At 42.7% G+C, this 67,080-nt stretch overlaps 1 protein-coding gene across 3 annotated transcripts; it reads left to right on the top strand.

Annotated features, from left to right (window-relative positions):
- Nucleotides 1-16,950: 16,950 nt before the first annotated feature.
- LOC125328662 (desmoplakin) lies at nt 16,951-56,171 on the top strand. Of its 3 annotated transcripts, none has more exons than XM_048309664.1 (24): nt 16,951-17,455; nt 26,440-26,542; nt 28,154-28,302; nt 28,643-28,817; nt 31,432-31,560; nt 32,696-32,746; nt 33,700-33,861; nt 34,763-34,867; nt 36,059-36,154; nt 36,365-36,490; nt 37,258-37,410; nt 38,465-38,619; nt 39,020-39,146; nt 39,686-39,890; nt 40,394-40,611; nt 41,336-41,502; nt 41,816-41,954; nt 43,914-44,107; nt 44,974-45,136; nt 45,749-45,832; nt 46,744-46,851; nt 47,492-47,590; nt 48,429-50,720; nt 52,278-56,171. In XM_048309664.1, the coding sequence occupies exons 1-24, from the start codon at nt 17,247-17,249 to the stop codon at nt 55,470-55,472; spliced, it is 8,604 nt and encodes a 2,867-aa protein (XP_048165621.1). In that variant the 5' UTR covers nt 16,951-17,246; the 3' UTR covers nt 55,473-56,171. The 3 variants fall into 3 exon arrangements, with proteins under 3 accessions (XP_048165621.1, XP_048165639.1, XP_048165630.1); XM_048309682.1 differs by having other exon boundaries at nt 16,952-17,455; nt 48,429-48,926; XM_048309673.1 differs by having other exon boundaries at nt 17,150-17,455; nt 48,429-49,394.
- The last annotated feature ends 10,909 nt before the right edge of the window (nt 56,172-67,080 follow it).

The following is a 67,080-nucleotide window of genomic DNA, read 5'->3' as shown; positions in this document are numbered from 1 at the left end:
AGGTGGTTATACTCTGAGACAAAAAACTCTTGGCTGGTCAGTGTGAAAGTCCTTCACAACTAAACGTGTGATGGAAATACCTGTGGACAGCCTGTGCTTTAAGGCAAAGGCTTGGAATACACAAAAACTTCTATGTGCAACCTGCTTTTCTATTCTCTGCAAACTTACTCTGTTGATTCTCAAATACCACCTACCAGAGGATTTGGAAGATTCCTTTCAAAAGATGGATTTCTAGACCATTGACTGTTTCAGATCACTTCTCATTAACATAGAGGAGAAAAGGAAAATTATTCCTTCTGTCTCTTGAAAAACAGATGATTCTTAGCACTGTTACAATCATATTCCTCAGGGCATTATCCAAACTTACTCTTCATGAGCAATGGTTTGTTCTGAAGACCACTGCTGGAGGGAGAGTGCTGGAGCTCTCCAGATGAACAGAAAGTCTGGGCAAAATGTGAAGCCTCTGTACTCCTTTCCCCATTGCATGTGCTCACCTAAGCTTTCTACTTTCCACACTGATGTACCTTCCTAGCCTCACTATTCCACATGGGAATGATGGTCAATAGTGTTGCTCCAGCAATCACATGAAGGGAGGTGGGCCGAGGCCAGCAGAGCCAGGACAATATAGACATAAAGGAGATAAACCCACACAATATTTGAAAACAGCAATTTCTGCTATCCAGTGCAGCAAATCCATCCCTTGTGCACAGCCACTGATATCAACAGATTTAAATGCAAGATGTGTTTGGCTCAGTGGGTGGAATTGAACATTTCTCTAATCTGGTGATTTTCAGATTAGCATCCATGATCACAGGTTGCAGAGAGGAACCACTGTCCTCCTCGGACCTTCCAAGCAAGTTGCAGGAGCCTGGGGAACAGGGCAGGGGCCTCAGCTCTCCCAGGTGATGCAAGAGGGGGCAGAGGGCCAGATCCTTACCCTCTTCTCATATCCTTTAATTAGGTGGAAATCAAACAAGCTTATTGAGGACTGGGATAATTTCATTTCATATGTCAGGGGGTGGAGGCCTGCCTGTATTTCCTAGTTATTTAGGACATGTGTGAGGACAACAGGTACAACAGAAGGGACCATGAATGGAACATGCTGTAAAAAGAAGGTAATTGTCTTGATGAGACTGCAGTTTAGAAATACAGCAACTCCATAATCCAAAAAGGAGTTTCTGTGCTGAATTCTTCTATGTTAGAAATAAACCTATTTCATCATAAATCAAATATTTCTCCAGGCAGCATGTTTGTACATACTGAGCTTATGCGCCAGTCACTAAAATAAGTCTGCAGTTCTTTTGCACCTCAGGAGACCTTGGTTCTACTGTGCATAAGTGGAAGAACTAAAAATTCTGCCTGTAATGTGGATGGACACTTACATTTGTTAGTTTAAGTCAAGAGATTTAGATATAAGAATGCCTATCTGGTGCCAGACAACAGCTAATCTTCTAAGTCCTCCCAGGTACCATAAGCACAGCGTGCTCTTTCAGAGGATGAAATTAATTTCCTTTTCTTGTACCAATCAAAGGAGACCAGGTCAAACACTTAATTCTTCACATCACCCTTGGCCCTCAAGAGGCTGACTGTGCATCCAAAATGAGCTATTTCTAGCTCATTTTGGAGCTCAGGAAAGACAGGAGTTTCTTTCCCAATGATGGGATGATGAATGCAATGGAAAATCCTGCTTGTTTCAGTCAGAGCTCCTGGAGGCAAAGGGATCATGCTGCAGGAGGACCACCATGAGGATTTCTTGGTTTTGGCCATGCCTCATGTTAGCCCTTCTCTTTTTAGGAGGTAAGTTTGGCAAGAGCCAGTTCCCCAGTGTGCCAGGCCTCCCTCAGGATATGCTGGCTGGCAGGGTTGCGAGGGGAGGGGAAAGGCACAGCAGCTCTCTGTTGAGGCAGCACCACTTGAACGAAGCATGCCTGAAAAATTCCTAACCACAGATCTGCTCTTAGCTGCAGGAAGATAAAAGGCATATTTTATGGAAGTAACACATTCCGGTGTTGCACGTGTGAGTCAGGAGATGGACAGCATGCACATGAGTGCTTGCTGTTTGTTTGAGTCCATCATTTTGCATCTATAGGATCAAATGTTTATTGTTTCTGCTTAATAACAGATCTTGAGACCATCCTACCTGGCTGTGAGCCACATAATGGGGGTGTAATATGCTTTGTTATTCTGCTGGGGTTTTCTCTTTTGTTGAAAGACATTTTTTTGAGTATGCTATTTTCTGAGGTGAAATGCAAGATGCAGGAGTAGAACTGTGGTATCTGGGATGATTTAAGGGTAAAAGAGAAGAAAGGTTTGGTTTTTTGACTAAAAGTCTTTTGTCAGATCAAGTAATGTGGCTGGAGAGATAGACAGGCTTTCCACCTCAGTATCCCTTTGTCATGTCTCTTTTTTTCGCACCTAAGCTTTCCTAGCTGGTCCCATGCAAGGTGCCAGTTCTCCCATAGCAGGGCAGGACTGAAGTGCTCTTGCACTATTTGCTAATCCAGGAATAAGGGGAAGTCAAACTGTCGGCTTCATAGACCTGTGGTCCAAAATGATCCTTTGAAGATGATCTTTCATTCTTGAAGCCCTTAACCACCCATCATACAGTCATCCAAAGTAAAAGTGGAATTGCCTATCTTTCCGAAAGTTATGCTTTAACTCAGCCACAAAATGTAGGTTTGATAAAAGATTAGATTTACAAGATGAGATTGCATACTTTGCCCTGTGACAGGGACCAATTGTATTATCAAACCAGTTCCTTCTGGCTTTAAAATTTAATCTCTGTGAAAAGTAGCCCACTGTTTTAAGCTATGGCTGTATGCAGGATAGAGCATACTTAGAAAATGGTCTCTGTTACGTCTCTTTCAGCCATCTCGTGCTGGCACATCCATCTGTTTTTTGTGTTTGCTGTTTTCCTGCAAGGCAGTGGTTTGCTGACCTCCTGACAGTGTCTCAGGGCTTTCACAGTTGAGAGGAAGATGTGGAAAAAATATCCTTTACCTGAAGCAAACTGAGATTCCTGCAGTTGCAGGGCTGGCAGTCCACAGCTGCATGAATTTCCCTGCTCTCTTGTGCTGGAGGCACAAGCCACGTGTTTGCAGGCTGTGGGAGCCATGGGATCCTGGGTCTCTGTAAACCTGCTGGGTTTTAAGCAGCAGTAAAGCCCACTTTGAGCCCTATCCTTGCCTGCACTGCTCCTCAATCTCCACGTTGCCTTACAAGGCTCTGCTGCCAAGGCTCACTCTGTACCACAGTTCTACTGAAGTAAATCCTTACTATAGGGCCAAGCTGCCCTCTGCTAAAAAAAATTTATAACATTCATAGAGAACAGGTACATTGTATGCAGAAATATGTTGTGTTGCTCCTTTCTTGAAGAAGTGACCAGCCCTCTTCTTGCATGTATTAAAGAGAAAGATAATGTCAATAGGTCTGGAGAGGTAAGGTCAGTAACTCATACACAGAAATTTTTTCTTGAATCCCTTAAAAAAATGACAAAATGTATTCTTTCAGCAGAAATCATCTGTATTTAAAACTTGTAGGAAAAAAGCAAAATGGTATTTTTGTAAGTCCTTGCTTCGCATCATGGATTATCCTAAGTGCATCCATTGCTGAAGTCAACCTCCTTCCTGCCATGCTGCCCCCTCACACCCCCTCTCTCCAGGTTTTCCTGTCTCTCTGCACTGAGTTTGGAGCCTCTTGTTTTCACAAGTGATGCCCTTCCTGACCCCTGTCTCTATATCTGCTCACACATTCCTCCCTTATCTTGCTCTCAGGCTGCTCCAGATTCCCTCCTGACCATAAACCATACTAGACCACACGTGTTTACAGAGCCCAGCTTGGTGCCTTCTAACAAAACTGGCTTCCATCCTGACACTGAGTCATATGACCTTCCTCTCTTTTTTCCAAAACCTTCTGTATATGCATGAACCCTTTAAACGGCGGCATCTGAAATGTTTCTCCATCCGTCTCCTTATTTGTAAGTCTGCATATATGATCAATGTTTATATTAGGTAGCTGTTATGCTATTCTGAATCTGTTCTAGCTGTATTTTACCTAGACTGTGGTGACCTCTGGGCAAAGGCTGTGCTGTGCATGTTTATAAATCATTAAATACGCCACTGAGGCTCAAAAAATAAGAACATTATTCATCTTTGAAAGGGACTTTTCAAATTAATTTTATGTGTGGAAGCAGCTTGAGAAAAATCTGTGGGGTGAGAATTTAGTCAATAAAGTCAGTGGGAATTCTGCCACAGGGTGTTTTTGAGTACAGTCTTACAATTATTGTTGTCCTGTTGCAGATTTAGGTTATTAGTTTGCTTTGACTTTATTTTTATATAGATAAATATTGTCTATACAAAGCTCCCTTTCTGTCTTAAATGTCACAGATTCATATGTCTTCTGGCTTTGTAAATTTGTAAATGGGATTACGTTTTGCTTGTTAAAATAATGTGATCTCAATGAAGCATATTTTTTTCCCAAATGGGCCACACGGGGCAACACCTCCTCTTTTAGGGTGATATTCAGCTCCAGGGAGAGAAGACTCTAAAATACTCTGAATGCACGTTGCTATAACGTCTGTGCCAAAATATGTGGTGCTGTTACAAACTTCAGCCATGTAGAAACCCTATTGTTTATCATTCTGAGAGGCTCCACCCCTAACAGTAATTGGAGCGAAGCTCCTGCCATAAATCTTCTGGCATCCCAAGTGAAGCCGGTGCTCTCTGGAAACAGAGGTTATTGCCTCCTTTTGCTGCTGGTCCTTTGAACTTCCTGTGGTCAGGGAGTCCTCCTGGTTTCAGCTAGAATAACAATTATGAAACTATCCCTGCTCTCCTGGCTAGGGTTCATGTCTAATTAACTTTAACAGGAGTCATAATTTTAAGAGTGATTTCTCAAAAGCGTTATAACTCAAGACAATTTAAGGCTTGAGAGCGCGCGAGACAGGGAAGGGAGGAAAACAGAGGCACTCCTTGGGGCAGGGCACTTCATGCGTATTAAAGAGATGTGACTCATTCCTGCCTCTAGCTCCAGCAGAAGTAATACCTTCTGAATAAGTTCTGCGTGCTAGATAAAAACTTGTTTGCTGGTGCAAAAATTGTATCGCGCGTGTTAGAACAAGCACCCTGATGGGCTATTCCCATCAAAAACAAGGGCATGCAGCAGTGGATCTTTCAGTGTGTCAGTGTAAATTTTGCTCAGGGTTTTCAGCTGTGGAACCTCATCAGTGTCTGCAGAAAAAAGGGATTGAGGGGAAGGAAATGCAGACCAATGAATGAATGAATGAATGCAGTTGCTCCTCTGGAACAGGATGTTTTTATTCTTGTTATGCATGAAATATGTGGTAGTGTATATAGAATACACCCATCAGTCAATTTGATAGGCAAAACCTGATCTTCTCGAGGACATGTGAAACTAGAAGGGAGATTATAGCAACGTAGAACATGAAAATCCTGGGGACCTCTAGGTCTGTCTTTTTGTGTGTTTATTTAAAAGTAGCTCTGCATGCAGTAATGATAGGTATTATCTTAAGCCAGGGCATCCCACAGACCTCTCATAGGCATGATGCCAAGGAGGACAACATCTCTATGCATGAAGGATCCAGCCTTCTGTGAACATATGGAAATCAGGTTTTGTGACAGAAATCTGAAATGTTTCCTTGAAATCTGAAATGATTGTAGGGAAAACTCCTGTTGCTACTACAGGGGTGATCCCTTTCTTTACTAGTGGCATGAGGATTCTAGAGGAAACAGGGTGGTTTTTATCACAAAACCGGCTCAGAGCAAGTTTAGTCAAATAGAGCCAGCCAGTGTACACAAAATCCTAAACGATGTTCCTGGGGATGGACTGTTGCTAAAGCCACAGTGGACTATTTCACTGAAGGGCTGTATCCCCTGCTCCAGATGAAGCAACACAGCAAAATGAATATCTCAGTATGACAACAGACTACAAGTGAGCCTACACAACCCGTGGTCTGCTCGGGAAGCAAACCCTGACCGCCTCGGGAAGAAATGTCTGACCTAAGCAGTGGAGTGTCTTGTGTCCTTGGAGCTGGGACTTGGGAATTTGGTGGCCTCTGGGAGGGAGAGAGTTGATTTTCTCAATGTAGAAGCCTGGGGGCAAACCAGCATATAAGTGGTATGGACGATCAGGGGCCCAGGAGTGAAACAGGGAGCAAACCGCAATGATAGTGTAGATGTGTCCTAAGGATGATGCCTAATGGTTTTACAGTGTATTGTTGTAAGCAATGAACATTAATCTTCAACTGTAAATCAGCTTGTTTGCTATTTATTCATAAGAATTTTGCATTGTTTTCTGCTTGTTAAATTTCTAATGTTAGCATAGCTATTGTGTTGTCTCATCTCATTAGGGTTCATTTGGCACCTCTCAGAGATGCCAAAATACAGGGGAGATTTTTGGAAAGTATTTTGTCACTATTGTTACTGGCAAAATTATGACCAGCTCTAGTGTTTTAGCATGCTTGAATGTGAATATCACTAGCACTTGGACACATCTATGTCCCTTATTCTTCCATTATAAAAACAATGCTGACAGCTCCACTTTCTCCTAATTGCTATCATCCAGCAACAAGAAATAAATTTGAAAAAACATGCCCTAGGAAAAGCCTTGTCTTCATCCACCCAAGACGCAGAAGTATCAGGGTCTCTACTGAGTCTGTCAGAATTTGTGTGTATGCTGATGAATAACAAAGAAGGTGATTTATATCCTTTGGAATGAGGACATTCCAGGCCAGAGAAGATGTGATGATGCTGCTATCAAACCTTTCTGGGGGACAGTGGTGAATGCAAAAGCTTTGTTACATGAATGTTGATTGGGAATAGTCAACATGGATTTACCAAGGTCAGATCATCAGATCACGTAGGCTGCAGGACCTCTAGAGGTCTCTCATCCCACCCCTGCACAAAGTAGGTCCGGGTAGAGCAGGTTGTTCAGGGTCTTGCCCAGCTGAATTTTGAGTATCTCCAGGGTGGAGACTCCACAGCCTCCCTGGGCACCTGCTCAGTTTACCTGAGTGTTTACCCTCATGGTAAACTTATTTTCCCTAATATTGACTGGGAATTTCCCCTGCTTGACAAAACTTATTGCTCTGTGTGATAAGGGAAGAAGAGGAGTTGTTACCTGCTTTGGGTTTAACTTAATGTTAGGCATGATTTCCTAGAGCACCTTTGTATCTAGGCTGGAACATTCTGGTCTGGACAGGTGGATTAGTAGATGGGTGAAAAACTGCCTTGTTTGTTGTGCTTAAAGGGTTCATATTCCACCTGGAGGCTTTTATAAGCAGAATTCCTCAGGGATCTGTTTGGGCAATTTAATATCTTTGTCAGTGATGTGAAAGTGGAGACAGTGTGCACCCTCACCAAACCTGCAGCTGACACCAAACTCACCAAGGAAAGCGACTGACATGTGCTAGGGCAGAACTGTCACTCAGAGAGACCTGAGTGGCTGGAGGAAGGAATCAACGGGAACCTCACGCAATTTGATAAGGACAAATGTGAGGTCCTGCCACTGGGGTGAAGTAGCTCCTTGCAGCAGTACAGGTCACTGCTGAGCTCTGCAGGCAAAACTGCACAGCCAAATATGTCCAATACACAGGAGAGTCCCTTCCTCCCCCCGCCCAGCTGCACAGGAGCTCTCCTTGGGCACAGTGTCTCTCTCATGCCAATTCCCATGTGCCCTTTGCCCAGCTCACGGGCAGGCAGAGCAAGGCCTGAGTGCTCCTGCCTCTCCCAGAAGAGCCAGGTTGTGCTTCCTCTTGTTCTTGTCTGCATCAACAAGCTGCATTAGTTACAAAAGCACAAGAAAGCGCGGTGCTCTACACAGCAGTCTAGTTCATAATTATTATTTTATTGCTTTCTTGCAGACAAAACTTTTTTCGAGGATGTGGCTATTAGAGTCTGTCCTGGAGTAGGGGCCATACCAGTCATGCAACTGGCAGGACTGGACTTGTTCTTAATTTAAACTCATACTCCATCTAACAGAGTGGCATGGGCAAGTGAAATTTCTGCTCATATTGAAGGAAATCATGTATACAGTGTGTTACATAGTTTTCCATATTGAGTGGTTTTACAGGATCTGTTCACAGGTATTTTAAACCCTACTTAGCACATTTAGGTCACTGAGACAAATGCAAAAGGAGGCATTTGTACAGTGAGTTGATCTGGTTTCCCACAATGCCAGTTAGAGGTAATTTTCTAGGAATCCATGCAGAAAAAATCAAAACTGTTGATCCCTCAGTGCCAGCATAAGAGCTCAGAGCTGTGCCAGCATAAGAGCTCAGAGCTATGCCAAGAAAGTTAACACAAAGTAGTCCTTTTACTTCCTTGTTTCCCATCAAAGTCGTTTTGTATGTAGAGGGTTGACTCTGGCTGGATGCCAGACACCCACCAAGGGGAGAGAAAACAGAACAAAGGGTTCCTGAGTTGAGATAAGGACCAGGAGAGAGCATTCACCAAATACCATGGGCAGAACAGACTTGACTTGTGGATATTAGTTGACTTTATTATTAACAAAATCAAAATAGGATAATAAGAAGTAAAATAAATCTTAAAAACACCTTCCCCCCATCCCTTCCTCCTTCCCAGTTCTACCTCCTCTGCCATGGTGGCACAGGGAGACAGAGAATGGGGGTTATGGTCAGTCCATCACAGGTTGTTCCTGCTGCTTCTCAGAGAGAAGAGTCCTTCCCCTGCTGCAACTTCGGGCCCTTCCCACAGGAAACAGTTCTCCATGAACTTCTCCAGTGTGAGTCCATCCAATGGCAACAGTACTCCATAAAGTGTTCCAACATGTGCCATCTTTCCACAGGGTGCAGTCCTTCAGGCACAGGCTGCTCCAGCGTGGGTCGCCTATGGGGTCAGAAGTCTCACCAGGAAAACTGCTCCAGCATGGACTCCTCTTTCCACAGGTCCACAGGTGGAAAGTGGAGTCTGCTCCAGCATGGGCTTCCCACAGATTCACAGGCATCCACCTGCTGTGGTGTGGGTCTCCTCCATGGGCTGCATGTGAATCTCTGCATCCCCATGGTCCTCCATGGTGATGCCTTAGGTTTTAACTTTTATATTTTTCAAATCCTGTACTGCCTAGTGTGTAACTCTGAAGTTTCTTGCAGCCTGTTAACTTCTTCTCTCTCCTGCTAGGTAGACATAACAAAGCCTCTCCAGGCCTGCTCTCCAAGGACACCCAGACTGTCCTAGGCCCAAAAAATATAAACCAAAAGCCTCTTAAGGGGGGCAAGCAGAGGGGAATGACATCATTAAACTGAAGCTTTAATTGGAGAATTAACCTTGATATGCAAATGAACCAGACCTATAAAAGTGTGAAGAACTCGTGACCTGGGGTCCATCTTGGGGTCCATCTTGGCAATAGCCTCTGGCTCCCCAGGGGTACCTTTGAAGGCCCTTCAAATAAATACCTGCCTTTATTCCCTTACTCCTTTCTAGTCTCTGTTTTTAGGCGGCCTCTCAAGGCATCAGTGGGCTGCAGGGACACGGCTGTCTCACTGTGATCTTCACCACGGGCTACAGGGGAATTTCAGCTCCTGGAACACTTCCTCCTGCTCTTTCTCCACTGACCTTGGTGTCTGCAGGGCTGTTCCTCTCACATATTCTCACTGCTCTTCTCTGGCTGCAAACTACTTCTGCAATAACTTTTTTTCCTTCCTAAATATGTTATCACAGAAGAGTTACTATCACTCCTGATTGACTCAGCCTTGGCCAGTGATGGGTCTGTCCTGAAGCGGTCTGGCACTGGCTCTGGGGAAGCTTCTGGCAGTTTCTCACAGAAGCCACCCCTGCAGCCCCTCTGCTACCAAAACCAGGCCATGCAAACCCAACATAGATGTCAGCCTTGTGGGTTCTTATGCTGCTAATCATGCAAAAGATGAGCATTTTTATGGAAACAGTTGATGTTTCCTAAAGGGAGCTAAATCACCCTAGCAGAAAAGTGGATCTGAATAGAAAAAGAGGAAATAAAACAGTAACTTTATTTCCTACATGTCTTTCTCAGACTTACTTACATAGAGAAGATATTGTAGATACCCACACATCCAAATCAGATGGACAGCTGGGAAGAAAACACTGATGCAAAGTAGCGTCTTTAGCATCTCATCATATTAGGACTCTAATTCTCTGGTCTCTTTATCAGACTTTTGTAATTACATGGAGCATGGAATGAGAAGGCAGAAAACTAAATGCAATTGATTCTGCTATTTGAACTACAAAGTTTGTGTAGGTGTTTGGGGTAAGGAAACAAAGCACATCAGCTCCTGCATGCTGAGCAGCAGCACTATAGCGATAATTGAGGACTGAGGGGGAGGAGAATATTGCAAGTCTGAGAGAAACTTAGGCAGCACTGGAATTTGGTCTAGACTGGAGAACACTTCCACATTTACATTGCCACATCTTGAAAGCTGCGGAATTCGCAGATGTTTCATGATCCCCAGTGGCTGCCTTGTAGTATTCTGGTCCCTCGATAACAACTGCTCAAAGTTTAAATGAGTTCTAGCAAAGGTTGTGCTTTTATAATGGAGGAAAATACCGCTGCAATAAAAGAGGTCCCATTTCTGATCAACACGACTCAGCTGGAGGGAGGAGAGAGGCTGACTTCGACTTCTCACTTCTGAATTTGTCCTTAGAGAGTAAAGGGATGTGTGTGTGAAAGACAAGGCTGCCTCTTTTTCCTTTCTTTTCTCACTTGTACTGCAAACTTGACAGTAACAAAATCCCCTGTTAAATGATGAGAATAAAAGGACTCTTAGGAAACTTGCTGAAGTCAAGTTTTATTTATTTGAAAAGGCTTTTTCCGCACCCATCAATCCTTAAAGCTGCCTTTGCCAAGTAGCGCAAGGTCTCTTTGGTGTGGTGAGCTCTTGTCGGCTGGGTGTACAAGCACACACAGCTGGAGCACACAACACTGCGATAACATCTGGAATTTGTACAGAAGGTATCTTGGTAAGGAGATTTCCAATTCTACCAGAAGATAAATTGCCCTTTGTAGCCTCAGGGTTTCAGAGAACAAAATATTCCTGTAAGGATGACACATCCACAACTCAGCTGTGAGAAACAGAGTTTCTGGCGCAGTAAAGAACCAGATCTTTACTTTCCCTGGTTGTTATCAAAGTAGTTGTGGTATGACCCACAAATTGAACATGAAATTACAGGTCTGATTGCAAAAATTAGTGCAACGTGAGTAAATTGGAATTCCTTTATATATATTAGATCAAATTCTCCATTATCCTCCACAATCTTGTATGCACCATAAAAGTTCAGGGAGATGTGCATGAAAACCTTTTTATAAAGTTCTATCCTTCCCTCCTCCATTACGTCGGTAGAGATGCTTGGAACCTTTATAACTGCTCTGATCTGGTATTCACTCTTACAAGGTACTTTAAATTATGGTGGTAACATTTTAATAAGGCTATCAGTGCCTCAGGCCCGTGCCATAACCCAGTTATTTGAGATGCTGGGATGACAAACATCTGTTACGATGTGCAACCTTGCTAATGGAAGATTCACTCTAATGAGGGGGAACCCTGGGTGTCCACAGGGCTAGTGTAGAGGCTCCCATTTGATCCTTCACTTTCATTTCCAAGAATGAGGGCACAAGCAGAAGAAAGGGACGGGTGTCAATAAAATCATGGTACTCCTTATCCCCTTGGGCTTGAAGACACCTGGGTGTAAATTAGAGCAGCCTCATTGTGAAGCAAGTGTAAAGATCCCTTGAGAGCTTCTACTGTCCTACTTCTCACCTTGTGCTGCGTGTGGTTGAACAGCTCTGTGGTATCTAACACCAATTAATCAAACCTGAATAATGAGGGGCAGATGCACCTTGCCAAAAGTTCATGTTTTATTAAAATAATTCATCCTCACAAATGAATGCATTTTGCATGCATGGCATGTGGCTGAAAAGATTTCTGTCCAACTACTAAAGAATAACCAGTCAGAAATAGCCTTGTATTGCTCTCAGCACTATTAAGTATCTTGCAATATGTTAACTTCTCAAGCTCCAGCAAACATCACCAGGTGTTGATGAAAGAAACAGAATCATGAAGTGAGACTTTAAAGGAACCATAATAATGTAACATTAAATATTTGACCTTGTACAGTCACTGTTCGAGTGCTCTACTTGCAGCAACACGAAATCAAGAGCTGTGTAGAAATACTTGTGTGCATGCTCTGTGGGTCATGGTGGGACCATGCTGGGAAAACAACGTCCCATGCTGGTGTCCTCCACCTGAAGCTGAAGAGTGAGGCATCATGAAACTTTTTGTCTGAGTAGTCAGTCAGGTTTGACAAGGCTGACACCTCCCTTACCACACCCTCTACTTTTGCATGGTATAGAAGGAATTGTGCAGTCCTAAGCTTCATTCTTCCTGATGAATTCAAAGACTTTTTTTTTTTAACCTTGCCAGAGACTGAGATGGTAATATTCCAGGGATTCTCTGGAAGGAGCACAGCAGGCGTCCAGTGTTGGGGTCCGTCCCCCTGCCATGTGGTCCTGGAAGAGGGGCCTCGGGGGACAGACACGGGGTTTCCCTGCCCCTGCTCAACCTCGTTCCCATTGGTTGTTCTGTGTTCCCCTGCACGGGCAAGGACCCTCGGGTCTCGGGATTGAGCAGTTCCTTGGCGGATGGAGAAATAAACATCTCTCTGAAACATCTATCAAGAATCGGTCCATAGATATTTCTTTCCCACGGGCCTCCTTGTTTGATACATCGTGTTGCAGAATCCCCACTGTAACACTCCATGATAGGGATATACCTGAATAAGTTGTCTGAGCCCTCTCAGTTTGTTGTTAATGACATTTCAGACCATGTCTGCTGTTGCTACAGAGGTGTTCCTACTGGCACCAGCCTCTTTTCACATGGATAGAACAGCTCAGACTCTGGAGTGCTAACTGTCCATTTGCTGGGGAGAATTCTGCTTGAGCAAAGGGAGAAAGTGGAAATTCCCAGGACTGACTTCCATGTCATCACAAACACGGACTTTGTGAATGCTGCCACTCAGCTTAAGCTGCCTCTTCCCAGGCAGCCCCTGCACAGGAGGGCTGGTGCACATCAAGCACCTTACAAAGACTCATAGCCAGATTAGTGGCTTGCACGTGCAAACTTGTCCTTACTGCCCAAAACTGTAGGAGTTAGGAACACAAGAGTCACATGCTGGTTTACCTGGATGATTTGATCTGTTTGGAAGGCCAGAGCTGGTTTTTTTGCAAGCTACCATAATGGGAATCAGTTACGAAGTCATATTCAGATTTGTACTTTGAATGTCAGATGTCACTGGTTATCAATGTGTTTCAGCTACTTTAAATTTATTTGGTTCCTATCCAGGCAAGGAGGGCATTAAAGAGAGGATGCCATTAAATAAGCTCAGAAGAGGCTATGTGAAATAGGAGGGGCTGGCAACTACTGCCAAAAGCAATGAATTACCAAGCCATTGAAGGGAATTTCAGTGCGCCCCTGGGAATTCAGTTAAAGAATAAAATACAGAGATAAAATACAGAGGTTTCCCTGGTATAGGCAGGGACCAACACAGGGTGTTAAGTTCAGCTCAGGTAGTGTCCTTAGTAAAGACCCACTGTCCAGCAGCCTAAAATAGAGCTTTTAGATCCACCATTTGGGGTTGGGAAGGAGCCTTTTATTAAAACTAAAGAGATATGCCTAGCACTAATATGATGTATAAAGGAACTTTCCTATGTTTACTGAAGCAGTCGTCAGCTGCTGACACTTTGCCTCTTTGGAACTGCTGTTTCCTAATATCCTCATGGCATCTGCAATTCTAAGGGAGGCACATTAGGAAACAGGGCTGCAGCATGGACTTTAGCTCTAGCTTGAGTTCAGGTGCCTGTAGGGAATATTACATCTCCTTTAGACTAACTTGCTTACAGAGTTTCTCCTAAGACCCACACAATTTTAATAGATTCTTACCTTAGGAAACAGAATGGAAGGGAGATGAACTATAAACTCCAAATTACTGCATTTTATTCTCTCCTGCATGTAGTTTTCCTTGGGAAAATCATACAATCATGGTCTGGTTTGGGTTGGAAGGGACCTTAAAGATCAGCTGCTTCCAACTCCACTGCCATGGGGAGGGACACCATGAGGGAGGGACACTATGAGACTGCAGTTTGCAGCTCACTGGCCATTTGCACTCAAAAACCCTTTGATACCAAAGAAAGTCAAGGAACTTAGGATGTGGCCTTAGGTATGTCCTAAGGACTGTCCTAAGGACTGGGCCTTTCCAGGAATAGTGGAGCAAGGTTTAAGTGAGATCATACAGCTATGACACTGATATTTTCATGCATTTGGATGAATTTCAAGCAATATCTATGTGACTTGATCCTGCTTCAAGATAACTGAGTCCAGCTAGGGTAAGTACCCAAGAAACATTGATGGTTTCAGCAAATTTAATTATTTGTATTTATTTCTTTCATTTCTCTAGCTATGAAAACAGCTAAGATAGGAGAACTGCTTTTCACCGTATCTCAGTCTTATCCTCTCACCTTCATTTCAGTGGGGCTAATTGTGCAAGTAGGACCACCAGAACCCAGTCATTATTTAAGCATTTAAGTATTTTTCTACGTGTCCAGGTAGCAGTGACTCATCCAGGCCTCTGGGCGTATCACACACATGCTGTCTCCATCACAGATAATGGTGTGTCTCACTGAGCTGGCACACCAGTCCAAGCTGAAAGGTGGGGCTGATTGGAGGTGGTGCTAAAACTCAGCAAGAACCTCAAATCAGCATAATACATTTGGATCTCTAAATATGCATAAGTATAAACAGACAGCTTTCAAAGGGACTTGCTGGGGGAAAAAAAAAGCTTTATGTTTGTATGTCTAAATACAAGTGCCTGGCTTGATACACAGTCCCTCAAAAAACTCTGACTTTTATGTACATTGGTGGTAGTAATTCAGAGATCTGTATTTACGTTTCAAAAAGTTTGGAGTGGAGTATCAAAGCACAAAGTTCAAGTTTCCGTCATTCTGCATTTCCTGCCTATTCTACATCTGTTTTCTACTTTTTTCCTTCCTTCTTTACAGCATTAGCCTCTATATTTGTTTTTCTTACTCATCCTTGATTTATATTCTGCTCCCTTATGGCTTTGAAACGTAATGTCAAACCATCAAATCGTGCAGATGTAATCTGTATTCAAAACAGCATCCCAAATCCATATATATGCACAAATATATATGTAAGTCTGTATACATATATATGCACTCATGATTCATGTTATATATAATACAGCATATGTATTACAATATAAAAGTCACTGTATGAGTTCACATATAATAAGCCACCTCGCATTCTGCCTCTTCGTAGCGCTCTTTACAGCTCCAGGCGGTGCCACCAGGATGCCCTTCAGGACCAAGCAACCCCACGTTTGCTTGGTGGAGCTCTTATGCTTCCACTATGCCACACTTTGCCAATCAGCTCCAGCAGCAGGGCAGGTCCTCACATAACCTGTGCCATGGTGCTCCCACAGAGTCCCAGCAGTTTCAGTGCCACCGGGGAGAACTGCACTCGTTCAGTTTTCTCTTGAATAGTTTAGGAAGTCTTGTCCTTTGATATGTTTATGTGGTTATTACTTACTGTCCCATGACCTATCACTTGGATTTAAAATACCAGGATAATGATGAGTGCAGAAAAGACAGAAACAAGCACAAGAATTTATGCATGGTGTGGGCTGCTGGTGATCTCACACAAGTTTAAAAATTCCAGCAGGCGTCTTGTTGCAGAGCATCAGGCAGCTGATATGTCTGGCCCACGTACTGCACATCGGGATGAACACCTCAGGATTATTTCAGAAAAGCCTGGCAGAGTTATTAATGAGTGACTGCTGCTTCTTAAAATCTGACCATCTTTGTTTTCCAATACCACGGACAAGTGGCCAGACCAGCTGAGGCAGTGCCACTGAGAGCAGCTAAGCAATGGTTCTCGGCTGACACTTGAGACTAATCCAGTGGTCACTGGCTGACAACAAAGGCCCCTCTGGGCATCCTACAGCGAACTGCCTTTGCCGACACCCTGTACACACATGAATGTGTTAAAATGACTTTGTCTCCTAAGATATGGTCTGGGTTTTCGTTTTTAAAAGTTAACCACAACTTTCAGAGCACCTGAAGGCAGGAATCAAGAAAATCTGAGGAGAAAAGACAAGTTTAAATGCCTGTTTCTGAATATCTTCTTTCTCAGGCACAAATGCAGTCAGCAAATGGTACTAGTCCAACATTTCATGCACTGGGGCACAAGTTTCAGCCCTGTTTCAGAAATACACTGGGCTTGGAGTGCCCAAAGCCCTCCTGAATGTGGGACCCTGTGTATTTTGGAATTGATGAAACACGCACGTCGTTTTCCCGACGTGTATCAGCACCCTGTGATGTGCAGGGCAGAGGGCAGCTCCCAGCGGACCGGACCCATCCTCTACGGAATGGTTACCCAGCGCTGCCTTGTTTAGGTGCCAGGTTCTTTCCGGAGAGGCACGAAGGTGTTTGGCGTCGGGGGAACCCCGGCCCCGTCCATCTTCCCCGCAGCGCTCCCAGCCCTCGGGTGAGCCGCCCCACGCCCCGGGGCTTCGGACGCAGCTCCAGGGCAAGCGTCAGCCCGCAAACACGGTACCGGTCGGGAGGAAGTTTCCAGCGGGCTCCAACCTCCGCTGGCGACTCCTGAGGGCAGCACACGCACTGAGGAAGGTGGTGGAAACACCGGTGAGACGGTGACAAAGACCGTGCGGTGCCCAGGCGGCCACCGGGGAGCGACACCGCGGCGGCCGCCGGGCGCGGCGGGGCGGGGGCCGGGGCCGGGGCCGGGGCCGGGGCCGGGGCCGCGGCGGAACCCGGGGCGGCCGCCGAGGAGGCGCGGAGAACGCAGGCGAGGCGCGGCTCCACGCCCAGGAGCGCCGCTTAAAACCACCGCGGAAAGGTGTGGCCTCGCCTTTCCTCTACCGGCGGGGAGGGGACGGGACGGGACCGGACCTCCGCTCTTGCCGCCGCCGCCAGCAGCACTCGCCGCCCGCCCGGCTCCGCACAGCGCACCTGCCCTGCCCTCACCTGCGGGCCGCCCCGACCCCCGGCTCCCGGCCCTTCCCCGGCCCTCGGCGGACTGCGAGGGAGCGGCGGCACCGCGGCGGGCGCTGCCGGCCGTGAATGCCTTTCCTGCCGTCGGGTCCGGCTCAGCGTCCCCGTCGCTTCGCCCCTCGCCCCGCGTCGCCCCGGGCGGCTCCCCCGCTACCATGAGCATCAACGGCGGGTCCCACCCGCGCATCAACACCCTGGGCCGGATGGCGCGGGCAGAGTCGGGCACCGACCTGCGCTACGAGATGAGCTCCCATGTCGTGGGGGGCGGCGGCGGCGGCGGCGGCGGCGGCACCACCACTCACACCCACAAGACCTACTACTACCAGAAGACCTACGGCGGGGACTACGCCTCCGATGGATACGGGTAGGTGCGGGTCCAGCCGGCCCCCGGCCCCGCTCCCTCGGGGCCGCCTTTGGACAGCTGCCGTGAGCCCGCTCGCGGTGGGATTCCCTAGGTGCTCAAGCTTGCAAGTTTCTTTTTCCTGTTCCTCCCTGAGGCGTCTTAACTTCTAAAAGGCTTTTAAACGCAAGCGAAGAACTTACTTTTTGAAAACCGCTTTTGGTGGTGACTCTCCTTTGAAGAGAGTAACAGGACTAAAAACTGTGTCTCCCATTTGCGCTGAGGGCTGTAAATGGGTCTATGCTGGCTGTATTGACCCAACAGTTCTCTGCTGATAAACCCCCGCTTTGCTCAGTGATGCAAAACAAGCCGAACTGAAGTGAATTGTTTTATACCCCATGCACCCAGGCGCTGCCTTCCCCAACAGTTGCATGACTAGGGCTATAAAACCATTTTAAGTAGTGGGAATTGTTCTCTTTTTAATTTTTGAGTTTGTTTCTAGCTTGTGCGAGGCTTGGGAGTTTAAGTCAGGATCTTTTATAGAGCGATCCCTGACATTTGATGGCAGGGGGCAAAGATACAGGACAAGCAACATCGGTTTGCTCTTCTTGCCTGTTACGTTTTTAAATTTCTGCTTGTCCTGTTGCTGTGAGCACAGTCAAGGTCTTGTAGGCAGGGTGCCAGCTGTGAATCCTGGCTTGGGGAATGTCTGTTCTCATGGATGCAGCTGTACCAGCAATCTGTGCACATCAAGTCTGACAAGGACTTTCTGCAGAGTGCAGTAATCATGAAGACTTCTCCACTTATCTCCTTGTCTGGGAGTTCACAGGACTAAAATGCAGGCAGCAGTTACAGTCACTGAAGGAAGCAGCGTTGGCATATGGTACAGCACCCATACAAAGCACAGCTGGTGGTGACTGGTTTGTGTGCATGGAATGGCTGTATTAAACCTATTGGTCTAATTATGGATGCTGCTGACTAAGGAATTGATGCAGAAGCACTGTCATGTATTTTGTGCTAGAATTTAAGCCCTAATTTTATGTACAGTACATAATTAGATTGCAAAAGGGTTAGAATTAAACAGACATAGTAAATAAACAGCAGATGAGAAAAGGCAGGCTTTTTTACGTCAAGCAGATCAATGAGAGTAGAGATCAACTGTAGAGAAGTAGCGTTATCTTAGAGAGCACAGTGTGCTCTGCTTAGGTATGTCAGATCAGTTGCTAGAGCACCACTGAATGAATGACAAAACTTGCATTCTACATATTTTTTGTTTATTACTTTGCCCAGTTCTTAGTTTTAGTTCTTTGTTTGACTTTCGGTTTGTTTTGTGCATAGGTAAGTTAGTTACAACAAATTACAGCTAGACCACATCTAGTTACCGATACAGTAGTATGAGAATATCTATTTATTGCTGTATAGTAAGAACAATTCAGTACTTTCCCATTGGGGAGTGCACACACTAGGACTCCAAAATGCCACTGCTGCGTTTCATGTGTGAGGATTTGTTTCGCTAGTGGTGCTTCATTGCAAAAACCTTTACTGTTCACAAGAGACAGCCATGAAAAATGAATGGCAGTGTGTGTTACTTCCTGGCCATTCTCTTTTTCCTCGCTTTACACTGGTGCAACTATATTTGGATTCATTAGGGTGATCTCTATATCACTCCCGACTTTCACTAGAGGAGAAATGCTTTCCTTTAATTTAGCATTCTTTGGCTATATAGTTACATATTTTAAGCCAGTCTGTAGTTTGTTAGGCTCTTCTTTCTGTAGCATTCAGTGGTGGTGTAGCAAAAGTAGAAAGGACAGACCTGATCAAAAAGTTAACAACCTTATGTCAACATTTTTTCATTTGCTTTTTATTACATAATATTCATATCTCCTTTTTGGGAAGGTATGCCTGGCAAGGAGGTTGCAATGAAAGTGGAACTAAAGGCAATTATTATTGAGATTAAAAAAAAAAAAAAGTATATTTATGCATTTACATATTGGTTTATGTGAAAAAATCTGACTGTACCAAATACTTTTAATATTTTTTTGCAACAGAGTATGTGTGTTTGCCACCTTACAAAGTTGCATAGGTTTATTTTTAAGCAGTGCTGATTTGAGTTAAAATGTGTCTCAAAACAAGGGGTTTGTTGTCAGTTAATGAAAAAAGCAGTTTTGCCTGATTTTGCACGTGTGTTGTGTGCAGAAAATCCACTAAATCCTCTGCATGTTGTGCTATTGGGATCAGGGCCGTCATCTATGGAATTGGTTTTATTGATTGCATTTAACCTGACATACTCAGTGCCAAAGTTTAGTGGCATCTACTGAACTCAGAAAACGGAGGCTTCTTTTTTCCATGGTGAAGATCACTCTACCCTAATTTTTAAACGCAGCAGGATTCAAGTTAGGGTCTAGTCTTGTAAGTTTTGGGGCGTATTCTGCCAAACAAGTCTGTGCTGAGTATTACATTACTCATAGAGCAATATGAGACGCTCCCTACCCTTAGGGCTCAGCGAGGTGCTTTTACAACATTCCCGGTTTCTTCTGGCTTGGGAACTCAGGATGAGCTTGGCCCGGAGTACAGATAGTCAGCTTGACAGTGAGTCACACGCTGCTAAACTGCCAATTCATCAGTCAAATATTTATCAATGTCTTTGCTATGGAGATAGAAAATCTGATAAACCATGAGAGAAAAGAAAAAAATGCAAAGTTCTGCAGTTTTATTTGTCATTTCTGAGATTAGGGGAAAAAAATAGCCTAGGATTCACGGTCACTGGGTGACATGAACATAAATTAATTTACACGGTTCTACTTAAGGATTAACGTAACTTCTGTTCTTCAAGTTAGGACAGGAGTTAGAAATTACATCACCTGCCCTGACACTACTCTGAGGAACCAAGAAACAAAGTAAACGTGGAGAAAACAGACTCAAAGCCACGCTTTTGCCTTTCCCATCAGTCTCGCAAGGATCTGTAGTAGAGTCCTGGCTAAGCTGAGTGGTGGTAGAGCTGGCGTGGTAACTTCCCCTTTGAGCTGCTCAGACGGCGAGGGAGGAATGTGTCTGAATCGCTGCGGAATACCTGCCCTGCCGGCAGAGCCTGCGCCGCGCTCGGGCTGGCAGGGAAATGGTGACGCTGCCACGCCGTGACAAGAGACTCAGGTTGCGCTTTCCCAGGTCACTGTTCCGTAGGGACGTGCGTGAGGTTCGGAGCTCCGTGCCTTTGCAGGCGTGGAAGCCTCTGTCAGGAGAAGGGGGTTTGCTGCGTTTCAAGCGGCTGCTCTCCAGCAGAGGTGTATTTCCATGGTCCACGCTAGAGCCAGAGTTTGGCACCTCCCTTTCTCCGAGGCGGAGGTGGGTGAGGCAGCGTGCGAGCAGCCTGCTGCATCGGGCAGGTACGGCCTTTGGGAACGCTTCTGTTGCTCCTGGTGATTCATACCAGTGGGAAAAAGCACGAGGATTCTCTGTGAACAGGTGTGGCTCGATCGCTTGTGAAAGCCTGCATGCTGCAAAGGCACTAAGACTCAGGGGTCTTAATAATTCAGTAATTCACTAGTGACTCCCAAGTTTTTGCACATTTGTAATGGTATTTAGAGCCTGATTGTGCCAGATGCAGAGGTCTTTTGAGGTTTCCAGCCATCGTGCCCTAGTCTATGTGCATGCTTGGCAGATGGGACTAGTTTGGTGAGGCCGTGGTGTGCCAAAACTGGTCCTAGTTAGAGCAGACATATGGGGAGAGCCCAGTTACGAAACTCTTGATGATTTGACAGTTTGTATTCGCCTTCTTTGAGGTGGGAGGGAGAAAACTGGACAACAGCATTTTAATTCCTGGTTATATTCTTATGGATGTTATGATTCACCACCTTTATGCCATTGCGTTTTCCAGCTGGCAGGTGGTGGCGGATGGGTGGTGGTTTGGTCCGGTGGTATGTGCAGGCACTGTGCTGGGAATGCAGATTCCAGGTCAGGTTTTTCTTCTGACTTGCCTACCCTGGGCATACCAGGTAATCCCTTTATGAATCTTTTGCTTGTTCAAACAAGTTTGGGTGGAGGGGGCGGGAAGTGTGAAGAAAAAGAAGCACTATTTTTTTGCTCTCGTTGAGTTATGGGAATCACTCAGTACTCCGGATCTGCTAAAAGACTTTCTTTTAAAGCTTCCTCCACTTTTTGAATGAATAAAAATAATTTAAAAGCTTTGAATTTTTTAAAGGCTGAAAGTTTTGTGGATTATTCTGATTTGTTTTAAATAGTATCTTCAGGACTAGAGCAACCTCTTTGTGCTTCCAAAGCTATAGGGAGCTGTGAAGCTGTGGGAAGGCCCCTCAGAACTGCTGGATGTGCCTCTGTGTCTCCTTTGCCCTGCTTCTCTGGGCACTGATCGCACCCTGGATAACCCAGCAGCCTCTGGATGTGTAGTAGCAAAGGCAGACACCAGAGCAGCCCCCACAGTCCAGGTGACTGTGCTGGGGTGTGCAGGTCTTGCAGCAGCAGGAGGCAGATGAGAAAGCAGAAGGTAGCTGGCTTTCTGTCTTGTTCCTCGGGTTCTTCCTGTCATCCTTGCAGTGATGACATCAGCTGCCATGTGGGGCCTGTGAAGGTGCAAGCTGAGTGTTTAGAGAAGATATTTGATCTGTTCAAAAAACATCACTTGGAATAATTTTTTGACTGCTTGAATAAGTCAGTGGCAGCTGTGCTCGGGGGATGTGGGCACTGCTGACGTCTGTCTCAACTCTCATAACTCATCATGTAGCCTTGAGCATGTTTCTCAGCCCCTTTTAGGAAAAGCAGGAATAGTTTCTTGTTTCAGTAGAGCTGAGGGTCTTGTGAGATTCACTGGTACTGCTCATGAGTTAAACACAAATCCTAGTTCAGACACTTGGGATTCAACAGTAGAGTAATGGCTGAGTTTAGCTCAGGCGGGGTATATTCCAGCAGGGAGCTGTTGTCTGAGCTGCTATCCTGCCCAAATGCCAGTGGCAGCAGGGGTTGGGCTGTCCTCTTATTTCTCAGGGAGAGCAGGAGCATAGCAAGGGAGCAATGTGTTCTGCCTTGACATGCACTGAACAGGGTGGCTCCTGTGTGGAATGACGACAGGGAGATGCTATGCTTTTCCTAGGGCTCTTCTGATAGTAGAGAGCAACAGGCCTACATTTTAACATCCCAAATAAAATCAATTCATCTGTGTTTTGAACTGTTTTCATAATTTTAAAATGAAGACGCTACCCCCTTTTGTTTTCCTTTGTTCCTTTAATAGTTAATGACTATTAAAATTATTTTAATAAAGAACTCTGCTTAATAGGATCTTTTTGAAATTCATGAGTTTCCTTCCAAATAAGTGCCATGATCTAAAATGAGTTGTAGGGACAAAGACATAGTTAAGGTCTGAGGCAGTCCAGGCTGTTTCACTCAGCACTGTTCTGTGGGGTTTACAAAACCAAAGCAGCACAGCAAATTGTCAGGTTATTGCAAATGTATATATTTATTAGTAGGAGACCCTGCAATCTTTTGTTTTGAGTCCTGCTGAAAGACCAGCCTCCAGTTCTTTCAATTTCTGCTGGAATGGTTGATAACACATGCTGTATTTACAGAGGGGCAGTAAAACAGATGAAAAATCTGCCCATATTTTCACTGCCTGGTGTGCCTGCAGTGTCTGATACAGCAGGATTCTATTCATAGGTTCAAGGTTTAGACACTGCCAGAGTTAAATCAAATTGTCACAGCAGCAGTAGGTGTTATAGTGACCAAACATTACTCTAAACTTGTTCAGTTTCATGTAAACAAAATCAGACAAAACAACAGAGATACAACAACAAATACAACAAAATACCATGTAAAGTAATCCACTTAATCTGTGTTCTCTGAGGATTGTTGGTATCCTACATTTTTGTGAGAGGCAGAAATGTATTTTTATGTAGCATGTAGGTTACATGGTTTTACTTAAAAAATCCAGCTTTGTTCTTGCCTCCATGCTATGATGCTGTCCAGCACGTTCAGGGGTTGCCTCAGTTTCTTTGGTCCAGTGTTTTCTGGGTTGGATACAGTTTTACTTTGGCTGTCTGTTTCCTGCTGCCTCAGGGTTGGTTGTCTTATTACTCTGAATTGGAGTTTCTGCTTTGATCTGCTCATCCTGTTGGCTTCATTAAGAGGTATATTGTACTGAGAGACTTTGACACTGCTAATGAAGTACCTTCCTGTCACATGGGTGAAAAGTATTGAAGATGTGTCCCTGTGAGATTGTGCTAGTGCCATCTGATGTATCAACATCGGTATATGTATGTTGAGGTATAGTCTCGCTAAGTATTTTTATATTTTAAGTTCAGAGATTGATTTATGCCCTTAAGCATATTTGTACAGCTAAATCCCCTTCAGATTTGAAGTCCTTGATTCCTGTTGGCTTGGTGGAGCTATGCCATCAAACATCAACTCCTGTGCTGGCACCTGCTGTCTCTGGGTGTGCCCCGCTAGCCCCATGTAGCTCTGTTTGGTCTTCTGACAGATTTGAAAGCCAATGCCTCTAACAGGCCATGGCCTTTTTATCATTATCATAGGATTGATCTCCATATTTTCACTAGCAAAACTGGTTAGCTTTTTAACAACAAAGATAACATCCAAGATGTTAAAAGCAGCATTAATAAAATAGTGTGCTCTTTTCTGTTTTCAATTTGTATAGCTCCGACTTCTGCCATTATTTTGGTTATATCTTTATCTACTGGATTGGAGAGCCTTAAATATGTGCTGCTTTCTTTTTGTGAAGGTCCCTGTGAACTGTAAACAAGTAACTTGTAGATCTTTATTTGAAGACCTAGATAGGATGTGCTTAAGCCTCTCGTTTCAAGGCCTCTGCTTCTGCTTTTGAAACAATTTTGTGCATCTATATTTAACTATCTTCAGGTTTTTAATTTTTAAAATTATTTGGACAATAATTATGGATGTGGCATTAGGATGAACACAAAATGCTTGTATTTCTACTTTTTTATATTTTAATTTGTTTTAATAGCTTGATTTACTTGAAAATGGCTTTTTTTCCCATTTTCTTACCATGTTAACTATAATAGCTATTGTTTAGACCTTGTCATGGTGAAGTGATGTCTTTGAGTTCAGTAAAGTTACACTGAAGCCAGTGGAGATAGACTGATTGATGACAGTATAAATCTGGTCACCATCTATAGTTCATTTGGCATTAATGGATTTCCAGCATTTGTAGCTGCCAGAACATGACGGAAAAAGTGATTCAAGAAAAAATACTCTTCCAGTGTTCTAAAAAGAGAAAATTGCTTGGAAGGTTCCTTTCTCTTCTTTATTATGTTTCATTCATGAGAATAATTGTGGGCGTAATTAAATGTAAATTTCAGATGCAGTCAGATATTTCTATATCTAAACACAGCAGCGATGCCTAAGGAGAAGGAATGATTTAGAAAAGGCAGCTGACATGGAGCCTGGCACAAAATCAGACCCATATGTTATTTTTCATAATTGTTTCCTTTAAGCTGTTTCCAAGACACACAGGGGTGCATAGCACAGTAGGGCACAGTGTTTGTGCAGCCAAAGGGTCACAGTACAAGCCGGGGGCTGCATGTGTACAGCTTGTTTTGTGTCACCCAGTGACTCTCCAGTCTTGTCTTTACATCTTTGAGGGTCTGTTCCCTGGTATTGGGGGAAGCTGCTGAAAAGTTGCTCAAACCTTTTGCATTTGTTCCAGATGAGCTGATACGAGAACAGCAGGCTGCTGATACATCAACTGCACATGCTGCAGAGGAGCTCTTAACAATATAGAGTGTTTCTCACCCCTCCAGTGATTTTGTCAAGGACAGTTCTGCTGAGTTTTTTTTATTGTCACAATTCCTTTTGTGAAGAATGGTCAGAGTCTGTTCAAATCAGTGGAAAGATTTCCATTGAATCCAGATTGCTTGCTTGGCTCTGAGTTGGACAGGTTCACACTAGTAGTCTTTTTGGCATTAGTGTTGTAAGGAATGTTTGACTCTTCAGTGATTTGTAATGGAAAAGGTTACCTACTGTGAGCACAGGAGTCAGAAAACTAGGCAAGGCTTGGAAACACCTTAGTTCTTACTGTCTGTTAGTGGTTTATTTCAGTTTCACTGGCAAGTGTTTGGTTTTAGGAGCCGCCCAGGCTTGCCTGGGAGGTCTGATCCCATCACCAAGGAATGGTTCCTCATTTGAAGCACCTCACCCCCATTCAACTAAGAGTGGCTCACTTTGGTGGCTGAATCCTAAGCACTGAAAAAGCAACGTTCTGGCAGTATGGATGCAGTAGATTATGTGTAAGACAACAGTAATGACACCGTTACCTGCCTTGGCTTTTTTTCCCACTAGTGTTGGGAAGTTCTGGAGTTTTACTTGGAGACTTCAAACTCATGCTTTATGTATTTGTAAGAAAGCATGTTCTCTGACTCCAGGCCCTACATCTATTTTTGTAGTAGCTTGTGTATCTTGCAATTAATTCCTAAGACACTGCACTAGCTTTGTGCATTTCTGCTGATAAAAGAGCCCTTCTTACACTTGTGTGGACTTGTGTGCTCATGTGCTTGCGTAGCCAAGGATCCTGCTTTCCTTGTATGCCCTGACATTGATGGCTGGTGGGATAACATGAACAATTACATCACACAAAGACTATGCTCTAATGTACTGACTTTAACGAAGATTGTGAATAATTTGTTCTCGCTGTTAATGCTGCCAAAGTTTTCTCTATAAAAGCTACAAATACCTGTGCTGGAAGAAAAACTTTCTCTTTTATGGCATGCCAGTTTCCATGTTCTACTCTATCCTGTGGCAAAGTCAGTCCATGCCTGCTACTGCAGAACTATAAAGTGGGTCTGCCATTGTGGAATTGTCATTAAAATTTCACAGTGCAGTTAATGTGTGTGTGTGTCTCTGTGAACCTAAAGGAGGTGGATTATTCCGTGTAACTTCTCTTAGCTGTTCTGAATTTGTGTTTCTTGTATTTCTTCAAAATGTGCAATTCCTCTGTATTTACTTCATCTTCTTCTTCTCCCCCACAACAGTCAGAATGGGACCTGCACCATGTCCAGACGCCAGAACACCATCCAGGAGCTTTTGCAAAACTGTTCGGATTGCCTGACGCGAGCCGAGCTCATAGTGCAGCCTGTGAGTGCTTCTTGTTCTTCTTACCCAAAGTGATTATGAATATTACATACATATTCCGTGTTGTTATCTGGACTCACAGGCTCTGCTTCTTCATTTCCTTTCTCCCCGTTCAGCTTCTTGTGTGAGGCAACTGGGAGTGAAATAACATACCTCCCTCCTAGGTCTCCTTCTTCCCTCTGTACTCCATTCAGTAAAACTGATTGAAATGTATCTGGTTAATAAAAGGGGTCTTCTTGATTTTTAAAAAAAAACCAAACCCACCCTCAAAAAGATTCTACTGCATCTTATTTTTCACTTTTAGATCAGGACCACTGTCAGTGTAAACACCTGTTACTAGTGTTAGGACTACTCATACTCTCTTAGTGGAAATACCTTCATTACCTTTATTTTATTTTTCCAGAGGATTGCTAAAGAAGTAAATGGAACTAGACTAAAATCCTCCTGGCTGTTTCAGCTCAAATACATACAGATAATCTCTGCAGTATGCTACGCTGGTACAAACCCAGAGTGCCTGGGGGTGGGTTGCTCACTGATGCTAAATTCACTCCTGGCAAACATGGGGTGTCCTCTGTTCCTGCTGAAGTCAGAGGAGGTGCAGGGTGGTGAGTGCATCCTGCTGTTGAGGCCACTGAGATGTGAAACCCATTCACAGTTCTGGCAGTAGATGTGATTTAATGCACACTTTTGGACCCTCTGTGGACAGAAAATTCTTTCAGAAATGAACTCTGTGGTTAGGAGTTCATTTCCTTTTCAGAGATACAGGACGTGTGAGCATGTTTATATAAAAATCAATGCCAGAGTAAATACTGCCTTTTGTTCAGGATTAATATTATTCCAGTGAAGTTGAAAGAAAGATATGTTTAGTTCCAGCTTGGTGCCACAACATGCATTGCTTACTTTGTTTATTTCTTTTCTTTCTGAGGGACAGAACAATGAGGTCCATAACATTTTATTTGCAAAATCAGGTCACAGCTGCCTTATGTTTTGTTCAGCATGGCTGTGTCAGTGTGGGATGAGGTCAAAAAGCCATGTCTTCCTGGTTGAAACACCATGACTATGCTGGTCCAACTGCACTGAGAGGGTGCATGGATTTGCCTAGACTTTGGGTGATAAGGTGCAAATGTGATGGGGCATAGAGCTGGACCCAGGCAGATGGTACCACTCATGTTTTTGCAGGAGGGGGAAGTCTTAGAACCTATGGGAAACTTGTGGAAAATCAGGAGCAATATCCACCATCTCCTACTAGGACAGTATTTCCTTCTCATCTTCTAAACACAAAAGCATAATGTCTTAAGAAATTAGCACACCATGTGAAGCCTTGGCTCCACTGACATAAACATCAAGATTGTTCTTTATGGAAAGTTCTGCTTGGTATTACATTTTAATAATTTTATTCCATATTTTATTTTAATAAGAACTTTCCAGTGACTGTGGATCCTTGCTAGTCGGCCTTCTGCTGGTTAAAGCTGGCAGTCAGAGATTTGGCAGTTGAAACTTTCCAGGCTTCCTAAGAAAAAAAATCAGTCCTCACAACATCTCTTTTAAGAAAACCAAAATGAAGCTTAGATTATGAATATTTAATTTAATCTCCCATCTTTTTTTTTTCTTTAGGAATTGAAATATGGGGATGGTGTCCCACTTAGAGGGAACAGGGACCTGGAAGACTGTTTTGCACAGGCAAATGAACAAATGGACATCCTGGATGGGCTGATCAGAGAGATGAGGCAGATGGGCCAGCCCTGTGACATGTATCAGAAAAGGTATTGTCAGGGAAGGGTTGGGGGTGGGAATGTGACTGATAGAAGTTTGTGGTACTTCAAGTATCCCTGTTGTTGCAGGATGTGATAGAAATCAGTAAGGTGGAACTAAATCTGTTTGGTCATGCTAACATGGAGAAGGGCCTTGCAGTAATATATTTCTGATAGAAATTTATGCCTTAGTTATCTCCATGAAATCTTAGTCAGTATATTTTTTCCGTGGTCTTTGCTTTCAGCACTTTGTTTTGAATAGTTGGTGGTCCATTAGGAGAGATAAATTGGATTGTTTGCATGTTTTCTGGGTGTTTTGCTCACAGGCACTAAGTGGTTCTTTGCCTTTCAGGCTGCTTCAGCTCCAGGAGCAAATGCGTGCCCTGTACAAAGCCATCAGTGTTCCCCGTGCCAGGAGGGCCAGCTCCAAAGGTGGTGGCTGCTTCTCCTCTCAGAGTGGCTCAGGCTGGGATGAGTACACGAAACGTGTCACAAGTGAATGTTTAAGCTGGATGAGGCAGCAGAAGGTAAACCTGTGCAAAACCCAGGGACAATGCTAAAACCTGGTGTTGTTCATGAACATCACCTCATATGTAGTAATGTTTTGGGTGCCAGTAGAAAAGTAAAAGTACACATGAATTCTCACATGTTATTCCAAGTTCCTTTTTTTTACCCTGTAGTACTGTAGATATAGTGAATTCCCACTGAAATCCAAACATGGATCGTGGTCTTCTTTTGCAGAGGAAATGGTGTGGAAGTTCAATTTGAAAGCTAAGTGAAACACAGGTGTTAACATCACAAAAGGCATTGGCATATTTGCATTAGAGATTATTGTGCTCAGTATTTCCCTCCTTCCTTCCTTGCACAGATTTCCTTTGATTCATACTTATTTTAACCCTTTACACAGGACCATCTTCACAGATTTAACCACTGTCCAGTGTTTTACAGTTGTTCTCCCCCTCTACTCTGTCTTTATCACAGAGAGGTAGAACTGATTGCCATGGGACTAGGCTGTCAGAAGTCAGTGCTGAAATGCACACAGAAGTGCTGAAGCTACTGTTTGTTGCATTCTGAGAACAAATTTGCCAATTCACAGCTGTTGCTAATGTAACGTGGAGTGGAAAACACACACTGAGAGCCCATACTCTGTGCTATTGAGGTGAAAGTTGTGAGTTTGTGGTTGGACAGCCCTTTCTGAGGGACAGGTAGAGAGGATGGAACAAGGTGGCTGAAGTCACACTTAGCAGACTCCTTGTAATTTGAAATTGCATTATTTTTATCTCTCTTTATTAGTTTGTTTCTTTGTGATTCCATCCTTATTATCTGGGTATAGCATTTGCCAGGTGGGTCTTACACAAACCAGATGAGGAGGGTAGAGCTCTGTAGAGCTGCAGTATTTTTAAGTGAGTGCTAGTTATATTCTAGTCTTTCAGTGTGGCATGTTTTAGAGGGGGAAGGGGAAGTGGAGGTGCACTCCTTGTGTTGCAATGTGTGTTAGCATTGTGCCTGGGCAGCAACAGCAGAGGTTATTGCTCTGCACATGCTGTGGGAGAGAAGGCTAATCATCCATGGCTTGAGGAGTGATGTTGGACAGACTCTGGGCATGCTTCCAGTGATGAAAGATGGTGAACATGCTGCACCTCCCAAAGACACCATGTGATGCCCTGCTCAGACACCCCTCGCTAAACACAGGGAGCATAAGCAAGTGCTTTATAGCTGTGTTCCCACACTAAACCTCCTGTGAAAGTAGAAGGCATAGACTCTCTCTCTCTCTCTCTCTCTCTTCGCCTTCATCCCTACAGCAAAGCTGAGGTGGGGCCAGTAAGCACTTACCTCACTGGGAAAATATATTTTGAACTTGCCACCATGCTGCTTCTTTCCGTTGTGACTTGCTGTGTCCCATTACTTGCTCACATTGAGACTAGGATAATGTTTCCCCTAGTAATGTGGAAATGGGAAAAAGTTCTGAGCACCTGCAGTTTTTTGCTGTTTTTATGTTTTTTTTCTGGATGGTTTGCTGATGGGAGAATCAGGTGGTAGGGAGGGTTGGTCAAATTTCCAGTGCAGAACTAGGGAAAGTGCAGTGAAATCCAGACAGCCTTTGTTCACATATGGCAGCCAGCCATGACTGCCACTGTTGCTACAGTCTCTTTAGACTTTAAATATAACGACAAGGGTCAAAGTCCTGTAACTTTTAAATGGCTGAATGAAAAATGGTTTCGTTTGTTGGATCGTTTTCAACACTGCCTTTGAACCCCTACGCCTGAGTTCTGGCTTTATTGTCATCTGTTGACTCATAGAGATTAGACTCCAGGCTAGTAATTACTGAATTCAGTCCCAACCCAAGATTAAGATACCTATTTCTTTACTGGGCATGTGCACAGACAGGCATTCAGACAGAGCCCTAGTGTGTCTTTGCAGCATAAAAGAGGATTTGGAGTTTGTGGAGCTGAATTTAGAGTTAGGTGGCTTTTAATATTTGAAAAAAATGAAACAAGGAGCTGCAGTCAGTTTTTGGGTTAGTAGTTAGCAGGTGTATTACTGTTCTCAAGGCTGTTTCTAGAGATTTGCACTTGGCATCCTACAATAAATGTTGCCAAAATGCAAGACAAACAACACGTTTTCTAATCATTTCGGTTTAGCTTCTGTGGGGTATTTTTTCATTTAGTGTTTCTCCATTTAACGGAGGTTTTTGAAGTTTACATGACCAAATTAAAATGGAAATCTGATGTACTGGGCTATAGAACTTAACTGGGCATTGTCACATGAATTGCATGAATAGCATTGTTTGATAAAGTCATTTGTTTTCAGAGTGATAAGAATGTAATTTTACTGTAGAACATAAAATAACAGTTTGGTCCAAAGAAAACCAGATGAAAGTACACTAGTGAGTGTGCTTCATCTAGTCTAACTATAAAAAACTGAAATATTTTTCCTATTTTGTTTCTTCTGCTTTGGGAGCCTGTCACACAGTTTAATTCATGGCAATTTAGAGAAATTGTAACCCCCTATTCTGAACTTCTGTTTATTTCAGTTTTACTCTCTACCACATAGTCTGTTTCCTTCAGTTGAATTCCTTTATGCTCCATTTTAGGCAGTAATGTTGGAAATGAAAGTACCAATCCTGTTTCTTGCTCCTAGGTTGAAATGGAGCAAGTGAAGTGGGGGTTTGATGCAGCATCCATTGAACAACAAATTGGCGAGCACCGGAGAACTCACAATGCCATCGGAGACTATCGTTGGCACCTGGACAAAGTCAAAACAGATCTGGTAATTACTGTCCTCCCTTACACATTGCTTGGTCTGGATTTATAGCATTGTCTTACTGGTGTTCCACTACAAAAAAGGAATGCTGGAAAGTTCATCCTCTCTTCAGAAAGCACTGGTGTTGTGATAGCAACCACTTTCAACCCTAATTCTGTGATAATTTTGTGTTTCACTTCTTTCCTCAGAATTTTAAAATGAAAATTTAGTAGCTATTTGACATTTTGTTGTTGTGCACCAAGGCTGGCAAATAAATACTGCCATATTTTTTTGTGAGAAGAATGACTAAGAATGATTATTCTCACTTGCTGTCTGAATATATTAAACAAGAAAGTGAAAGAATAAGATGGAGCCTTGAGTCATGGGGGTTTTTTCTGTGAAAAATGTTCAAATTCTGGGCTAAGATTAAAACTTTTCTTAGGTGTGGATACTATTTTTAGTTTGGTTTTTTTTTTCCTCTGAGACTTCTGTTGCCCTCTGAGTTTTGTGATTGGATTGGAATAAAGAAGTGACTGAAAATGCAATTGTTAACTTTCTCCCCTATCAGCCCAGCATTTAAGTATAGGAGCGACAAGGCTTATTTAATTTCCATTCATCTTTTATCTTAATTGGGAGGAGAGTTCAATCTAAAGAAAAGATAGTCTGTTCTGGGGCCCTGATCTCTCAACCAAGCTGAAGAGTGAAAAGGATTTTACTCCCTTTTCCCTTCTTCAAATAGGAAAGGTGATACTCTGCCCTGTGGAATACCAGTTCCAAGGCTGGGCATGAAACAGGGATAAAGACTGGAGCTGTCTGCTCACATCATAATTTATACTAGTTCATAATCTCCAAAGCTAGCTCTAGGACTAGCTGGTCTAGGAGTTTGGTGCAGAAAGAAATCCAGTTTTGAGTGTTGTTTTGGTATTGCAGATTATGTGCAGACTTGGTTATATACTAAGCATCCCTGAGAGTAGTAAGTTTGTCCAAGCCTTGGTTTTATTCTTCCTGAGTCATCCAGTGGAGCAAATCTGCTGCTGACAGATGTCTCTTGCAGGCATTTGCAGGTTACCACCTGCAATTATGATATTGACACTGTAAAGCAAATACCAGCAAATAGGCAACTTGTAAAAGGCTCACTAAGTGTTTGCTGTCTCTGTTCCAGCGGGAGAAGGCCGCGGTTCATCAGCTGGAGGAAGAATATGAAGGCCTGCTGGTAAGCATGGGATGTGATCATTTCTGATACCCTGTTTGCTTTATTAGCACCTACGTGATTGTCAAGGGACCCTTCAGGTTTTGGCACAGTGACTGATCCATATTTAAATAATTTTATTCAGCAGTGCTTTGTAGTTTCTGAAAGTTTCGTTTTGAATCACACACTTGAGATTAATTCATTGCCTGCTGTATAATTGACTTATTCTCACAAGAAAGTTTCTAGTTTACACCTGGTGCAGGGAGTTGATCACTATGCTGGCAAAGAGTAGAACTGTACCTCCTTAATGGGAATAAATATAGTGATGAAAGTAGGCTGTATATGAAACTTAAAAAGTTACTCAAAGGTAGGACTAGAACCAAATTCTGTGTAGGGCTGTTCATCTTCCCTGCTGTGGATCTTCATGTAAAACACAGCGAGAATCTTGTGCAAATGGTTTATTTAACCCTTGGGATCAGAATCTGATTCCTGGCAGTCTGATTTCAAGCAACAGGATGTGTATTATGATGTGAAGACAATGAATGTTTTCATGAAGTGTCAACTGTGCAAAAGATGCTGCTGTAACATCAAGGATGGACTATGAGCAGCAAATGCAAGTAAAAGTGATGTTAAATATTCAGACATTTCTTGCACTTCCCTCCATACCTTTTTGCTTGCCTGCCTACCTGTCTGCTACATGTGTGTTTGAAATAACTTTGAGAAGTTGCTGACATTAGGTTCCCATTGTTCTGTAAATCCTGACATGTTGTCCACTGTCCATTGCCAACAGGTTTCATGGTTCAATAAACCCAGGGACATCTGCTGCCCATTGCCAACAGATTTTACAGACGTGTGGGTTTTCCTGTTATTTTACTTAAAAAAAAAAGCTATGCTGTGCTGTGCTCTTGACTTTCCTTTCTCCACCCAACTCAGGCATTTATGTATTTATGGCTTCTCATTTCTGTACTTCCTTGCAGAAATACTCCTTTGAGAGAATGGATCAGCTTCGCCAATTCCAGAACCTCATCCAGGCCACCAGCAGAGAGATCATGTGGATCAATGACTGTGAGGAAGAGGAGCTCCTCTACGACTGGAGTGACAGGAACACGGATATTGCTAGGAAGCAGGAGTCCTTCTCTGTAAGACAGCTCAGCCTCCCCATGCTTTCCATGGGCCCTCTTGGAACAGTCAGGGAGGAACAGCCTCTCTTGGAGACACTCATCACAGGATGTTTCTTCACTCTTTTGAAGTTCCTGGGGTTTTTTTATCAACAGTTTTCAATTAAGTACTGTGTAATAACCTTTTGAGGCAAAGCAGGACATTTTTTGGAAGATTTTGCTCCCATTCAATGAGTTGTCATGGTTTATTTTGACCTTGGAATGCGGCCTTCTTGGTACAGTCCACTATGGACCAGTGATCACATGCAGCTTGTGCTGGCATGCCAAACTAAGGGACTTGAATCAAGCAGTTTTATTTCTCCCTCTTAGGACTATGCAGGGGTCAGAGGTCCCTGTATTTGGCCCTGATTATCTCTCACCGGGAAGCAGAGCTATGCTCTCTTCCTCTGGTGGTTCTGCCAGCAGCACGTAGAGTGCATGGTCAGACATAGTTTGCCCTGCTCCTTGTCGTATGTGGGTGTGTAGGGAAATTGAGCATGTGTGTTTGTTTAACCAGCATTGGTGCTGATCACCAAATTGAAAAAGGAATGAAAGTTCACACTGTTAGGGAGGTGGGTTTTTTTTTAGTTCAGTTGTTCTGGATGTTGCAAAATGCAGTCATTTTTGCTTCCATCATTCCTAAGAAAGGCAGAACTTTGTGTGCTTTGCTCTGTGAAGCTGCAAGCCTAGAGACTAGAATCAAGAAGATTGCACCTTCTTTGATTCTACTGTCTTCATAATTAACTTCAGTACACCTAATGGAAACACAATAGTGTTAGAGGGGATAATTTTACATTGTTACAGCTATCTGGGAAATTTTAATCAAATCATCCTGTGCAGTGTACCTTTGGAGCTTGTTTAATGCTGTGTTTTGGTTGTTTAGAAACGTATGAGTGAACTGGAGCTTAAAGAAAAAGAACTCAACAAGCTAAAGCAAGAAAGTGACCAGCTGGTGCTCAATCAGCACCCTGCTTCAGACAAAATTGAGGTGAGTTAGACTTAGTCTGATTTCACTTTCTCCTTTAGTTGTGACATGGGAAAGAGTCTCAGTGAAAGTCCACATACAAAATGCTGCATTTTTACCCAGGAAGGGTTTGTCTGCCCAAAATTGTGTCCATTTCACGCAGCCGTATGAGCTGCTCTAATAATTTTTACTACCTTCCTCTACAAACCTGGCCATTAACAACTGCATGATGATAGATGCATGTAAAAATTAATTCTAAGCTTAGGGAGTTATCTGAGTGTGTTGAAATTGCTGTATCTCGTTTGAGCTGACTACAGTGCAGTGGAATTTATGGTAGGAAGGCATGTCGTTGCTGTTCTGCTGTCTTAGAAGGCATGTTTTGATAAAAGCCACACCCTTTGTTGAGGGTTTCTGTTTAATCCAGGTGCAAATACTTTCTGCAGCTGAAATTCATAGTGCCTTTCTACAGCTTAGCCAAGACAGTTTTGCTTTCACAGCTTGATGTACACTTACTTTTTAATTAAAAAGGCTGCAACAATTTGGAAGACTTCATTTTGTTAGGAAATGCTGTAGTTGTTACAGTTTCAAGAGTGCATAAGAACCCTGCAACTGAAGAAGCTAAAAGGAAAAAAAAAATTAATCCTTTCTGCTTTTCAGTGTGTTTACTTTGTTAACTGTTATCATGTTGTATAAAATCCAATTTCTCCTGTAGTCAGTTTCTTTCTTAAAAGAAAGATCCTTGTAAGCTCCAGCAGTGAAGTGAAAGCTGCATGTAGTTTTTTAAAGAATATACATTATGGCTGCTTGAGTATTTTGAATCTAAAAACAACCAGCATAAAGTATCATGTTTGGAGGTGTTCCTTGAAAGAAAGAGAACATGGCAATTTGCAGCTGAAATACTTTATTTGCACTACTTTGTGTATTTCACCCCTTTTTGTTAACATACCTGGGGCTTTATGCTGATCAAACAAATTCATGTCACGAACAGATTTATCTTTGTGTCTCACAAGCAGGTATTTAACTCATTTCAGTTAGGTGGATGCTTAGAAGTTGCAAAACCATTTGCATGAGTTACATTGTTCTGGTGTGCATGAATTTGTTTTAGCAGATTTTTCATTTGCATTTATGTGGAGAGTAGATAATTTTGGTTGAGTCTAGGTGTGGGAGAGAGATCAGTGTGGTGGCCTGAGTTGTGCATATTACTGTTTTTGTTAGGCCTACATGGATACATTGCAAACTCAGTGGAGCTGGATTCTTCAGATCACCAAATGTATTGATGTTCATCTGAAGGAGAATGCGGCTTACTTTCAGGTGAGTAGTGATGTGGAGAATTCACATTACTTTTTTTAAAAGTATGGCTCCCATCACAGGTGTATCTGTTGTGCATAGCACACTTGTTGCCACGTTATAAATGCTACCATTGAGCCAGAGATAAACTGGGATTTCTCATTAAAGGAGTCTATACATTTTTAGCAGACATTTTTAAGAGCTACAGCCAAATTCACAACTTTTCTCCCATAGTTCTTTGAAGAGGCCCAAGCCACAGAGTGCTACCTGAAAAACTTACAAGACTCTATCAGAAAGAAGTTCATCTGTGATAAGAGCATGTCATTGCAGACTTTGCTGGAGCAGATCAAAGAGCTGGAGGTACTGTCACACTCTCCTGATGGATTATGTTCTGCTTTTCTGGGAAATCAGCTGCCCTCTTTAGATACCAAATGTAAACCCAAGTGCACTGCAGTGTTTAAATACAGTACTGTATGAACTTGAGACCACTATATTTTTAAGTTTGTAACGAGTCCAACAAATTGCCAAGTTTCTGACATGCTAACAATTGAAAAAAAAATGAATACTTTTATTCTTAGGTGGTAGAATAGATTTTGCCTCAAAGGATAAATGCATTTGATAAATGATTCATCATGTCACTCTATCACCATAGTCTCTTTGAAAGGATATAAGTCAGCTTTTTTAGCTGTTTGCTTATCATGAATTCAGTACTACTGTCCCAAATTGGAGAAAAAATGGTCAGTGGTGTAAAAGGCCAATTGATGAAGTTAGATTTAAAAGTGTAGTTGCTCCCTTTTTTTTTTGGTTAGCATTCATTTTGTTAGATTCTTTCAGTTTATGCATGTGTTTCTTAAACACCACTTTAACCACATTGAAGATTAAAAACCTGCTATGCAAATTTTGCAAACTTTGCATCTTGCCAGAGCTGCAAAGGTACTTAGTTGGATGTTTCTCTGCTCTTTTTAAAACTGCAGTGTTACATTGTAGGCCAGTCAGTCATCCCACTGGAGCTAAAGTAAGTTTTGCTGACTATAAGCTCCACATGTATCCCTCTCTAAATAAAACAGTGGGAACTAGATGCCTTTTCTTTTTAAAATAAAATTTTAACATTCAATTAATCTTTGCAGAATGAACGAGAGAGAATTCTTGAATACAAGAGGCAGGTGCAGAGTTTGGTGAACAAATCCAAGAAGATTGTGCAGCTGAAGCCGCGTAACCCAGACTATCGAAGTAACAAGCCCATTATCCTCAAGGCTCTGTGTGACTACAAACAGGATCTGGTATTGTATCCCTTTTTGGCTGAGAATTAACATCATGTAAACTAGAACATGGCAAATTACTTAGTAAGCAAACCATTGAGCTGACAGGTGTAACCCCTTTATCTGCTTTTGGTCAGCTTGAACTTCTTTAACAGAAGAAATTCTGCTTTTCTTGCCATTATGAATAAACAAACTAGGTTCTGATTGGTTAATAGATGTTGTCATGATTATTATTATTAATCTATTAAATAGCATTAATACTCATATTTCAAATTAGCACATAAAAGTCTTGTTGATAATAGGATTAAAATTGTTATACAGATGCTTCCCAGCATCCACACCTTTTTTTTTGGTGATTGCTCATCTTTCCAGTGTCTCTCTGGATCCTTAGGTGAACAATTCATCTAACAAAAAGTGAGGAATATGCAGTTAGCCATTGGTATTCCCACTTTTTTTCTGGATGGGATATGAAATGAATGTTGATGTTTTTCTTCCTCCTCAGTACTGGGGCTGCTTGGGTTTATTTCTGTATTTTTAACTTAACAGTAAGTTTAGATGTGCTTTCTGCTTATGTACTTTTTCCTGCACCATGGCCACACCCGTGGCTGCCTGGTGTCAGGATTTCTGGCAGTTGGAGCTGATGAATCTGGCTCTGCCGCACTCACTTCCAGTCCCTTTGCAAATAATGGATGCAGCACTGAACATCGTTGTGCCTCCAGCTCACTGGCTTAAAGCCATGTGTGGGTGCATAGCTTACCAGCCCATGTGTCCACAGTCAGTCTTTGGTGTTTGTCGGGGTAAGCCCCAGGTCTGATCATCTACAAGACTGGCAACTGCTCTGAGAATTCTGTGGCTCACACCTGGGCTTTTTTGGGTTTTCTTCACATGGAAACCAGATTCAGGGAGAAGGGGTTGATCTGTACTCATCTTTTGCCCCAGTATGAAGCTGAGATGCGCACCCAGACCTGGCAGCTGGGAAGCACTCCTGTTTCTGTGATCTAGAAGTATCTTCCTTGTCTGTCTCTCCTGGAAGCCCCACCTTACTTAACTAAACATTGTTGTGCATCCCCTACAGAAAACGGTGCGCAAAGGAGATGAATGTATCTTGAAGGACAACAATGAGCGCAGCAAGTGGCTGGTGACCGGCCCTGGAGGAGTGGATATGCTGGTGCCATCTGTCAGTCTTATCATCCCACCCCCCAATCCATTAGCAGTGGATCTTGCTACCAAGTGAGTTGCTGCCTGGGTTTGGACACTTGCCACGGGATTAGAGTTCACCCACAATAGCAACCAGTCACAAAATATGTTCTGTGCTTTGATCAGAGTACACTCCCCCTACCTGTAGGGGTGGGGGATTAAGGACTAGAACCTTGACTTGAGGAGACATGCTTCAGTGAAACTTGCTGGGATATAGGTTGTGGTCTAAAAAGATTTAAATGTTAATGTCTGTGAGGTTTTTCTCATCTATAATAATGAAAGTCATGTATAAATTAATTTCCAAGATTTTTTCAAGTAGAGAACGAGTTTTAGCACACTCCACATCTGGTGAGTGTTTCTTGGGATGTTTTGTGGCTGTGCTACAAGTATAGATGCATTTTGATCGTGCTTTTTTTTTTTTTTCTCATGCCAGAATTGAGCAATACTATGAAGCTATTTTAGCTTTGTGGAACCAGCTGTATATCAACATGAAGAGCCTGGTGTCCTGGCATTATTGCATGATTGACATTGAGAAAATCAGAGCCATGACTATTGCCAAGGTAAGACACCAGCTGGCCTTGCCTGCAGACCAGAGACATCCATGACTTGATGTCTGCTGTCCCAAGCAGACCCTTCAGTATCCTGTGCAGATGTATGTTCAACAAAACCATGGGCCTTCCTTTTGCTGGGTTGCACAAACACTCACACATATGGAAGTTGTAATTTTGTTAAAGGAGAAACAAAATGCTTTCCTACTCAAACACAATACAGATTAGCAGGAAGATTAGCTAAAGGAATTTATTACATACTTGCTGTACCTGTTCCCACTGTACAAGGGCATGGATAAACAGAGTAAGAGGTAGAATTTCAGACTGCTCTTAAGTTACGAAATGATGGTAACAAGGATAGATTAACTCTGATGGTACTCTTAGCACCATACTTTCAGAGGCAGCCTAGTTAGGATTTATTCTAAAGCGTGATTACTTTGGGTTTTTTATAGGTTTATTAGTTTGTTCCTTGATGATTAACTAGTCATAAAACTTCCCCAATTGATTTTTTTTTCTCTTTTATTTTAAAATTCCTTCCTTCCTTATTTCAGCTGAAAACAATGCGTAAGGAAGATTACCAAAAAATAATAACTGACTTGGAGATCCATTATCAAGAATTCCTCAGGAACAGCCAAGGCTCAGAGATGTTTGGTGATGAAGACAAACGAAAGATCCAGACTCAGTTCACTGATGCTCAGAAGCACTACCAAACCTTGATCATACAACTGCCTAATCAACCACGACCGCCACAAACAGGTCTGTTGTCTTTCTGGCTCTTGCAGAGTTTGGACTGCTGAGGTTTCTTTGTTCCAGAGGTGGTGGGTGGTGCATTCTTTTTATGTGAAAATGTTCTCTTCAATGTATGAATGGGAACATGTTCAAGAACTGTTTTGCTGTCTCCCAACATAACAGAACTGGCCATGCACAGGGGAAGATTTTGTTCTTCCTTCCTTTGGTGGGAATCTGGGAATAGTCCTCCAAAATTCATGGAACTTGCTGGGAGAATGAGAGGAATTTAGTCCATCTGATACATTTTATTAGGAAGCAAAATCTCACTGTTGCATTTCAGGAAGCAAGTGTACTTTTTTGTGAAGGAGAAATTTCATTCCCTGAAACAGCTGCCTAAGGGCCCAGATCTTCTACCTGTGCTCAGTTCTACCGATCAGCTCGGTGCTTGGATGGCTTGGGCACTGCCTTGGCTTCCTGCATGTGGGTGCTCAGTTCTCTGGCAGTTGATGCTTACCCAATTCATTTTACAGTGGTCCCAACTGAGAGCTGTCCTGTGGGTTCCTCAAACACCATTATCGTTAACGAGAGAAACCGAGAGCTTGAGAAGCAGGAGGCCTGGCTGCTGCTGGAGCTTCAGAAACTTCGGCGTCAGATTGAGGCTTCTGAGGTTCAGATGGTTCAAAGAGCTCCTCTTGGAGTGGATCAAGGGGCTACCCATGACTTTTCAGCCAGAATAAAGGACTTAGAGGTAACTGTGGATGTTTTACTTTGAGCATCTCTGTGCTGCAGAGCATGCTGCAGTTCTGTTTATGATCAGCTGGGAAAGACACACATCCTGTGCAGAAAATTCTCAATTGGGAGCTAATCATGATGATTTGGATTAGAATTTAGCTTCTAATTAGAAAAAGTTGATTCTTGAATTTTAGAAGTCAAATTCTGCCAGCCAAGGAATACAGAAAGACTGATGTCAAGTGGCTGTGAGTTCATGTTAAGCCTCATCCAGAGCTGAGGGCCATTAAAATCCTTTTCAAGGACTTCACTTAACTACCTACCTGTAAAGTGCTGTCTGTGGGATACAGACTGGATACACGAGACTTACTATCCCTTTGCTAGTTCTTTAGATTTGTAGGAGACCAAGGAGAGAAGATTGGTACAAAAAGATTATAGGTTCAGCATATGAGAAATTCCTGTGAGGCAATGAGGTTGCAAAAGTCTCAAGAGCAGAAGGACCATGGCTTGTCAGAGCTGAGTTTTGGAGTGGAGATGCTCAAAAAGACATATTTTGGACAAAAAAGAAACTGCTCAATATTGCTTGCCTTGAAAAAAGCAAGCTCAGCCACTGCTTCAGTCCTCAGTCAAGCTGGTTATGTAACAGCAGACTGCTTGGATAAGGAGACCAATTCCATATGTGCTGTAGAACAATCATTCAGCCAACCAAAATTGTGTAAACCAGGCATTCTGTTTTTCCTTAGGGGGTGCAGAATGACTCTCAAATAATGGCTGAAACCCTCAATAAGCATAAGGACTTGCTGCCTAACTTCAGAGGGTGTGAGAAGTATGTGTACTTGCAATCGGAGATAAATGCCCTCTTTCAAAAACTGGAAAATATCAATGGTGTTTCTGCTGGCTACTTAGACAGGTAAGTAAATTGAGGCTATACCAATAAATATTCATATTCTCCCCTAATCCTTAGTCCATAAAACTGCCTTTTGTACCAGTAGTGTAAAATTACACCTTCTTCTCTGCAAATTGTGTACGTGTTGATGGAAACAACACTTACATTAATTTCTTCTCTTTTCTGGAAGACTTTAAAAAAAGAAAGTGAGAAGAATGGGTATCACAGAAATTTCTTGTGTTACCTATTCTCTTTAGCCAATCATCTGCAATTAATTAAAAATATCACCCTTCCTGCCTTAGTCCATAATGGATTTGTCTTGTATCATTTAATTTAGCTTGAATGCACTGAGGTGTCTGCTCCAGGTTATTCTGCAAACGGAAGATGTGATCAGAGTTTTTGAAGTCAGACTGTCTGAAGAGGAGACTGTTCCTTTGGATCTTGATAAAGTGGAGGCTTATCGGGCTTGTCTGAAGGTGAGGGGCCAAAACCCAAGGACACAGCAAAGCAAAATTTGTAGCTGCCAGCACAGATCTATTGAGCTGGGGGAAACCCTTCCAAAACCACAGGAGATGGAAATGCTGATCCTGTTGTATTTTATGTGTAGACATACAATGTTTTGTAAATCAGGCACAGTGTTGCTGGCTGGTCAAGGGAGGGGATTGTCCTGCTCTGCTCTGCACTGGTGCAGCCTCCCCTTGAGTCCTGTGTGCAGTTTTGGGTGCCTCAAGATAAGAAATATATGAAGTTACTAGAGAGCGTCCAAAGGAGGGCCACAAGAATGGTGAAGGGCTTTGAGGAAGCCATATGAGGAGTGGCTGCGGTCACTTGGTCTGTTCAGCCTGGAAATAGAAGACTGAGGGGAGACCTCATGGCTGCCTAGAGCTTCTTCACAAGGGGAAGAGGAGGGGCAGACACTGATCTCTTCTCTGTGATGACCAGTGATAGGACCCAAGGGAACAGGAAGGAGCTGTGTCAGGGGAGGTTTAGGTTGGATATTAGGGTAAGGTTCTTCATCCAGAAGTGGGCTGAGCACTGGAACAGGCTCCCCAGGGAAGTGGTCACAGCACCAAGCTTGATAGAGCTCAAGAAGCATTTGGCCAACGCTCTCAGGCATGTGGTGTGACTCTTGGGGTGGCCTGTGCAAGGCCAGGAGTTGTATTCAATGATTCTTGTGGATCATTTCCAACTCAGGAAGTTCTGTGATTCTATGAAATTACTGAAAGGAATATATAGGTTATTACTTCTTCCACACCCTGGTTGTTGCTGCCCCCACAGCAAGGGCAGCTGCATGGAAAGTTTCTGTAATCCATTTGTGAACACTATTGTCTATGTTTATTTGTATCACTTGTGAATGTAGATTTGAAGGCAGTACCTCCTTTCTTGCATACAGGCTTGTTAATTACCCTTGTTGTCCTCTAGGTGTAACAAGTGAATTTGAGTATTATTGTGTGTCCTGGTTTTGCTAGAATCTATGTCAAATCTTAGAGTGAAAAGTATCCAGCCTGTACAAGGGGAAAAGGGAAATAACTGCTTTGCTGAGCACAAAGTTGTCTTGCAGATCCAGTCTTTTATCTGCCTTTATCTGCCGGTCCTTTTGTGCACCGAATGCATTTGGGAGAACAAGAACTCTTTCATTGTTTTCTGTTCTTACATTTAGTAGGGGAAAAGTGTGTAGGTGGTGTAAATGGAGCACAATCTGCTTACCTTTTTATCACATTAAATGAGAGCTGCAGTTCAGTTGCTGGGAGTTGTTCTTAGCTGGTGTAAGTTTGAGCTACACCAAAAAAAAAAAAGAAAGCTTGAGCATATCACTGAAGGCTGTAGCCATCCCTGTGTCTGGGGGATGCAAGGCAGAGCCTGTGCTGTATATTTGGTGTTGTTTGGTGATGCACAGTATGCAAGTATATGTACCTAAACAAATATGTGTGTGTGTGTAAAGAAACATCTCCCTGGAAGATGTCTATAAACATGTAAATAGGAAAAAAAAAATCTGTGCAGGTTTTTAGATGTTTAAAAACTGGATATGCCAGTCCTGAGGCTCGATTCCACAGCTGTTTCAAGTGCAGAAATCTTTTATACTTCAGTGAAATTTTCTAGTCAGTTGTTTCTAGGAACAAGCAAGATTCTTATTCTGCTCTAGTAACTGCTCTGCAGAGTTCAGAGAAACTGAAATGTTGGCTTCAGAATATGATAGCATAGACCTTAGGTTTGGAAAATTATTTAGTCTAACTTTAAACACATTTTTAAGCCAAATTGTACCAAAATAGGTGTTTCACTTTAAATAGGTTAAGTTCAGCTGACATCACTATACGTACCTTACTGAGTTAGAAACAACATCTTTAGATCCCAGCATATTGTGCATGCTGTTCAGTTGGTTAAGTATCAGTATCTTCTCCAGAAAAAATTAAATGACATTTTGGTTTTTTCTCTAGAAAATGAAAGCAGACCTAAATATGAAGAAGTCACTACTGAATACCTTGGAAAATGAGCTGCAGAGAACACTTCAGATTCACTCACAGTCTTGCCAGTCATACACCCTGTATGACATGGACATTGGAAAGTACTGTGACAAAGTTACCCAGCTAATAGACCGCTGGCAGAGGGCTGATAAGCAGATAGATAACAGGTTTGTTCATATTTTTGTAGAGTTTTCCTTATTGCTATTGCTACCAAGAACATCTTAGCAGTGAGTCTAAAAGAACTGTTGTGCACTAATCTTTGCTTCCAAAGGACAAATAGTGACTTCAGGGCAATAAGACTTGAGCAATTGTGAATAGGTTGAACATACTTCAAAAGGAATTGTGTAAGACCAAGCAGAAAAATATAGTTAACCATGCAAATGTCTAACCTATGTGCTAAAGAGTTGTTCTGATTTTCTTTTTTTTTTTTTTTTTAATTCTTACTAATGTTCTTGGATTAAATACTTCCAGTCAGCATTTTCCCCCCTCAAAAAAAGCAACCATGCTTATTCCTAAACACCCTATAGTTGAGGGTTAAAAAAGTAACACTAAGAATTAAGTAACAAAATCGAACCTTGAATCTGAATCTTGAACTAAAGGCATATTCTGATTGGGTGGGTAGGGGAAGGGTCGTGGTATGGCTTGTTTTGGTTTGCTTTATTTTGTTTTTATCTGTGGACAAAATGTAGTCCCAACTGGTTTCACTGGTTGTTCAGTGAAAACTGAGAACAAGAGTACCGAAGTCAGCGAACTTGATTTTTATTACTGCAGTTTTATCCATCTCTCACTTTGACAGGAAGGCCCAGCCTCTGTGTATTACAGAGTTACTCAAAAATGAGGTATTAAAAACCCATATTGGGTGACTGAGAACCAATACAATTCTCATTTAAAATTTTTCTTCAGAATCTCCTTTTCAGAGCTTCCTATAGTTTTACATTAGTTTATTTCTGTGTCTTATTTCTGAAAACTGTGTAAAGAGAGAGAAAGAGAATGCACTTTCAATTTTGACAGGTTTTTCCTTTTTTTCCCCTAGATCATGGGATTTAGAAAGGCAGATCAAACAGCTGAAAACTTACCGAGATCTCTACCAGGCTCTGTGCAAGTGGATCTGTGATGCCAAGCGTCGGCAGGATTCTATTGAGTCCATGAAGCTGTGTGATTCCAACACTATCATGAGATACCTACATGATCAGAAGGTATGTAGCACCTGAATGAGTTGTCTTCAATTATCTGGATTTTAAATTGTTTTGCTATACAGAAAATACCAGTATCAACGCAGTCTGCAATACTGTGGCCTGTTTTGAATTATAAAGTATGCAAGCTACCAAAAACCACCACATATGTAGAAGGCAGGAGGGAGGAAATATTATTGTCCTCATTACTTTCTGTCAGCACTGCAACAGATTATGATACAGATTATGAACAAGGCTGGTTTTGGCTCCTTCACATTCACTGACACTTTTACACATCAGCTTTGAATTAATTCAAGGGACTGTAAGATCGTGCAACTTATGGGACAAATTACAGCACAAAAATAAAAAGCGAGTCACTACATCTAAGCTAAAGTCAAGGAACTCTCCCTACCCAGCTCTGGGTTCAGTTGCTGGGTGTTCTCTCTGAGAACAGCCTTCTCATGCCCGGAGAGCTTGCTGTTGTACAAACTGCCAGCTGCAGGTCATTTCAGGTCTCAGCCTCAGGGGCTGCAGTAGTCTCCTGCTGCAGGTGCTTTCTGATGGAGGCAGCGTGTACAGGAGGAAATACTGGTAAATCTTGCGGGAGTGTTTCAAGGCTCACTTTTCTCTTGACAGAACTTGCACAGTGAAATCTGTGGGAAGCGAGACAAAGTCGAGGAGCTTCTCAAGCATGCAGATCAGTGCTCAGCTGCAATTAAGGTACTTGGATCTCAGCATTTTTGTGGGGTGTGGTTTTTCATGGTCAGGCACATCCCATTGTCTCTGCTCTGCTGACGGGTGAAGAGTCAGCTCCCTGATGTGTGCGTACAAAAATTGGCGGGGTGAAGTACTTCTGAGTACAAAACACAATGAAAGCAATTTGTGTACTTACCACCTGAAGACTATGGGATCATGCAGCAGATACCAGTGAGAGCTTCTCTTCAGGTGAATCAAAGCCTCCTTCTAGCCAGACCAAACTTTCCAGTTCACATGTTAGAAATCATAAGGAAGTCAAGAACAGCTTGGTACCTTAAAAATTAGATCTGATGAGGATCTGATCTAGGAGGCAAGACAAATTCAGATTGGCAGGAGGAATGGTGTGTAATAGCCGTGAAAACCAATAGCATAGAGAGGGAATGGTTTTGTGGTCCTTGCATTTTTATATCACCTTTGTATCCGTGCTTTCTCCAGCTCAATCTTGCTCTCTGCAGCAAAGGTTTTGTTATATATGTGACATGGCATATGTGATACAAAAGAGATGAAGAGACTGTTATTTCTGATGAAATTTGGGTTGATAACAGTACTTAGACCAGTTACTCCCATGAATCTTTTTCATCTGAGTAGCCCATAACTTACAGAAACACTTGTCTTCTTGTTTTTGTAAAATGTTTTTTCTCCTTTTCCCTTGTCATTCTCCTTCATGAATCTCCACAGGGGTACTTTAACTCATGAGCTTCTGTTTATGACAGGATCATCTGTACATGGTCAGAAATATAAACAAGGGAAAAATGTAGCTTTTCATTAAGAAAACAAAACCAAAAACCCCCAAAACCTTGCATTTTCTGAAATAGATTACCAGAGAATTCTTTGGCAGTTTCTCAATGGGTCTTGCTTTTCCTCTTGTTTTTCAGGATTATGAACTACAGGTTGCTTCCTACAGTTCGGGATTAGAAACATTGCTCAACATACCTATCAAGAAGAGTGTGGTTCAGTCTCCTGCAGTGCTGATTCTACAAGAGGTATCTTTCTTTCCTCCCCATCAGTTTTTTGAATACATTTGTTTGTCTGTGTGAGCCCTTGTGAGTCCTACCCAGCTGTATTCTAATACCTGGCACCATCACTGGTAATGTGCACTAAGCACGTAATACGGCACAAGGAATTAGTGCAGAACAGTCATTGTGCTGTAAAATCAGACCTGGGCTTGTTTAGGCAGTAGATTAGCCCTCAGGAATTTACCTCATTCCTGTGTACTGTCCACTGCATACATATTGTGAGAAAGGTAGATTCGTGCCCCAAGTGGTTTAGTGGCTTTCAGCCTGGGAATTAACTGCTATTAAAAATTTAACTTGGGTTACTTGTGACTGTCAGACCAGAAGAGCATGATGGACCAGGGGATGATGGCTTGAATTTAATATCACATCAGCCATGGGGAGAAAACAATCTTGAAAAACAAAATAGGTATGCATTTTTCAGAAGGAGGAATTAACACTTTTGGGGTCCTCAGAAAGTTGTGTGAATTTGTGAGGAGGAGAATTTGCTTTTTACTTTGTCAAGTGATGTGTTTGCTAAAGTAGATTGGAATCCTTTAAATGATCTGGACATAGGTACGTTCATGTCTAAGTCTAGTACAAGCTGCTAACAATTCTGTTTCTTTTGAAGGCTAATGAGGCTCAGTCCCGCTATATAGAGCTTCTTACAAGATCGGGAGATTATTACAGATTCTTGAGTGAAATGTTAAAGAGCATGGAGGATTTGAAGGTATTCTAACTCTTTTATTTTCTTTAGCTTTCATTTTTATCACAGGTTAGAAAACTATCACGGATCAGAGGCAGGAAAGTATAGTGTAAAATAGCTCACAAAACTATATCCAGAACTCAGAGGTGTCCTATGAAGGAGGCATATTAGCAGTGTCACGCATCTTTTGTGAAAGAGTACAGTGTTCTGTGAAGTGACCTCCAATGTCACATGTGAAGTGAGGTAGAGACCTGGTCTTCTTGGTAAATAAGGAGGTGCTCATCAAGGCACAACGAGTGATCCTTCCCTGCCCATCCCAGCCTTGACCTCAGTGAGAGTACATCTACCTCAGTGCTGAAAACTTGTTCTTCATGATTAAGGGCACCTCATTTCAGCCCATATTCTAGAGTGTTTCAAAAGAAGCAACTCCTGTTTTGATACAGCTCAGTGAAAAAGAGGGGCTCGTTTAAGAAGTTGCATATATGGAATGTGATTTTTACCCGTTAGAAAATCACGGAGGTTCTAAAGGTGACTATTTCATGCTTTCTTGGTGAACTTTTGATACACCACATTTTACTATCAATAATGCACCTCCCTCCCCCCATCAAATATTTTTTCCCCTCTGAAAGTCATTATATGCTCATTTCTGAATAAGGTTTGAATAAATAAGGATTCCAGAATTTGTCTTGATGACATTAAATTAAAAAAGGGTTTTACCTCTCAGTGAAGCATCGAAAAATTTATTTTTAAATTTTCAGTGTTACAAATTTATATTGTATTGCATATCATTATTTTGAAGCAGTTGTCACAAGTATTTATGGGAGTTTTTCTGTTTGTTTGATTTTCTGCTACCATATTGCAGATGAAAAACACCAAAATTGAACTCCTGGAAGAAGAACTCAGGCTTGCTAGAGATTCAAATTCAGAGACAAGCAACAAACATAAATTCCTGGAGCAAAATCTGCAGAAGTACCAGATGGACATTTCTCAGCTTAAGGCAAAGCTGATGAGTTTGGAAGAAATGAAAAGACAAGCTGAAATGGATGGAAATTCTGCTAAGCAAAACCTAGACAAATGCTATGCCCAAATAAAGGATCTAAATGACAGAATAACCAGGTTGACTTATGAGACTGAAGATGAGAAAAGGAAAAGGAAGTTGCTGGAGGATAGATATGAGCAGCAGAAGAATGACTATGACCAACTGCAAAAAACGAGACAAAATGAGAAAGACAGTCTTGGTTGGCAAAAGTTAGAGTCTGAGAAGGTCATCAAGGAGAAGGAGTACGAGATAGAAAGATTAAGGGTTCTTCTTCAGGATGAAGGCACACGGAAGAGGGAGTATGAAAATGAGCTGGCTAAGGTAAGAAACCAGTTTAGCGAGGAGATGAGTAATTTAAAGAACAAGTATGAAACAGAAATTAATATTAAGAAGACAACAATCCAGCAGATAGCTGCACAGAAAGATGATGATGCAAAAGGCCTCAGAGCCCAGGTTGACAGACTGACAAGAGAGAACAGAGATCTTAAGGATGAGATTGTGAGGCTGAACGATGCCATTCTGCAAACAACAGACCAACGGCGGAGGGCAGAAGAAGATGCTCTCCAGCAGAAGGCTTGCAGTTCTGAGGTGTCACAGCAGAAGCATCAGTTAGAGCTGGAGCTGAAACAGATCATTCAGCTCCGTGGGGAAGACAACTCCAGATACAAGCAGGCTCTTGAGGAGGCTGCCTCAACTATTCAGGATAAAACTAAGGAGCTGGAAAGGCTAAAGCTTCAGCTTCAGGAAGAGGCTAAAAGCCGATGGGAACTTGAAAATGAGTTGGCTAAGGTAAGAAACAGTTATGATGAGGAAATTATTAGCTTAAAGAACAAATATGAAACTGAGATTAATATCACAAAGAACACAATTCACCAGGTCACCATGCAAAAGGAAGAGGAGACAAATAATTATAGAACACAGCTTGATAATGCCATGAGAGAAAATAGGAATTTGTGTGAGGAAATTAGGAGACTGAAGAACACAATAAGTCAGACAACAGATAATCTACGGAAAATAGAAGAGAATGCTCAGCAGCAGAAGGCAGCTGGCTCAGAGCTTTCTCAGAAGAAACAGCAGCTGGAGATTGAGCTAAAACAAGTTATTCAGAGGCACTCTGACGAAAGCATGCGGTACAAACAGTCACTTGATGATGCTTCTAAGACCATTAAGGAAAGAAACAAAGAGATTGAAAGGTTGAGAAAGTTGTTGGATGTAGAAACAAGTCAGAGGAAAGAAGTGGAGGATGAGAACAGTCAGTTGAAAAGAGTCCAGTTTGACCTGCAGAAGGCAAACACGAGTGCTACTGAGACAATTAACAAGCTGAGGATCCAAGAGCAGGAACTGGCCAGACTGAAAATTGACTATGAAAGAGTTTCACAAGAGAAAAAAGGCAGGGATCAAGAAAGTGCAAAGTTCCAGAGCACTGTAAAAGACTTGCAGATCCAGAAACATAAGTTGGAGGAGGAACTTTGCAGACAGAACAAAAATTTAATGGAGGAGACATCCAGGAGGAAAAAACTGGAGGAGGAAATAGAAGGCATGAGGAGATCTCTGAGAGACCAGTCGGTTAAAATAACTAATCTCACACAGCAGATAGAGGAAGTATCTATTGTAAAGAAGAGGAATGAAGATGACCTTAGACACCAAAGAGAAGTATTAGATGGTCATGTGAGAGAGAAGCAAAGATACATGGAGGAGATAAGAAAATACACATCAGATATTGAGACTTTACGTCGTCAGTTGGTCCAAGAACAGGAGCAATTGAAACAGGCTCACCTACGATACGAGCACTTACAGAAAACCTCTGAGGAAAAAAGCAAAGCCTTGAATGAATGCAAAATAGAAATTGAAAGGCTTCAGTCTCTCACCGAGAACCTCACCAAGGAACACTTGTTACTGGAGGAAGAGCTGCGAAATGTTAGATTGGAGTATGATGACCTCAGAATGGTCAGAAATGAAGTTGATGAGAAAAATACCACCATTGCTGAACTAAAGAATCAGCTTCAGATGAGCAGCAAGCAAACCCTGGAACTTCAGGGGTTGATTAATGATTTACAGAAAGAAAGGGAAAAATTGAGACAGGAAATTGAAAAATTCCAAAAGCAAGCTCTAGAGGTATTCACACATATTTTGATCCCAGCTTTACTGTCTCTCCGATATATAATTAATTGCAGTGTCCATTTGAACAAATTAATTCACCCTTTGCTGTTTGAAGTCACTGTACTTGTGATTAACATCTCCTTAATGACCCTTCCTCTTGTTAATTTTTAAATAAAAATGGCAGGATTTGGCCACTTCCTTAGCCTCTTTACTCCCTGGGAGCTGTTCTAGGGAGCCATAAGCTCTCGTCACCTCGGAGAGCCTTGTCTTCAGCCCTTGCCCCAGAAGAAACCTGTGTTCTGTGCCAGTCTCCAGCAAACCATCCTAGGGAAAAATGAGAGCACCTGGAGAGTACCACTGTACTTTAACAGTTCCCTGCTGGCTGTGTGCTTCCCAGGCTATTTCAACCAGGATGGCTTAAAGCCATCCTTTGAGGTTGACCTGAGTGCTGTCACAAACTAAACTGGCTAAAAACCCCAGAACCAACAAGCTGTCAAGGTGCTGATTAGCTGGGTAAGATGTTGACTACAAGTGAGGATTGAAAGTCATGTTGTCAGCTGTACCTAAGGTACTAAAAGTCTATCTTTCATGGGCTGTTTTGGGGATTTATGTTCCTAAGTCACTAAGGGCATTTGAAAATTTTACTATTGGCCCTTATTTCTTAAACTTTAGGTGACAACATAAACAAGTTAAGAAAAACATTTTTTAATATTTTGTTCTGCCTGGTTTCCTGTACAAAGAGCTGCTCTTTAAATATATACAAGTGAGCATTTGTGAAAATGTTTTTTTCCTAGACTTGTCCATTATATTTCTTTTCTTGTTTCCTTTATTGTTTTTCTTTCCTTTATTCTAAAAATCCTAATGCTGATTTTTAAAAAATACTAACATTTAGCATTAAATAACATTTGTGCATATATATATATATATATACACACACATCTATATATGCTTTTATTACAAATAGATAAACTTGTATTCAGTTTAATATGGACTGCATACAAATGTGCATGCCTGTGAGTGGTTTTGCATATACATATATGAAGACATTGCGAGACTTAAAATGCAAGGCAACACAGGTAAAATTGTTTGGAGTGACATGTGAAACTAACAGGAGAGCAAAAATTGAGTAATGTATTTCCTTTTTATCCATGTATGACCAGTCCTTAGCTGATGCAAATTCCCCTGGATCAGTAGGACTGCCAGGACATCTGCTGAGCATCAGACTATTAATGAGCCTTGAATGCTCTGTGTGTTTGTCAGTGTACTGTGAGAAGAATCACAAAGTTATAGAGAAGTAAGTCAGCCAAAGACTGAGGCTGTGGGTAACAGAATAAAGTCCCTTGAGTCTCTGGCAGTACTGCAGACACTGTAAGTGAAGGGATAATGTGCCTTCCCTGGCTTATGTATATCCATAATCTTGGGTAGGGCACTGCTGTGACTAGAGTTTTTTCCAGTGGGAGCTTGCTGCAGGTTAAATGACAGGCTGGAGAGCATTGTAGGTGGAGGGCATAACTCTAACCAGCACAAACTCTAACCATCCTTTCTTGGTTTATTTCTCCTCCACAATTGTAGGCATCCAGTAGGATTCAAGAATCCAAAAATCAGTATAGTCACATTATGCAAGAAAGAGAAACCCTGCTGATAAAAATGAGTGCTTTGGAGCAAGACAAAGCCAGGCTGCAGAGATTAGAAGAGGAACTGAACCGTTTGAAAGTTACCCTGGAATCAGAATCACGTTTGAAGCAACGCCTGGAAAGTGAGAAGCAACAAATTCTCAATGACCTCAATCAGTGGAAGAGCCAGCACTCCCGAACAGAGGAATCCATAAGGAAGATCCAATGTGAGAGGGAGAAGAGCGAGAGGGAGAAGAACAGCCTGAGGAGTGAGATTGAAAGGCTGCAGATGGAAATCAAACGGATTGAGGAGAGATACCGGTGCAGGCTGGAAGAGACCGCTGTCAAAAACCAGTCAGAGTTGGAGTCAGAGCGTCTCAGGCTGCAAAGAGAGATTGAGAAGCTCAAGCAGCGCCCATATGGGGCTCACAGATCTACGCAGACCGAGGAAGACTTCTGTATTGATGCCTCCAAGCTGGTGTTCAGTGGGCTGCGGAAGAAGATCACAGCCATGCAGCTGTATGAGTGTCAGCTGATAGACAAACTCACACTGGATAAACTGCTGAAGGGGCAGAGGTCGGTGGAAGAGGTGGCGGCTGACATTGAGCCCTACCTCAAAGGGGCAGGTGCTATTGCAGGGGTATCCCTTTCGCCCAGACAGAAGTACTCTTTTGTTGAGGCCAAACGGAATCAGCTGCTTACAGCAGAGAATGCAGTCCTGCTCCTAGAAGCCCAGGCAGCAACAGGAGGTGTGATAGACCCACATCGAAATGAGATATTAACAGTGGACAGTGCTATCGCCAGAGATCTGATTGACTTCGATGATAGAGAACAGATCTATACAGCAGAAAAGGCTATTACAGGATTTAAGGATCCTTTCTCAGGCAAAACCGTGCCAGTATCTGAAGCCATCAAGAAAAACTTGGTTGACAGAGAAACCGGGATTCGTCTGCTTGAAGCCCAGCTGGCTGTAGGAGGGATTGTTGATCCTGTCAACAGTGTTTTCCTACCAAAAGAGATAGCTTTATCTCGTGGGTTGATTGACAAAGACCTGTACAGGATGCTAAACAACTGCCAAGGCAATACAAAGAACTTCATTGATCCCACCACCAAAAAGGCAGTCACTTACATGCAGCTGAAGGAAAAATGCAGGATTGAACCACACACTGGTCTGCTCCTCCTTCCAGTGCAGAAGAGGAGTATGTCATTCCAAGGGATAAGGCAGCCTGTCTCAGCAGATGCACTGCTTGAGGCTGGAATCATTAAGGAATCAACCAGGAATGACTTGGAAAGAGGTGCAATTACAGTGGAAGAAGTGAGTGAGAGAATTATTGATTTCCTTCAGGGCTCTAGCTGTATTGCTGGTATCTACAACGAGGCAACTAAAGAGAAACTTGGCATTTACCAGGCTATGAAAATAGGTTTGGTTAGGCCGGGGACAGCCCTTGAACTCCTAGAAGCCCAGGCAGCCACAGGGTTCATAGTGGATCCTGTCAGCAACGTGAGGCTGCCTGTTGAGGAAGCTTACAAAAGAGGCCTTGTTGGAATTGAATTTAAAGAGAAACTTCTCTCTGCAGAAAGAGCAGTCACTGGGTACAAAGACCCAGAAACTGGAAACATCATTTCTCTGTTCCAAGCAATGAACAAAGAGCTCATAGAAAGAGGCCACGGCATCCGTCTGCTGGAGGCCCAGATCGCTACTGGAGGGATCATTGACCCCAAAGAGAGCTACCGCTTGCCAGTAGAGACAGCCTACAAGCGTGGCTACTTCAATGAGGAGCTCAACCAGATCCTCAGTGATCCAAGTGATGACACTAAAGGGTTCTTTGATCCCAACACAGAGGAAAACTTGACGTACTTGCAACTGAAAGATAGATGCATAAAGGATGATGCAACAGGGCTCTGCCTTCTGCCCCTGAGAGAGAAGAAGAAGGTGGTGCACACCTCACAGAAGAACACCCTTAGGAAGCGCAGGGTGGTCATTGTAGATCCAGAAACAAACCGGGAGATGTCCGTTCAGGAGGCATACAGCAAAGGCCTCATAGATTATGACACCTACACGGAACTAGCTGAACAGGAGTGTGAGTGGGAAGAAATAACTATCACAGGATCAGATGGCAGCAGTAGAGTAGTCCTTGTCGACAGAAAAACAGGTAGCCAGTATGACATCCAAGATGCCATTGATAAAGGCCTGGTGGAGAGAAAGTTCTTTGACCAGTACCGTTCTGGCAGCTTAAGCCTGACCCAGTTTGCAGACATGATTTCCTGCCGCAATGGCACTGATGAGGTGTTCCGGCATGAGTCAGTGACTCGGTCTCCCACCGTGCTGAGTGTCAGGAGTTCTTCTTCAGTGATCAGGAGCGGTTCTTTCTCAGAGACCCCAGATGAGTGCAGTCCTATTGCAGCCATATTTGACACAGAAAACTTGGAGAAAATCTCCATTTCAGAGGCTATACAGCGGGGCATCGTGGATAGCATCACCGGGCAGCGGTTACTTGAAGCGCAGGCCTGCACAGGTGGCATAATATGCCCTACCACTGGCCAGAGGCTTTCACTTCAGGAAGCCACTAGCCAAGGCATCATCGATCAGGATATGGCCACACGTCTCAAACCAGCCCAGAAGGCCTTCCTAGGGTTCGAAGGCATAAAGGGTGGACGCAAGAGGATGTCAGCAGCTGAAGCAGTGAAGGAAAAATGGCTGCCTTATGAGGCTGGGCAGCGGTTCCTTGAATTCCAGTACCTCACTGGAGGTCTCGTGGACCCGGAAGTGCGTGGAAGAATAACTACTGAAGAAGCCATTAGGAATGGATTGATTGACGGTCGCGCTGCCCAGAAATTACAAGACACCAACAGCTATCCTAAAATTCTGACCTGCCCCAAGACCAAGCTGAAAATATCCTACAAAGATGCAATGAATCGGTCAATGGTGGAAGACATCACCGGGCTTAAACTGTTGGAAGCAGCCTCCGTTTCCTCTAAAGGCATATCCAGTCCTTACAATGTCTCCTCGGCACCCGGCTCTCGCTCTGGCTCTCGCTCTGGCTCACGTTCAGGCTCACGGAGTGGGTCTAGGAGAGGAAGCTTTGATGCCTCAGCAAGCTCTTCATATTCTTACTCATACTCAACCTTCAGCAGTGGGTCTATTGGGCGCTAATAACAAGTGAGGGAATGTGTCTGCATTTTATTATCGTTTAGATTATGGTATATTCTGTTTACTAAAAGAAAAAAAAACACCAACAAAGTAACTCAAAGCAAAGCCTTGAAGTCTTTTCTGGGTGTGTTACCCTTTTCTTCTGAAAAAGCTGTAAAATGCTTGAATGCAAACTTATAGAATATAGATTGGGGAATGCAAAAGTAGTATTTGTGAATTTTGAGTTTCGGTTCCCATTTCCTTTTAGTCTTTGGATTTTAATAGGTCTCTGTATATTTTAAATACTGTGTCATGTGCCTTCTCCTGTTATCCATAACTATCAACCTATAAGGTGATAACTGAGGTTAGAAAGTCTTGGAGTAGTTAACTTTTTTTCTACATAGACCTTTTTCAATTTACTATTATGAAAAAAAAGATATTAACAATACGGACAGAAAATGCCCTTAATACTGGTTTAGAATCTATACCATAAACATGAAACTGTCTTTCAGATGCTCTACTTCTTTATGTTTGGCTAGCCATTTTCTGAAGCATAACTTGGTGGATGTAAAGGGCTATTATTAGGCTGGGCTTCTGTTTTACTATTAATCCATATACATTTTCTACTGTTTTGCTTTATTTCCCTGTAACGAAGAAAATAAAAAACATCTAACTGTACCATGTGAGCTATTCTGGGCAATAAACTTCTCAAGTTTTAAAGTATTTGGTGTGTACTTACTAATTTTATCTGTGGACCTTCTTGGAGGTGCAGGTTGGAGAAAGAACCATTTTTAAAAGTAGTAGATACTAGCTTTGTTGTAAAAAGTGTACAGGCACACTACTTTTCATGATGCTGAGCCATCACTTTTGTGAATGAGGACTTCTGATTCTGATTTTTCAGTAGGAAAATGAGGATATCACCAATAATGGAAGCTATGCCCTAGAAGCAGAAAGCCTGTTTTCTCAGTTGCTTATATTGATGATGATGATGATAGGAAGCGTATTTTATCTGCTTGTGATCCAGCTCATTGTCTCTGCAGCTACAAGGGACTGAATCAGATTCTCCCTTATACATCCATGTAACTGCACAATGAGCAGAACTAAAAATTGGCTGGCGTAGCTGGCCAATACAGTGGCACAGGAACATCTTTCAAAACCTGAACAATTGCCTCCTCTAATGTCCTTCTGCCTCTTCTGCTGGCTCCTGAAAGCCTAGGTTGAGAAAACCATGATAGTGTATTCAGTGCTTGCATGATGTCTTGCTGTCATCACTTTTACGTAGGCTGCTGGCATCTCCTGACTCCTTTTATCTGAGCTGAGAAACCAGAGCAGGACTAAACGACCACAGTATTAGAGGACACAACAGTGATATTTGACACCACTTCAGCTCTAATTAATGTACCTTAGCCAGTGCAGATGACTGGTATACATGGAGGCTGTCCTGTCCTCTCCCCTGTGGCACACAGTGCAGATACCTCTGGGTAGGCACGATATTCTCAGCAGAGTGACTGATCACTTACAAGAATTTAGTATGGCTTTACACAATGGCTAGTACAGTGCTTTAATGACAAAACTATTAGTATAATTTGCCAGTAGCTGAAATAATGTTTTCCTTTAAGTTGTTCAAAGCAAATACCTGCTTTTAGCCATGTAGGAGCCCTGCTGCTATATGAATTTTAGTTGCTATAGATAGGAAGAAACTTACGGACATAAATGTTAGACACTGTTAATAATGCTGCCTAATTTTTTTGTAGAATATTCCTTTTCTGTGGTAAGGAATAGCACAGGTTCTGATCCAGCTGTCTCTGGATAAAGTTTACTCTCTAGCCTGAGAAGCATTTCCAGTGTTTCCTGAAGATGAGGGCTGTGTATAAAATCTCTGCCATGTATAAAGTATCTTCAGTTACTGGACTAAGAAATTAATGGGACTCGTACAAGTCAGTGTTGGAAACCTCTACAGAAAGTAGGTGAGAAAGTGCATCCTGTCTTCTAGGGAATCTTCACAGCTTCAGAGATTTCTCTCTACAGCTGAGTTTATTAGCTGTATCATAGAGGAAGAGTCAATGTCTGAAACGCTTTCTGACTGCTGGGGAGAAACTACTCTGTAAAAAAAATTAAAAAGCACTGCTTTATTTAATCCCAGACTGGTTCTGCAGCTTTAAATGACTGTGGGGTTCCTGGGGTCTACAGTAAGAGTAAAGCTGGTCATTACTAAAGGAAAGTTCGCTGGTGGGTGCACGCACTCCTGTGGTTTGCATGGGCTGAGAAATCCTGCAACACTCCACAGCAGGCTAAGCATATGTTTTTTTTTCAAGGCATTCCTGGCATGTCTGATGCATTGTTTAAAGCTCCATCTTTGCATACTACCTTTCTTACTGCTCAGTCTACATTTTGCCCTCTCCTAGTGACCAAAATAGGAGATAATATCACAGAAATTATGGTGACAGTGCTTTCTCCTTGTAGTGGTTTGATCTAAAGTACTCATTACTGTTTATCTTCTGTGAGATAAGAATTAGGAGAAATGCAAAGCAGGCACCAAACTTGAAAGAATATAAAGAAGTTTATTAACAGACCTAAAAGAAGGGAAAAAAAAAAAATTATACCACCTTCAGAACTCTCCTCCTCCCCCCACCTTCCTCCCTTCTCCCACTGACAATGTAAAAAGACAACCCTTAAGATGTTCAGTCTGTTTACCACTTCCATAATAACCTTGTTCAGTCCATTTAGAAAGAGAAGTCTCTTCTTGCTCATGCTATGAAAACATCATCACAACGAGACAGCCGCCCACTTCCAAATATTGTTCAGTCCATTTAGGAAGAGGAGTCTCTCTGCCTGCGTGTGAGTCCTTTCCCCTGACTTGCAGCTTTTCCCGCAACTGCTTTCGAGGGTCCACTCTTGAAGGTTTTTGGGGTACAATTTTAAGGTTGAGCTGTTCAGAAACAAAACCAGAGGCCCTTTGCCTTCCCTGGGAGCAAAGGGTCTTCATCATCTTCATCTTTAGGACTATCTCTGGGAGCATCTCTAGGAACTGAGGTTTTCTCCTTTCCCATTTGGAGCAAAAGTCCTCATCTGGTTCATCTCTCCCTGTCCAAACTTCTCATGAAATTACAGCTGCGTCAGCATCTGCCTATCTCAACGCAGGTGCTTTTGCTCACGAGTTGAACACTCCACCCCCCATATCTTCATGAAATTACAACAGGATACTCTGATATATCATAGCTTCACAACAGAATTTCAGCTTTAAGCATCTCCTCTCTCTCTTCCCTCAGGTTTTCAGCTCTTCACAGCAATAAAAGGGTTAATCTCACCTTGGCCTTGCAGCTTTGCAGCTGGAATGTTGAATTTTTCTTATCGCAGTGGAGAGGGGGGAGAGCCGAGCCGCTCCGGCTGCCCACGGCAAGGCAGCGGGGGGGGTTCCACGGCTGGAACAGGTCCATGGCTCCAGGATGGCCGTGGCCTGGCCCGGCCTGGCCTGGCCCAAGCAGGGCCTGGCCGGGCCCGCTGGGCCCTGCTCGGGCCCTGCAGCCACCTGTCCCAGCGCTGGAAACGAGAGAGAGCTTGGAGGGGGAGTTTGTCTATTCTTAAGTGTGGATCACAGAGGTGATCACAACTTTAAGTGGCTTTGAGAATTGTCCATATTCAAACTGGCCAGCTGATAGGTTCTATCAGGTCCCAGAGGAAACTGTAAGCACCCCTTAGCAAGGACATCCCTTCCGGGACTATGCTTGCTAACCTATGACACTCCTTCCACGCACTCCAGCAGCAGCTGCTAGTGTGAAATTAGTGGTGGCTTTATATGGCCAGAGGTGTGTGAGACCCAGGTGCCCAGGGCCCGAGTAGCAGCTGAACCCAGAGTAGGCAGCAGGTGGGGCAGGACACTGCTAATGGGGGATGCTAAAGAGATAAGTGGAGAGTTTTCTGCCACCATCAAAAGGTGCCGAGGAAGGAGGTTTGGAAGAATCTCTTTTTTCCATTTGCAACCCTGTGGGGAGGTCAGCTGACAGAGAGAGGCATGACAGGTGAGCACGTGCAGCGGGGCAGTGTGGGGACTGTGTTTGCAGCAGTGCTCAGCATTTCTGGGCTAGGACAGCCTTGCCTGGGTGTTGAAGACTAGGCAGGCTGTGGTTTGTTGTGGGATGTAGCAGGAGCACAGACATGAGTTGGGAGCTGCTGCCGTCTATTTGGGGCAGGATGTTCATAAGATCTGTAGCTCTTTTGCACCAAAGGTGGAATGATCTCTATACGTGCATTTTAAAAAGAAAGACTGGCAACTTTGGATGATCTCTGTTGCTGAGACAGCAATTACTTGACACTGAAAAACCTGAGTGTACTTGGTTCTGCCTGTAGCTGTGAGTACTTCCCTGTTCAGGAGGAGTGCTGAGCTGGGTGTTCTCACTAGGAGCCTCATACTTTCCAGCCACTCCTCTCAATTTGCTGCTTCTTGCTTCCTCCTTGTGCCTTGGGGTAGGTGATGCTCACCCTGTTCAATGGCAAATGTGTGCCTAGTGTGCTGACTCGGCCGCAGTGCCTGGGGAGGGTTCTCATTAGCAGGCTCAAATCTTTAGAAAATTGGTCTTTGCTCTGAGCAGGATAGCAATTCATTCATGAGAGTTTTATTGACTGATTTAATGGCCTTGATGTTGTGAATTTCCTTCGTTTTGAGGCTGGGAAATGACTGCTGGTTAGGGCCCAAAGCATATAATGCACCATAAGGTTTGCACAACACAGCAGTGCCCAAGACAGAGTTTTGTCTGTCTTAGGCTATTCGGAAATGTGCACATGCTATAGTTAATTAATAGTCCAACCTTATGAATATGGAAGAGGGGTGGGGAGATTTACAGAATAGTAGCAATATGACTTAATATAACGATGTTTAAATTGCTAGTAAATTATAACTATTTAGGCAGAATGTGGGTTTTGGTTGGTTTTTGTTTTCAATTTGTTCCAATTTTTATACATTTTTATTATATAAATCTGGAAGAGTCCTGGCATTTCTGTAATCCTCGGCTGTCTCTGAGCTGAGCAGAATTTATGTGTTGTGTAACGCTCTCAGAATAACACTACACTCAAACCCACTTTTTTTACATGCCCAAAGAATATGTGACTAATTCCTGCTTTGATGAGGAGTGACTCTGAGAGGCAGGGTGAAAGTGTACTAGTGTAAAATTTGAGGAGGATCCAAGTCCAGCACATGCACTGATACCAGCAGTGATGAAGATTAGGACATCAGTGGGAATGGAGCAGCAAAGCCTTCTCTTAAATTCTCCAATATGTACAGCACCCTCATCATGCAAATCATGGAATCACTGAGGACAGTAAAGACCTCCAACATCTTTAAGTCCAACTGTTAACCTAACACTGTCAAGTCCACCACTAAACCATGTCCCTAAGTGCTACATTTAGGGCTTTGGGGTCATCATCACTTAATCACCATATGGCAAATGCTTAAGTGAGAGTGGCTGGGTTCCCTGGCACTGAAAAGGCTGCTGGAACACAAAGCATCTTTCTCTTCCTTTTCTTCAACAGTCACACTCGTGCCATTTCTCTCACCAAGGCCTAGGAACACATCCCATTATCTGCCTGTGTGGTGCAAACTCTCATACAAACTCAATTTCTTACAGAGGTTAAATGACTTCTGATATTGCAGCACAGCTAAACCAGTAAATACATAGAAGCTGCTGCTGAGTACTGTTATTTGATTACAAATAAGCCCCCTACTGTACACGAAGCTTTCCACTCCTAAGACTTTGCATTTAATGGCTGAATTGATGGTAAATAGAGGATGAAAGTATTCCGTAAGAGGTGGCTGTCATTCAATGTGAACATTATATCCAAGATCATGGCATCCATCTAAGCCAGAGAGACCTCTACCCAAATTGCCCTTCTACCTCTTACAGCTTTTGTCTCTTGGGAGACACAAAGTAAGAGGAGAAGCACATCTGGCCACAACTCTGCTTTGTGAACTGACCCTAGGGGCTTTTGGATTCCTACCTGCTTTCCCAGCTGTTTCTTTCACTCCAAAAAATCCCTAAGGTCCTCTGAGGCCAGGCTCTGCATTAAGTCTAGGCAGATCAAGTTTCTCTTTTTAAAAATATTGCAGATTTAAATTTTTTTTTTAAATAGGCCAAGAGTAACGTGGTTGTTGTTTATTTTTTTTTCTCCTATGAAAGCAAAGTACCGGAAAATTTTTACAAGCAGCCAAGGGTAGAACTGGGATAGCGTTTGGTTTCTTGTCTGAGGAGTTTAAAAACATAATCCAATGTTTCTTTTTCACATGGTTTTATTTTTAAAACTTTATTATTAAATTCAGTTCAATTTTTAAAAAGTTGCTATAAATATTTGCATTTAGGAAATATCAAGAAAATCTTTAAACCTCTCTAACTTTTTTTTATCTGTAAATCTGTTGACAGCATTTAGCACAGCTTCAAAATCCTTGTAATTGATCTAGCATTGTTAGTTTTTCTGGCAAAATATTTGGGGGGTGTGTATGGAGGAGAATAGGATGAATGCACTTATCTATAGCCTGGAAACTTTAGAGCCTCCATTTCTTTCAGGTTGCTATTAGAGATTGCAATCTAATATTGCCAAATTTATTCAGCTTGTCTGTGGACCTTCTGCTGTGCAAGTTGGAGGAGGAATGAGTCCCAGCATTGTTAGACACGTTTGACAACATTGGCCTTTGCAGATGACCTGGTTCTATTATGTGAATCTTGGGATGGAATGCAAATTATTTTTTCTGAAATTTTATAGGTCTCTTGGGATCTGACAGACCTCAAAACACAGGGGGAGAAGTGCCACAGCTTTACATCCAGCCTGCAAACAACTCCTATGTGAACAGTGGCTGTCTGGTGTGGACAATAAATCATATGCACATCCCTCAATATGATTGATCCAGATAGTTCCAAAAAATAATTTGGTACACCTGGGTTGGAATATCTAAGATGCCTCTACTAGAAAAACTGAACAGGTGGTAAAAGCAGATTGAGCAGGCTGTACTCAAACCATTTGACAAACTGGGAATCTTGAAGGAATGTGCTATGCCATGACTGATGTGCTTAGCAGGCCAAGTTAATGGGAAAGCCATGTATCTTCAAACCCTTGATTTGGCAATTTGAGGGATCAGGGATTGGTTACTCTTTTCTACCTGTGATGCCATCCTGTGTTCCAGCACTTGGGATGGATGTCAGGGTATTGCCACACCTTGTGAAGTGGTTCCTAGTGTTCAGGTCCAGAGTCTGCACCAAATTGCTCAGTTGTCAGAAGACATCATGGGATTTGTCATCTGGTAGGTGTAGAGAAGGTATAGACAAAGAGTTGGAACAACTATGGCTTGTGGCAGGTGGTGATTAAGAGAAAATTCCATCTATTTGGGACCCCAGAGCAATCACGGTGATCTCAGAATTTGTGGGTGGTGAAGAACTAGTCTTGGGATGGGAGATACCTTCACCAAAGCTCATCTTTCCAAGGCCTTGAGAGTGGCAAATGTAGGATTTTTTTGAATGGGACCAAGTTCCTTGTGTTGCACACACCCAGGGCTCTGGGATTGCAAGCTTTGGAAAGGGTAAAATTAGTGACAACTGGATTGAGCATCATTGGAGTATTTCTCTCAGAAAGCTCATCACTGTGTTGCAAGTAAGCCACCCCACATTTCTGGCAAGAGGTAGGGAGGACACTCAAATTAAGAACTGTTGGTGTTCTCGAGCAGAGAGTGAGACTTGCTCACATATGGGTGGGCATTGCCCTTTAGTTCAAGATGGAAGGGTGAAGAGGCACAACCAGTTATGCAAACTGTTGGCAGAGGAAGCTAAAGAATGGCTAATATTTCAGGAGTCACTTTTAAAAGACCATAATAATTAATTATATAAATTAATTATTTAAACATAAAAATGAATTATATAAACATGACCTATCGAGGCAGGTCAGGCCTTTCTAGTGGACGTAACTGTTTAGATATGAGAGTAAACTATCACCAGTTGCTGATGCAGTGATGAATGGCTGAGAATTCTGCATCTTGAGGAGCAAGTCCAGGAGGTGGCAAATGCCAGTAATATAAAACTCATTTGATTTCTTATAGGTACATGTGGAAAAGTGCTGAGGGCAATTACAGGCTACTAGCTGAATTAGTACTCTCAAGTTCCCACCTAGCAAAGACTATCCACTGTCATTTGAATCAGGCTCTATTTACACCTGTGGACATTTTACTTATATTCACAAGTCAAGCAAGAACCATTTTCAGTTCTCTGTTAACCAGAAATTAGACCTGTTCCAGAGGATATAAAATAGCAGGCTGTGTCTCAAGTTCTCCACTAATGTGCACAGAGGCTGCATAAAAGGTCAGTTATACATTTTCTTGATTTTACTTGACATTAATAGTGCATTACTTTTCTTTAGTTATTTTTACATATACTTAGTGAGAGGTTTGTAAGTTTGCTTTCCACTCCTACCCCCTACTTCCCTCCCGCATGACACTTTTGGCTTCTCCTTCTTCTAAAGGTCATTTTTTGAGCAGATTTTCTGAGATTTGCCTGCTTTGCAGTCCTTTAATTTTAGTATTTGAAATATCTGTATCTAAAAGTCAAATTCAGACTTGGATCTTGAACTGTCTGAAAGTTTCGGTAAGCAGAAATATTTACGTAGATCTTTCTTCCCTCCACCTTGCTTCTGGAAACAAAAGTGGCTCCTACAAGCAAGGCTTCCCCCTTCTGCTGGCAACCTTGGGAACATGTTCTTTTAAAAATTCTCATCACACCCTGTTGAGCTCTGAGTGTTGCACAGTGCTGTGTGCATCTGCTCCAGGGGTAAGTAGGACTATGCTTGTAGCAGGGACGTGACGTTTCCCTTTGTCCCAGCCAACATCCCAGATATCCACGTAATTCACAGGAAGATTGTAGATACGTGTTTCCCTGAGAAGGTGCAGTTAAGCCCTAGCACCAGGGCGTCTTTCTGCCATCTGCCAGCTTTCCTCCAGGCTTGGCTTTCCTGCTGGGCTCTGCAGTGAGCTGGAAATGGTATTTGAAGAAGTAAAAAAAAAATTTAAATGCTGCTTCCTACTATGTTGGCAAATGGCAGATGCACTGTCACATACATTGGTACCACGCTGGGTCCTGAAACTGGTACACCGGTTCCACTGCTGAAGATACAGGTTGTGAGTGCTGCATAATACAATAAAGCCCAGTCTTCTTGGGGAGCCTCCTTGACCCTGCTCACTCTTACCTCCTGCCAAGGCAGTTGAAAACATCTGGGATCGTTCACTTCTAGAAAAGGGCAGTTAATGGCAATAGACTTTGATACAAGCTCACTATGCAGTTAAGGTGAATCTTAAGAGAATTTTTAAGTCAGAATTATCATGAATTATGAAACTTTTATTTATTTTTTAGTTCTGGAGGAACAATAAAATATCTATTTCTAGTTCATTTTTATAGCAACCCTGACTAGCAGGAAGGGAGAAGCTTAGAAAGCAGCAGCAGTAGCCAAGGATATTACTGGGCTGCGTGGCAGGCCTCTTGGTGTAATCATAGTAAAAAATCAGGCTGTGAAATCATCTGGAGTTCTTTAGTCACTATCAGATTTTTGGCAAGGCTTTTTGCTGTAAAGTTGGTTGTGTAGTGTTGGAAGGTAAAGTTTTGGATGATGTTACTGTCTGCTATCATTTTATTTTTTTTTGTTCTGCATCCCAGTTATTTTGAGTACTAAAACTGATTTAATGCACCAGCCACGCTGTATCGTCTTTGGGACCCAGAAATCCTTTCTTACCCCCTAGTGCTGTGATCCCCAGGGGACCCTGAGCAAACAATGAAATCTTTGCCAGGAAAAGCCTTTTTGCCTGAAAACTGGTTTCTTTAGCATTTTGAAGCGAACACTAACTCACACACTTCCCCATGACTGTCACCCACTCCTGAGATCCCATGTGCCCTTCGTCACTCTGAAAATGACAAAGCACTCCAAATAAAGCTTCTCATCTTGCTCAATATTTCTTGGTGTTTCAGAGGATCTTTTTGCTATTGTTTGTATATATAAGTGAATTCAATGCTCTCCAGTAATCTTGTTTGATATCACCAGATGGTTATTTCCAACACAAATCAAGAACTGCTTCAAAGCTGGAGGTTTGCCCATAGTGTTCCACTGGCATGCTTTTAGTTAGACAACTTCGGGAACAAGAGTATAAATTTGATTTCAGGCCACCTGAACAATGTATGGAACAGATTTTTGCTTCTCCAGCTCCTGGTCACCCAAGAAAAGATCCTGATAGATCTTCCCTTCAGGGAAAGGCATTTTCTGCATGCTATTATGCAGCAGAGTCCAAGTATTCCACTTCCAGGAGTAAGAATAAGGTGCTGTTTCACAGCAAGGATGTTGGCAATTTCCAAAAAGGGAAAAAATAAGGTAAAATGTTTTCATTGTGGATTCCTAAAAATCACTTAAAAAAAAAATTATGTTTGCTTTTACAGGATTTTCTGGCACCATTGATATCAAATCAAAGGCCCAAACTCAAAATGACCTTGTTTATTATCATATGCTCACCTTCTCAGTCTCTCCCATACCTCCTATAAAATCTTGACTAAAGCAGAATTAAAGGAATGGTGCTGTAAATGAGTTGCCTGAAACTTTGTGTGGTACAGAGTACATGACATCAAAAAGATTGTGATCCTCTGAATAACAAACATTAAAAAATATTTTGCAAAGATCACAGTCAATACTAATCACCCTCTATGGTAATAATTTTCTTAATTTTTAGAGTAATAAATAAAATAATCTCAAGGCTGCAGTGTTTCTGCATATCACGTAGCTGTATATTTGAATCCTGTCCTTTGGCTGATGATGTGAGATTGCCCAAGTGCTCTGTCTCCTTCCTGAGTAATCTGTGCAGATACAGCAACTTTAAGGAGTAGGCAGCTTTTGGCAGTCCTAGTCTTTCAGGTAAGCCTGCTGAAAATCACTGAACTTGAGCCTGGTTTTCGCAGTCTTCTCAGTGCTTGAATGCTCAGTCCTGCTGGAATCAGGAGGACTCATTTTTGGGAAAGGTATTTTCATGAGTGAGCAGGAGCAGTAATTTATAAAGGCATTTTTGTTACAGTGGTGGGGTCTAGAATGTGTTGGACCTGTTGGCATCTCTTGGGAGCACCAGCACTGGGATAAATCCTGCATTCATCCTGCTTTTGCTGACTTTCCTTATACAACCTGAGCAGAGAAGAGATGCAGGTGGAAACCAGTGCATTAAGCCCCCCACCCAAAACAACAACAAAACTACAACAAAAACACACACACACACACACAAACAGGCATAGAAAAAGTGTGCTCAGGAACGGTGGGGATTTAGGACTGGCTGCTGCTGACTGTAAGCCACACCTAAAGAGAATATGTAGGAGCTGTAGTGGGTCCCAGTGGCTGTTAGGTACTTAATGAACAGTGATGTGTCTCAATGCATGAAATCAGTGGAAGGCGGTAAAAAAGCTTGTCAGTTGCATAGAGGTGAAGCCACGCTGGTGTTTGGGATGAAATTTATCCTAAAGATAACATTTTCAAAAGGTATAATGATTTAATGCCTACTTGTAGTGAAATGTTACTCTTGAAAATACTCATTTGCAAGTGCAAAGCACTTGAACAAGGGTGAGGTGGTTATGTACTAATTAAA

Source organism: Corvus hawaiiensis, chromosome 1, assembly GCF_020740725.1.
Source record: "Corvus hawaiiensis isolate bCorHaw1 chromosome 1, bCorHaw1.pri.cur, whole genome shotgun sequence".
In the NCBI taxonomy this organism is placed as follows: Eukaryota; Metazoa; Chordata; class Aves; order Passeriformes; family Corvidae; genus Corvus; species Corvus hawaiiensis.
This window is presented reverse-complemented; position numbering and strand designations above follow the sequence as displayed.

What these genes read in the sequence shown, in the direction of transcription:
- LOC125328662 (XM_048309664.1), top strand. Translation starts at nt 17,247, where the DNA reads ATGAGCATCAACGGCGGGTCCCACCCGCGCATCAACACCCTGGGCCGG. An exon ending in CCAGAATAAAGGACTTAGAG is followed by an intron (nt 40,612 to 41,335) that starts GTAACTGTGGAT and finishes GTTTTTCCTTAG; the next exon opens with GGGGTGCAGAATGACTCTCA. An exon ending in TCTGCTGGCTACTTAGACAG is followed by an intron (nt 41,503 to 41,815) that starts GTAAGTAAATTG and finishes CATTTAATTTAG; the next exon opens with CTTGAATGCACTGAGGTGTC.